Source organism: Medicago sativa, chromosome 2, assembly GCF_051527215.1.
Source record: "Medicago sativa cultivar Bolivia chromosome 2, Bolivia_mono, whole genome shotgun sequence".
Taxonomy (NCBI): Eukaryota; Viridiplantae; Streptophyta; class Magnoliopsida; order Fabales; family Fabaceae; genus Medicago; species Medicago sativa.
The window spans coordinates 2,526,635-2,598,723 of record NC_140750.1 but is presented as its reverse complement, the minus strand read 5'-3'; the positions used below and the strand labels follow the sequence as shown (position 1 = coordinate 2,598,723).

Sequence of the window (72,089 nt, the reverse complement as noted above, 5' to 3'; positions counted from 1 at the left end):
CAACTTCTAAAGAAAATGTGGTCCAATCTAAGGTTTCTAACCCCTCGGTATCCCCAGAACAATCTTTGGATTCTTTTTCTGCATTCAGCTCCGACAAGGTATAATGCATAACTTATCCTTGCCATTATTGGCAGGGTTTCATATATGTTGCAAAATAGAGGGAATGTTCCTACAAGTATCATAGCAGGGTCTTCTTAAAACGTGGTTAATTTGAAGCCCTTTATGCATGCCTTGTGGTCTATTGTGCTTACTTTCAACTATGTCTCTAATATATTCAGGTTTTATTTTGTATTGATCTATGGCTCTAAGTTTTCATTATTTACAAAGCCCATGTTGAACCATGGATTGAAGTGCTCCCTCTTGAATGTTTTCCACATATATCTTACAAAGAGAAAAAATTATTACTTTATTTGGGCATTCTTGTTTTTGGGGAGATAAGAAATTATAGGTCTGGCCATTTTTTATTGATGCCGAGATTAAGAATGCTTGCATGGTATCTTACTTGTTCTTCAGCCTTATACATCTCTCCTACTCTTAGATTAGGTGTCTTGGAGATTTGGGTGGCGCTAGTTGCAAGGTTATGGCCACGTGCTTGTGTACTTTCAACAAACATGTCTATTATATTTCGTATTTGATCTATCTTTCTTCATTTGAACTATTTGTAAAAGCAAATTATCATTATTGGAATCTATTGTCATGGACATCAAATTCTCTTATGCAGCAATTAGCTACTACTCACCCACTCTGCACTTAACTGATTGGCAGTGCTGATCTTACTTGAAATATGATTCTTGTTATTCCTCATTGACAGGGGTTCCAGGAATTGAGGTTAGAAGATATTAGTTCTCTTGAGTATGATTTTGCAAGTGTTCAAGGTTCTCTTGATGTGTCAACTGAATTGGCAAATGACATAGTGGTGCAAGGGACATGTGCATCCTCAGCTCAGTCTGCATCACAAGAAGTTATGTTAAATATGGATTACAAAAATCAGCTCACAACCACATGTGTATGGTGTGGAATAGAGTTTAACCATGATGCTGTTAATTCTGAAATACAATCAGATTCCGTTGGATTCATGTGTCCAGTTTGCAAGGCAAAAATCTCTGGTCAAATCAATGTGTTGGACAGTGGATCACCAAATGCTGGCCATCTTTAGACTGGTAATCGTTTATTCTCTATAAATTGATTATTTAATAACAATGGTTTCGGTTACCTTATCTGCTGCTATTATTTTTTCTTCCTAATTGACATAGATCGTAGTCACTACTTCATTTTGAGTAAAGTGTGTTGTTATGAGATTTCAATATCTTGAAATACGCACCAGTGTCTGAATTGGCGACCTTTGATAAACTGAGTGCATCGTGGCGTGGGTCATATTATTGGTTGTTTATATTAAGAACTAAAAAATGTCTCTTTACTGCAAATGCCAAAAAACACAAGAAAACAAAACAAGCTGGTTAGTTTGTTTCAGTTATCTTATTGTCTTACTTGTCACAGCTGCAGTGACAATCATTCCAATATCATATTCTTTGCGATTTCAAATTTAGTTTTTTTTTTTTTTTTCCTTTAAACTTTTGCAGTTCAATGTTCTTTATAAAAATCAGTAGCAGGAGTTGATGTAGAAGAGAAAATCCAGCTTTTGGAGTTGATAGAGTGCTCAATTATGGTGCCTGCATAGATATATCGAAGTGTAGTCTCAATTTATTTCTCCTTGACTCGCTGTATGTTGTATTATCACCCACAATCCTGTTTATTCGTAAGAAAACCGATATGATCATGTAGTATTGTTTTTTGAAGTCTGTATCACTGTTGTAATTGTCTTAGTCTTGGAGGCCGTTCAATGGAACTCCATACACAACTAGTGTGTAATGAATGTATCACATAGCTACATCAAGTGAAAATATGAACAAGGCAATGAATATAGTGACAGTTTAAATTGCATATTAATAGTGATCTATCGGTCAAAGTCAAACTAACAGCTTATAAGAATCTTATGAGTCGCTTAGGTGTAATATTAATTTGTTTTATAATTATTTTAGGTTTGATTTAATATTTATAAACAGTTAGGTTTATTTAAAATAAAATAAAAAATACTAAAGAAAGAAGGAAGAAGATAACAAAAGGTACACACAAAAGAAAAAGCAGAAGTGCAACGAACAGACGCGTGAGGGAGGAAGAGCACCAGGGATTACAATGGCGTGTCAAAGGTGAATGGAGACTAGCGAAGGAAAATAAACAAATTACGGTGGCGAGCGAAGGTGAACAAACAACTATAAAGAGGATAGTGCAATTAATATTAACTTTGTTGAGAGTGATAACGAAAGCTTTGCAAGTGAAGAAAGCTTTGTAGTTGATGAACCAACCATTGAAGTTGTTGATAAGAGAAAACCTGTTGCCAATGATGGTGCAACAACTAAGAAGGTGAAAAGAAAGCATCGAAGACCAATGAGAGATGTTGGATGCTTTGGTTCCAACATACTACAAGAAGGCATGTTCTGAAGCTGTTTAACTACCTCTCATGTATCCTTGCAATGAATCTCAATTTTTGGGAAAAGACTCAATATAATGATGTGCAACTGCCTCCCATTAAGAAAATGCTAGGAAGACCAAAGAAAAAAAAAAAGGAATTTAGAACAATGTGAAATTGAAGTAGATGGAATGAAGAGAAAGGTGTTCAAAATCATGTGCAAGGTTATGTTTTGGTCCTGTTATGTTTTGTACCATTTTTTAACTTCTTTGATTAATGTGTTGTTTATGAACCTATTTGGTTAAATACTATTATGTATTGGTTATGAACCTCTTTTAACCTATTAAGGTACCGTTTGGCCAGACTTTTTTTGGATCTAAAAGCTACTTTAAAACAAAGTTAAAATAAAGCTCTTTAAGAAGAAGCTAAAACTGTTTGGTTTCTTTATTGTTTTTTAGTTTTAAAGTTATTTTTAAGTTAAAAGTTGTTTGGCAAAATATTGTACAAAACTTTGAATTTATTACTTTTTTGGTGGTGTCCGGGGTTCGAACCCCGGACCTTGCATATATTTATGTGTTATCTTTATCAACTGAGATAAGTTCACAAGGACAAAACTTTGAATTTATTATGAATTAACATACTAGATAAAAAAATGTTTAAAATATTTTTTGAAGGGAAAAAATGTTTAAAATATAAAAGATATATTTTTACAAATACTATATTTACTCAATGACGCTTATTTTGTTTAACATGAATACAAATTCGTATCATCATATAAAGAACTTGTTAAATATTTGAATAGAAGAAATAATTTAAGGAGGCTCAAATAATAAAATAAATAATATCAAAGTAGTTTGGAAAATTAAAAACAATAATCATCTTTTTTTAAAAAAAAAACATAAATCATCACAAACTCAAACATTTCTACTCTCCATCAACGCAACTCCTATTTGATTTCTAACTTTATTCATGTAGCCTCCATCTTGTACTCTTCCTGGATTATATACGTGTGTATATATAATGAGAATAGTTGATTTTTTCTTTTCTAAATATACTCTATAACACATTTTGTTATAACAAATTTTGTTACAAGAATACCATATATTTAGTGTCAGTCAAAAAGATAAGAATTTATATTATATAATATTATATTTGTTACATTGTCGGTGTTATTGAAAAATATATGTTTAGTTTTTTTAATAAGAAAAAGATATGCATAGTTGGTTACAATACAAATGTGTAATATATATATATATATATATATATATATATATATATATATATATATATATATATATAAAAGTATAATTATTTTAGGCAACTACATTTGTACTTTTAATTAAAATCAAAATTTTATAAAAATAATTATACGCATTACGCAACACTAAAAAAAATTATACGCATTAGCGTAACAAAAAAACAGACAGACGGACATAAAGTATTACTCTAAACGCTAATATGTGTGTGTATATTTCCGAGGTTGAAGAAAGGGAATAAAAATCGGTGTCATTCAATGACAGCGTGGATAAAAATATTTGCGAGGTTGTGATAATTAAAAGATATTGAAATTAATATATAAGTGATAAAAAGATATTAAAATTCCTTCAAAAATAGATAATAAAATTAAATGGACCCTCCTTAAAAAAATTAAATGGACCAGCTCAAAAAAATAAAATAAAATAAAATGGAAGAAAAAAGCATATTGAAAAAATAAAAGAAAAGGTTGCCAGCGTGAGTTGAAGAGAGGTGCTTCTGAAATAAATTGTCGAGAAATATTTTTTTGAAGTAGCATTCAACAACTTTTGGTCAAAGCTCATTCCATTCAATTTTATGCATTCTAAAAAAAGTACTTTTTTTAGAAGGTACTTTATTTATATTGTGTTTGGCCTAACTTCTCCTTAAAAATGTAGAGAAGCTGAAATAAAGCCGGGCCAAACGGTACCTAATAATAAATTGTTTTGACCTGGTTATGTTATGTTTTGGTTTAGTTATAATCATATTGTCATATCCATCTGTATTGGATTAAGGACCAAACTGAACTTTATAGATAAATTAAAGGACAAAATTGAACTTTCAACAAAAATTTAGAGGCCAAATTGGATTTTCACAATAAGTTAAGGGACCAAATTAAATTTTTTAAATACATTTTCGTTCATCAAACTCAACATCGCGTCAAATACAACAATGATATTTTTCCCCATGTCATGCTAGTTTTTAGTCTCATTTCAAATGCAGCAATATTCTGATTTTGATTGAAAATTTTATGACTATGTTCATCAATTTTAGAGCTTGCTCCTTCCTGTCTGTAATTTTAAGTTTAGCACTTGTGCCAAAAGCCTCATTTTCACCTGGATTTGATGAACAAAAATACTCATTCTTTGGAACAAAATTTCAAGATTCACAAGATTGTCAGGAAGATGACAAACTGAATTTGTTCACCATTTTGACCTATTTCGCAGAAACATCGAGAAATTTTAAGAAAACTTTAGTTTTGGTGAACCCTAATTGACTTGGGGAAGAAGTAAAGTGGGAAAACGTTTCAACAAGTACATACAAATCATTTGCAACATCAACAAGAGCAAACAAAGTTTACGACTCACATAAAAAAAAAAACCAAATTGCTTAAAAAAAGATAAGTAAATGGAACAAATTATTCTTTGGAACAAAATTTCAAGATTCACAAGATTGTCAGGAAGATGACAAACTGAATTTGTTCACCATTTTGACCTATTTCGCAGAAACATCGAGAAATTTTAAGAAAACTTTAGTTTTGGTGAACCCTAATTGACTTGGGGAAGAAGTAAAGTGGGAAAACGTTTCAACAAGTACATACAAATCATCTGCAACATCAACAAGAGCAAACAAAGTTTACGACTCACATAAAAAAAAAACCAAATTGCTTAAAAATAGATAAGTAAATGGAACAAATTAAACCGTTTTAAAGTTAAGAGATTTAACTAAACTTTTTAAATAACTTTAGGGACCAAAGTGGAATTTAAGCCTGATTGTTTTGAAATAGATTAATTACTTATATTTCAGTGATTCAATTAGAAAATGAATGACTTTTTAAATTGAAATTGACTTTTTTATGAGATTTTCTTGTTTTGTTTTGACAAAGGTAATTTTATCGGTGTTGGTTATTAAACATCATCACAATTGTATGTCACGTTGGTTAAGACATGCCACATCCAGGGGCGGATCTAGACCGTTGATATTGGTGTGGCAAAATTTGCAAAGAAACTATATATATTAACAGAGAAAAGTTTTGACAGCTTAAAAACTGCAGCCAAGTGGTTTGGGCGAGGGCATTATACCATAGTGTTACTGTTACAGGTTCGACTCCCTGCAATTACAGGTTCGACTCCCTGCAACACCATTTTTAGCAACTCGCCAAGAGTTGAACAGAGGACCTACAAGCCACCGTCAAACATAACCGCTAGGCTACCGTAGAATCTTTGATATATAGATGACTTATACTATATATATACTTAGTAGGAAATAATCTGGTGTGGCAGCTGCCACACCATGTTTCACACTGGATCCGCCCATGGCCACATCGTCATTTTTAAGTCCAAGAATATAAAGAAGATTGCAAAATTTCGAATAATTTTAAAATGAAAGGAACAATTCCTTGCTTGGATAAAAATAACATTTTAAAATAAGAGAACATATAAAGAAGATAGCAAAATTTCGAATAATTTTAAAATGAAAGGAACAATTCCTTGCTTGGATAAAAATAACATTTTAAAATAAGAGAACATTTTGTCAAAAAAAAAATAAAAATAAGAGAACATAAATTTAAATGAAAAGGAAAGGTTGGACAGGTTTATATTAAGATAGGTTCTAACCATCGATTCCATTTAATAGTTGACCTACACTTCATTTTATAAAGCTCTAATTGTTTTCTATTTTTATTAATGTGGGGCATCTGAGGGACATGTGCATCCTCAACTCAGTCTACAATGAATCACAAGAAGTTATGTTAAATATGGATTACAAATATCAGCTCACAACCGTGTGTGTATGGTGTAGAAAAGAGTTTAACCACGATGCTATTAATTCTGAAATACAATCAAATTCTGTTGGATTCATGTGTCCAGGTTGGCAAGGAGAAAATCTATGATCAAATCAATGTGTTGGAGAGTGGATCACCAAATGATGGCCATCTAAACCCTTGGTAATTTTTTTATTATGTCCTAAATATTACTATTTGATAAGAATGGTTTCTGTTTTCTTATATCCTAACTACTCATTTTGTCTTCCTATTCATTTTATCTTAGTCACTACTTTGATTTAAGTAGAGTGTATTATTCTGAGATTTCAATATCTCCAAATATGCACTAGTGTCTTAATAACCTTTGATAAACTGAGTGCATTGTGGGTTGGATTATTTATTGTTTAATTACGTTTATTGTTTATTAATTTAATTTTGGTGTACATTTTGATCCAATAACTTAGAAAAAGTGTCAGATTAGTTCTTTAATTCTATCAATATCTTGTTTAATATTATCATGTAGTATTGTTTTTTGAAGTATGTATCACTGTTGTAACTGTCTTGGTCTTAGAGGCCGTTCAATGGAACTCCATACACAACTACTGTGTAGTGAATGTATCCCATAAGTAACTACATCAAGTGAAATTGAGAGGTGAATTAGGAGAATGATTGAGTTGGGCAGTTGCTATAGAATTTTCCGATAAGATGGTATTTCCAAGGTAGGATATATAACTTGACTTAAGAACAGATATCGTGGACTTGAGAGGAAACCTTCCTGGGTAAGAGAAATAAACGATTTACACTTGAGAATCATTAGGATGTATGTAGAGTGAGAACTGAGAACACCATGTTAGACCTTACCCTTTAGTTGTGACTTTCTATTGGTGATAGAATATGATTCGTAATAAGTTCATTTCCTTTTTTTATTATGATAAAAAAGTTTGATCATACATAGTCTTTGTTTTCCTATCCGACACATTAAATGAGTCTTAAAACTCTACAATGCGATGTGTTTTAAAAACCAGTATCAATTAATCGATAATCATTTTTCTGTCAACTGATATTTGGTCTTTAAATTTAAAATGCGAGCAACACAATCGAGGGTCAATAATATTTTAAATAACGTTTGTTACAGGTCAATTTTATGGCGCACAAGTGAGACAAGTCTTGCAGCATTCGCAAGCTCGTTTTTATTATTGGATCAATAAATCTCCTCATTAAATTAAATGAAATATGATTTGACTTTTTAAATTAAATGAAATATGATGTGACTTTTTGATCCAATAATGAAAAAAACACTTTTACATGGTGCAAGACCATTTAACTTGTGCATGTTAGACAAAGAATGTTAGATATGATAAAAATAACTTTGTATTCAATTGTTGGTGAAGTAATTATTGCAATAAAACTTGATCATATCATTGTAAAAAAAAAATCAGAAATTTTAAAAGTGATCATTGGACAAAATTTCAATAACACCTACTGCACAAAGCAAATATACGTAATTTAGTTACCTTAAGACCTTAGGCAATATAGCAGGCAGACATCAAAGGTTTGTGTGTGGGATCAATCTATATATATAGAAATTCGCAACCTCAAAAGAGAACCTAGATTGTCTAAAGCTTTATCCAGCCATACGCGGCATTTGTTAATCCAATGGCTAATAGCATTCATCTCTCAGCTATTAAATTAAAATAATTGTTGAGATTGGACTGGTTAAAGCTGCAGCATCGATAGAGAACCAAATACCTCAAAATCATTGAATGGCACTCTAAGATAAATATAACATGAATGGTTAAAACTATTTTCAGGAAGAGTGTAAATATAACATGAATGTACTAATGTTTAGTTTAGATCTGCAATTATTAAGAAAAAAAGAAAGACATTTCAACAAAGAAATCAATTCAGATTAAAGAGGGAAGCTACAAAAATCAACGTTGTCAAACATGTAACTTGGATTAGGATCGGGAGGAGAGTAGTAGATTGTGAATGAAGCATATATAAATTTGAATACCAAATTGATACAAAATTTATAAACTTGGTTACATATCTTTGCAGCCAGATAATGCTAAGCAATAAAAGATTGATTGAGGAGACTAAATACTTGTTATGTACAAACCAAGACCTAAGCTTCAGTCAAGTTTGTTCGTTTTGCAATGCGACTGCAATAAACGATCCACACATACGCGCAGGAATTATTCATCAATGGCTGCAGCAATTATGAAAGAGAAAGATACATTAGCTTAAAAGCTAGACAGTAACAGCTGAGTTGAAGATCATGATTAAAATTAAAGTTATATAGCAGAAAATTAAATTCTACTAAAGGCATTTATGGACATGTACAAACCTGTAAATGGACTGGAATGAATCTGAAGGTGACAAAATCACATACAGGCCAAAACAGACGTAGATCTTTCTTCAGCCTGGCAATAACCTCAGGCCGATTTTCACCTGATTTTTGCATCAAAATGGAAATTCAAATCCACCGATAACGCTCAGACAAAAATAAAATTAAACAAATCACCAATGACCTTGCTTCTTTTGCCAAAATTGAGTGAAAAACTGTCAGGTAGGTTGTTCAACAAATAATTAAGGCTTAAATATGATTAAGTCTATGCAAATATACCACTTTCCGATTTCCACCCCCTCTTTATTATGTGCTTTGCATTTGGTCCCTCAATGTTTGTAAGTGACTACTTTCATTCTGCTGTACATGTTAACTTGGTTTTACATCGTGATGCACATCATCAATGCCATGAGTAAGTGATTGCCATTTTAAGTAAACTTATTTAACATTAAAAAAGAGTAAATTTATTTAACACAGTACTTAATTTTAATACACAACCATTGAAAATAAAGAACAAATTGGAACCCTGCAAGTTCTATTTGTTCGTGTTCTTCCGTATGAGAATTAAATTTGTTTCTTTCTCATTAAAACAGTTGAAAGAGCTCAGAATACTCAAGGTAACAATGTATGTTATTGAATTGGAAAATAACGAACTTGAAGCTCTTACAATGGTGGAAATAGGAAAGAAACTGAGCCAATTACAGTTCCAAGAACTCTTAAACCAGAGCAGTTTATCTACTAAACAGAGAGTGTTATCTCCTAACTGTTTTCTAACAAGATTTCTGAATGACTTCCCTCTCTTTTATAAGAGAAAGGTTTCTAAAATTCAGGGAATATCCCAACTGACTTTTATCCCCCCCAGCTTCTATAACTTTCTAGAAACTTGTTAAGTGTGTGACTTGGGCGCAATGATTGAGTCATCCAATCTATTGGGCTGTGGTGTCCTATCAATAGTTTTATAGTGTCATCTGCCCATATTTTTCACCTCTCAATCACGAGTTCATTCACCATAACGTCATAACCTCTTGCCAGAAGATACTCCATTTTCTTTGTGCATGTTTGGTATCACTGTGATCTCGGTGAACCCTCCATGATACCAAACATTCACATCATCTTTCTCTACTGTTTTGATCCAAAATAAAAACTATTTCCCCAGTTTTTCCCTAATCTAACAATCTGCTACTCCTTTTCTCTTAAATTAAATAGTTTACGCAGCACAACTACTCCACTAATTTTACCATGGAAATCAGCATGACTAATCATTTTCTTATGAAGTATGCATTAGCTTAAACAATACTCATGAATTATGATACGATGGAGGGAGTATCTAATAGACAGACAAATGGTATAGAGATCCTTCCTGCCTATGGTTAAATGCGCAGGTCCCCCATCCAGAATCTAAATGGAATCATGAGAAAATTAACAAAAAAAGAAAATAAGAATAAAATGAGGGCTTTGTGTAATGTGTACAAGTAAATTAGTCTTGCACCATGAATAAGTTTGTTTTTGACCATTGGACCATAAGTCTCAGCACAAGACTTGTCTCACGTGTGCACCATAGGCTTGGCCTAGAATGGGATATAGAGGTATAGATGAAACCCATAAAGAACCCTGACTTGGCACATTTAATGAGGGAGCTAGATGACTAAATGCAGAATTATCATTATAAATAAATAAAAAAAAAATCAATGGTTGAGATTTTAACAAGTCTGTGGCTTGTTATACATGTTGGGAAGTATTCTACCAAACCACACAATCTGCAACTACAAATTTTTCAATGAACAGTTTTCCTTGCAACATTTAATCTTAAGGAAATCTTCCCCACTTTAGAAAACTCAACTTCAAACAGATTCTTATATGGGAGTACAAAACAGTCTAAATCAACTAAAAATTGTGTCAATGAACTATCGTATAAGCTCAAGGAGAAGAATAGGAGAATAATACCTTTTAAATTACCACTATAGGAGAAGAATAGATAACTCATGAAAGTTTTCATCAAGATTGCTGGCATACGTCTCTTAGGTAAAACTTTGGAGAGAAAATTAAACCACAAATGCTGTGATGGCCCCAGGATTAGCAACCCATATATTGCATTGCGGGATGTCCTTTTCAAATCATACGGTGCAGAGGGAAACATAATCATCTAACATGAATAAATCAATAGGTTAGTGTGAGTTTAAACCTACTAAGCATAACTAAAGCTACAACAAAAACAGTGTGTGAGTTTCGCTGCAGGATTTTTAGAAGAAAAGAAAAACTACAGTAAAAACAGACCAATTCTATGAAATCAAATTCATTGAAGGATATGATACGAAAAAAACTATTTCAGCCATAGATTCAAATTGTGGTCCACATCCGCATGAGGAACTGCATCAGACAATTTCAGTCATGTTTGTTCAAATCATCACACCAACAATTAAAATTTTAGAACCTCAAATCCCAATCTCCTTCATATGTATTGAAAAAACTTAGATTTAACAGTCTCTTAACTATTTAATCAATCATCACCTCCCAATTAACATTTACAAAGCAAACTAAGGCTATGTGGCATGTTGGTGACAATTTATATAGTTTGTGAAAATTAAAATCATTTCACACCATAAAAGCCGCAATGTGCGTCGTAGCAACCAAAATAACCGCAATTTAAAACCATGGGTCACACTACAAAATACAAATTATAACAGTAGCTCAAAACTGAGAGGGACTAAAAATGAAAAATGGTATATTTATAAAGACGCAATTTTTATTGAGCCCTAATAACTAATTAAGTAAAGAGTATTTATAAATATTCAGAATTTGATTTTTAGTCTCTACAAAAAAAAAAAAAATCCCATAAACAAAAAACAAACCCTAAAAAAATATAATGTGGTTATAATGAAATAGTTATTGTTACCTGTGAAGTAAGATCAGCAGCAGTGTAAATAAGAGAGGAAGTTATGCCCTTAGTGATAAAGGGGTTAGTTTGAAGTTTTCGCAAATACCAAGCAACAAACCCAACCTTGTTAAAGGAAGATGAAGAAGATCCTGAAGGATTGGGTGTTGGTGAGAAAGAAAAGTGTGAAGTTTTGTGATGGAAATTTGTTTTCTTGATTGGGTGATAACGTCGAACATGTTGTGGGCAATGTTGTTGAAGGGTAGTCGATAGGGTTTGGAAGAATCGTTTGGCCATGTTTCGTACGGTGGTACGGTTCATTTCATTTCATGTCAGTTTCTCCTTAATAATCTTTGCTCCATAAGTAGTATAGTAATTCGAGGGGAGATTTCTTGCTTCGCAAGTAATTATCTAAGATGAGTTATTTTGTTAATAATCTATAGAGTAAATAGTCGACTTGTTCTCTTACTCTGCACCTGGCTATCACAGATGTCACTCCGGATTAAATACAAAGTAGTCACTGTGTATCTCCGTTATTAATTTAGTCCTGACGTTAAAAATTTCTGTAAACTGATGAGGTGGCGTGCATAAGGTGTACTAAAATGAAAGTAAAAAATAATGTTAATCCCCAAAGTAATTATCTAAGATGTTAATTTTCTTAAGCAAATTTCCTAATTCTTTTTTTTTTTTTTTACAATTTTATCGTTCATAATGTTGCAAAATAAAGGGTGATGGTATTAGTAGCTTTTCAGGGGTATTTTGTTGTTTTTATTAATATATATTTTTGGTTTTATTTCAATGTTACGGAATCAACGAGATAATATTAATATTTCCCTTTCAACAATCTATCTGGTTTGAAAAATACAAGTCAAAATAAGTGTTGATTACGTCTTTTGAAAGCAATAACTTATTTTCAATGGCCACTCTTATTTTATACTAACAGGTCTCCAAAAGTTTAACAAATTATGAAAAGAAATTATATTTATACAACTATTTTTTGACAATTTTTATGACAACCTTCTCTCTCATACTCACATTATCTTTTTAATTTCTCTCTCTCTATTGTTTTTTTTTTTTTTGGTTTTATCTCTCTCTATTGTTTTAGTTATTGTGTCAATACTTTCTTTTCTTTGTAAAATTTTGGTTATACTAAAATTTTTCACATAATTAGTTGTTCAAATAAACACAACTCAATTATAAAATTGTTGTTTGCAATGCTCCAGTTCTTTCAGTGCATATATTAATTTTATTTCATTAATTATATGTCATAATTGATTCAAAAATGTAATAAATTAGTTTTTTTTAAGATAATCATTAATTAACCATAATTAACTTTCCGAGTATCACACAAGTGTTTTATAGTTTTATTAATAATCTATGCATCTATTTTTTTTTTTTGAAAGGAATCTATGCATCTATAACTAGCTCACGATTAATTATTAAACCCGGAAGAGAGAAAAGTACATCAGTTATTAAAACCATAAAAAAAGAAATATTATACGGAGTACTCTACCGACCAAAAAAGAAATCCCAAACCACCCAAACAATCTACTAATTCGGATGAGTAAACCATTCAAAGTAAATACAAGGGATACCCTGATTTCTTCCCCATATACCAACCCAAAAGTGATGTTTTATCCCATTTACCACTTCCTCCAAAGAAGAATTTTTCTGCCATCCAAATACACCAAAGAGTGTCAATTCAAGAGCAGCCCTTTTACCAACCTTCCATTGGGAACATGAGCAGAAGCTTTCCATCAAGGTAAAAAGATCTTCGAGAACCACCATAATCACTACAAGCCACTTAAAATACTTCATGCCAAATAACTCAAACAATAATTTCGTTCGCCTATTCCATCCATATTCAGGGCCACCCTTTTGAATAAAAGTGGGTTTTAGAACAATGTATCTAAAGTTTTGATGATAACATTACATGAAAGAACAATTGGATACTCTAATGTGTTTCATGTGTAGGACCATATAATTAATTCTAACTTCAAAGTTAAGTTACAGGTTCTGAAACATCAAACTCTGAACGCAAAAGAACGCATTTGATACTCAAGAGAAGCTCTAAAGGCTTAGACTGTGATATGAAGAAATGTCAACAAAAGGTCAAAGGTCTGATCATGAGTTGCTTGAAGCCTGGCAGAATCTGAAGGAACAAGTTCTGATAGAAAACAGACTATGGTGGACACATCATTGGTTAGCATCTAATGGACACGTCATAATCAACTCTCATAGACTCTGACCTATTTTGTCTTCTTATGAAGGAATGTCTCTTTTAAGTTCTGATCGTACAGTTTGTCTTCTTTTGACAACGTGCAGAAATAATCGCAGAATCAAACTTTTATTTATTGATATGAGAAAGTAGATGTGATAAAATTTTGAAAGCTCATGACTATTTTCAACATTAATGTAACGTTCGAATTAAATATTTTTAATTTTATATGCAAAACACCGTTACATATTTGCACCACACTTGATGCTGATCTCCCTGAAAGAATTTTTTGTGTCGATATAAGAAAGTCTATACGATAAAATTTTGAAAATACATAACCATTTTTTTAAAGATGAAAACACATAACAATTTTAAATATTTTGTATTTTTTGGTAGAAAAAGAGGGCTTACGCCCAAAAACGAAAAAACACTAAAGATTTACACGAATATTCCTAGGCATGCAAGCCCTAGAAATGTCATCACAAATGAGACTTAAGATCTCACTAGGAGGAGTCTCCATAACATGAATGTTAAAAGAGTCCAAAGAGAAGCTAAAATTAGCCATCCAATCAACACTTTTATTTCCCTCCCGCCAGGTATGATTGAAATGCACCTGCCAGTTCAACTTTAAAAGGTCTTGTATGCGGCGAATCAAGGTGGGTGGGTTTCCATTAATTTTAACTTTCCTTGTGATCATGTCAACCAAAGTTTTTGAGTCACTTTCCACTTGAAGATTGTGGAAACCTTGTCTCCAAGCAAGCTGCATTCCCAAGTACATTCCCCACATTTCAGCACAAAGAGCATCACAGGTTCCAATTTTTTGTGAGTAGCCTTTAATCCATCTGCCATCTGAGCTTCGAAAGAGTCCACCACAACCAGCAAGACCTGACGAATCTTTGTATGCTCCATCACAATTAAGCTTAACCCACCCCTCCTGAGGTCTTTTCCAACCAACGAAAATAGTGTCACATTGGCGAACATTAAGAGGATGTTGCGTGTATTTGTCTATATTTTCAACCATCTTGAGAATCATGTAAGTGTGGTCAGTTGGACGTTGAAAATCATCCTCAAAAATAGCTTTGTTCCTCCATATCCATATCTGCCAGCAAGCCACCATAAAAATTGTGCTCCATTTTTTATGCTGAATACCATGCAATTGATGATTGATATTCTTGAAGATCCAGTCCCTGCAATCAAAAGAAGAAAAAAAATTAGATATTTGATTCAAAGGGACTAACCTTATCCATATTTGGGTTGCTAATGGGCAATCCCTTAACACATGAATAGTGGTTTCAACATCTTTGTCACATCCAGAGCATATGGGAGAAGCTCCAACACCCCATTTACTCCTACGGTAATTAGTGAGCAACCGCTCATGAGCCGCCATCCACATTTTGTATTTTATATGCAAATTAATGATATTAAGAAATTAAAAGAAATGATAGTAAATTATTTTCTTATATTTATGACATAAGAGAGGAGAAGAAACGGCTTGCTTTTTTCCTACCGTAATAACACATTCTTTTTGCTTGTTATTAAATAACGAATTGACCATAAAGCCTATTAAATTAGTGAGATTAAAAGTTTAACCGATGACATTTTAGACAATAATCATTTTTTTTAAAGAAGTTTGTTATTGATTTTGTTTTTATTAATATCTAATTGATCCATTTTTTGTGAAAATAAAAAAACAAAAACTAATTGCAAATGACTATACCGTCCATTAAATTAGGTCATTAAGAAATTGCCTACGGAAGAGATTGAACACGGTTGAAAACCCTTACCCAACACACGTCTCTGCCCTAATATCGTTGTTGGCTTCCTCTAACCTTTGAAGTTTGAACTCACTCCATCTCTCTTTTAGCAATGGCGCCTTCGGAGGACATAATATTCTCTCTTTCGTCCACAATTCCTTTAGTTATATCTTAGAACTTGCACTATTCGGGACTTTGCATATGTAGATCTACAACATCACACTATGACAATATGGAGTGACAAGGAACAACCTGAAATAGAAAGGGAATTATCCTCATGTCCACTGGCCTCCGCAACTTGTCAACTTTCAATTTATTGATAACATATAGAACATGTAAGTAGTAGTTTATCTATCATGTTTGTTGTTTCATTAGCTTATATCATACAATTGTTGAATCTAGTGGTTTGAAGTATGAGCTATGAACTATGAAGTACGGACTCTGACACGGACACCGCGACACGACACGACACGGACACCGCGACACCGCTAATGTAAAAAATATAGGACACCGACACCGTTACATACAGGGCCGGCCCATAGCCCGTCGAGGCTGGGCTATGGCACCGGGCCTCATTTTTTTTGGGGCCCAAAACAATTTTTTTTATTTGTAAGCCGTTAAATTGATTGTTATATATGTTAAAAGCGAAACTTTTTCAAACTGATCGTGCTGTCTCAGTGGCGTGGCAGGTGGGTTTCAAGTGCCTGGTCATCGGTTCAATTCCCACTAACGACAATTTTTTTTTTATAGTGCCTTATTTATTTATTTTTTTTTCCCACTAAAGACATCTTTTAATAATTTTTTTTATAGTGCCTTATTTATTTATTACGACATCTTTTAATAATTTTTTTTTTATAGTGCCTTATTTATTTATTTTTTTTTCCCACTAAAGACATCTTTTAATAATTTTTTTTATAGTGCCTTATTTATTTATTTTTTTGGGGCCCAAAATTTAATTTTTTTTACATTCTTCAAAAGATTATAACCGGGCCTATGAATATGTTGAGACGGCCCTGGTTACATATATGTTAATTTATTTAAAGACGGTCTAAAATATAACCTAAAATACATATATAAACATCTAACTTGCAATTTATGTCATTAGAAAAAGTTTTACAAATAGTATTTGACCTTTATTAATTCATCTACCGCCAAAAAAGTTAAAAATGATATAATCAACTATAATGTCTATAATCCATAATTGATCAACATTTCTCAAAAGATATGTAACTCTTGTATCTATGGTGTGCGGAAGCAAGAGAGAAAAAAAAATTGTTTTAGATGTTTGTCTGGGTTGTCCGACACGGCTCGTATGAGTGTTACACAGGTGTCGGACACCGATCGTAGGAGTGTCGAAGTAAAGATAAAAACAATTATTTAGGACACCGGTTCGACACGTGTCGTACGAGTGTCATAGGAGTGTCGAACACCGACGCGTGACGGACACCGCGACACGCCTAGTCCTAGAGGTGTCTGTGCTTCATAGGCTATGAAAAGGTCATAGACAATTTATGCACTACTTAGTGTCGTACATTTGCATCTACCATGCAACTACTGTATTTGATGGTTTGATGAACTATGTCCTATGAAGGTCACTTATAATTTGTGTGACATGTACAAGCTAAGCAAAAATTATCCTTAAATGAATTAGTTAATATTGTAAGAGATTAGGCCTTAGAAGGAGAGGTAGCAAATAATCTAAGAGTTCAAGCATTAGAAGAACAAATGGCTATCCTTATGCAAAACTTTAAAGGTCAATTTCAACGTAGTTAATCAAGAATAAGTAAAATACTTTTCAATTTTTTGTGTGGGTCCTTGCTATATATATATTCTTGGTTTTGGCATGTGTGTGTAGTTTAATAAGGTCCATGATTGGTTTTTCTTCGACAACTTTTGTTTCTTCTAATATTTGATGAGTACTATGTTTAATAGGAAAATTGTTGGACTTGTTAATGTTGGGGTGGGGTATATTATGGGTTGTGGTGATGGTGACTTTTAAGGTGCACAAATTGTAAAATTTGTGTACCCATACACAAACACACTTCTAACCTTTGATTCATGATTTAAAAATTGAATGACTTAGATTTAAGGTTGGTACCATGTATACTTTTTGTGGTCTACATAAGTTGTTTATAAAGTGGGTCCTAAAAAGAAACTGTTTTTCTGTCAAAAAATGAAATTGTTTTTAGGATAGTTTACTAATTTATTAATACAATATATATTAAAACTCCAATAATGGGTTCCTTCAAAAAAAAAAAAAAAAACTCCAATAATGGGTTGATGTGTTTTTCGTCAGCGCTCCTATAAAAAATATTTTTCGTCAGCTTCTTAAAAAACGTTGAATTTATTTCTTTGTTTTTCACTCTTAGTGTACAATTATATGAGGATTCATATTTTACTTTTTACGAGTTTTTTTATAGTGTTTTTTTTCTAAATTTTTATCGGACATTAAAGCGTCATAAGAATTATGAGGCTAACATTTTTACAGTACTTTAATTAATATTTTTTTTTGACAAAGTACTTTAATTAATAATTAAAACTAATAATTGAAGAGTCAGTCCCATCAAAAATAATAATTAAAGAGTCCGTCTCTAAATTAATTAATATAGTGATAAAAAAAATTATATCTAAACCAATCACTATACAACAAGTTTGTAGTAGTGGGAACTTAAAAAGAAAAAACTTGCAACAGAAAAAAAAAATGCATGTGTAAAACTAGATCTTTGTGTATTTTAAATTTGTGTTGCAAATAAAAGGATATATCAATCCATTTTTAACGAAAAAATGCATTCCGAAAATACAATTTTTTTTTAAGCCCGGTTTTATTAAGCTTTTATTCTCTATATATCATGTTGCATGTCATCACTACATCCAAACCATTCAATTTCAAAAGAACAAATCTAAAGTTAATAATGTATTTGTGTATGGGTACACAAATTTAACAATTTGTGTACCCTAAAAGTCACCTGTGGTGATAATATATGACTTGTTATTAGTGAGACTGTATCTCTGATTTTTAGTGTTTTTTTGCTAGAAGGTTCTTCCTCATCTTTTAGTTGGGCCATCATTTTCTACTTCGCATTCTCATTTTAGTATGATCTTTTTTTAGCAAAATTATGTGAAATAGACGTGCTTGCTATTAGCTAAAATATAGTATGATCCCTGTGTCAAGGAGCTAAAAGTAGTTGAAAACTCAAGGAAGAGAAACACAAGATATTCTCCCCATTTGGATAATAGTGTAGGAATCTTGATCATAACGCACAAGTTGAATTATAGTTATTGTCAATGGCAATCTCTTTGATGCTTCTAATTATTAGTTTTCATTTGAACTTATGAGGTGGGATTGTGAATGTTCTGAGGGTATTTTATATTATAAACTTTCTATTATAGCAGAGTTTTCTTGATTATTGATATTTGCATTAGGTTTTATGTTCGAGAGCATTTTATCAAGTTAAACAATTTTATATTTTCCAGATTCTAAATTTAGGCGGGCGTTCATCATCATCTAGTCACGGTCCTCAGAACATTGGACATGAAGCTGGTCATGGGCATGGAGCTAATTATAGAGAAGTGTAGTCTAAATTTTAGTCTATATCAGCGCGAAGAATGAATATTTAGTTTTTTTTTTTTTTGTGTGTGTGTGGAATCAAGTGATACTTTTTTTAGGGAGGAATCAAGTGATACATGGTTGTTAAACATATATTAATGTTGTACTTAGCTATAAATTTGTTTATGTTATTTTAATTTGAAACTAATGTATGAATTTCTATTTTAATTTGAATGTTTTAGTTATTTTAATTTTTATATTTCTTCGACACCAGACTAAAATTATCATAGTGAAATCATGATTAATTGATCAAACAGTAGAGGAAGAACTCATGCCTCAATGAATAATAAAATGTTTACACGGCATAGTTATTGTATGTTTTAATTTAAAATTCACCGGTTTTGGTCCCTCCCTAAATTTTTTGGCAAAAAAAAAAAAAAAACAAAAATATCTAGAACTTGTGTTGTTTGCAAACACCCAAAAATTGTTTTTTGTCTTGGGGTCATGTCAAACTTTATTTTCATATCCTGAACACTTTTACTAAAAAGGCACTCCTCAAAACATATTGGACTTTGTTAAAGTTAAGATAAAATCGTACCACGAAGACCATCTAAAACATTGTCAAAAATTCAAAATCAGAGTCTATACCACATATCTCATTGTCTCTAAATTTTCAGAACTCAAGAATAGGTCATGGAAGCCACAAAATCTACCGGTTTACAATTTTGCATTCCCAATTCAATCCATACGCTCTCTGAAATGTATCTGTTATAGAGATTTTTATTTTGATACAATTCTAATTTCATGCATGTGTTTGGTTATTATTTATTTGTTTCTTTAATGCTCTATCTTTAAATTAGTCAATCCATAACAAAATTCAATTGGAATTTCGGAATTATACTGTGATAATTCACATGATGGATGTTAAGTTGTAAATTTTCTGTTATAAAGTTATATTCAACTACTTCTTAAAATTTACATGTGTGATAGATAAACATACATAGAAGTTCTAGAAACATATATGTCAGTAAACATGACATCTTTGGAAGAGAAGAGAAAAGGCTAAAATTGTAATGTATCGATTCTATATGGATAAAATGATACAAATGAGAAGAAAGACAATAACAATCCTATGAGCGAAGCGATCCTCTTAATGCGTATAGAAGAAAGACGAGACCATTTTTCTAATCGAAGCATCTTTGAATGGTCCTTATAGAAGGAAAATAAGGCCAATTCTCTAATCAAAGGGCATTGCTTAAATTTTCATATCCATTATCTAAGAGTTAGCTTGTAATTCCAAATAGCTTTGAGAAGACAAGGAAAATTAGGTTAAGTCAGGATCTTTATTGTTGGCTCAAATGATTTGTTAAATCCTGAAACTTTGAGTAACAAAGGATTTATCTAAGATGTGATCTGAACTGTAAATATAAGGACAATAGTGGATTATAAACTCGGTTGAGTTAAGAAAAAATATATCAATCTTAAATTATTTATTTAATTTTAAGGGAAATGTTGGCACTGGTTAAGGGAGCAAATATAGTAGCTTTTGCATCGAAAACTGTGTAATCAATTTCTCAAAAGTCAAAAAAGTGTCTTTTTTAATTTAATTTTTCCTTTTTTAAATACCTTAACCAGTGCCCCGGGGGCACCGGTTAACACAACCCTTATTTTAGCTATCAAGTTGAATAAAAAACCATCGACCTGAGAGCATATATCTAAATCTGTGTAATCAATTTCTCAAAAGTCAAAAAAGTGTTTTTTTTAAATTTAATTTTTCCTTTTTTAGATACTTTAACCAATGCCCCGGGGCACCGGTTAACACAACCCTTATTTTAACTATCACTATCAAGTTGAATATGAATAATGAATAAAAGAAAACCATCGACCTGAGAAAGAAAAGCAGCATATATCATCTATCAATTATCAATTTCAATCAATATATAACCTCAAACCCTATGATTATACCTTAACCAATGCCCCGGGGCACCGGTTAACACAACCCTTATTTTAACTATCACTATCAAGTTGAATATGAATAATGAATAAAAGAAAACCATCGACCTGAGAAAGAAAAGCAGCATATATCATCTATCAATTATCAATTTCAATCAATTTTTCCTTTTTTAGATACTTTAACCAATGCCCCGGGGCACCGGTTAACACAACCCTTATTTTAACTATCACTATCAAGTTGAATATGAATAATGAATAAAAGAAAACCATCGACCTGAGAAAGAAAAGCAGCATATATCATCTATCAATTATCAATTTCAATCAATATATAACCTCAAACCCTATGATTATACCTTAACCAATGCCCCGGGGCACCGGTTAACACAACCCTTATTTTAACTATCACTATCAAGTTGAATATGAATAATGAATAAAAGAAAACCATCGACCTGAGAAAGAAAAGCAGCATATATCATCTATCAATTATCAATTTCAATCAATAAATATATATCAATCAATATATAACCTCAAACCCTATGACTCAAACCCTATGATTATGATTATGATAATCAATTTCAATCAATATCTAACCTCAAACCCTATGACTCAAACCCTATGATTATGATTATGATATTAGTTATTAGTTTCACCCAAACTTCATTTTATATATGTTGACTTGTCAGTTATTTTATTGATGTGGGACATCTCAGAGTAATGTTAAATATGGATACAAGGAACATGTACCTGAAACAAACATGTCTAAGTATATATTCTTTCTTCATTTGAACTATTGCTAAAAGCCCAGTTATGATTATTGGAATTTAGCAACATGGACATCAAATTCTCTTATGCAGCAATTAATACTACCCACACGATGCATTTTATCGATTGGCAGTTAAGATCTTACCTTTAAATACTATTCTTGTTATTCCTCTTTGACAGGGGTTCCAGGAATTGAGGTTAGAAGATATTGGTTCTCTCAATATATATGATTTTTCAAGCGTTCAAGGTTCTCTTGATGTGTCAACTGAATTGGCAAATGACTTAGTGTATCAAGAACGACTAAAAACTAGCTCTTATTCCCGTGAGCGAGTATAACTCAATGAAGAGAATTTTGAATCATGAAAAAAAAATAAAATGAACCGCCTAAAGCCCCTCCCCTTCCATCCCAATGTTCTCTATTTCTTCCATGTTTCATTTTTTCTAAAGTCATCCCTTCCAAACTCGCACTAGAGTAATGAAATTCTAGCCACTAAACTATTTTTTATTTTATTTTATTTAAGGAAGCTACTAATCTACTTAAAAATAAAATAAAAAATGCCGTATAATTTGGATCCATGTAGTATTGATTTTGAATTATGTATCACTGTTGTAATTGTCTTAGTCTTGGATGCCGTTCCATGGAACTTCATTCAAACTAGTGTCTAGTGAATGTATCCCATAACTACATCAAGTGTATGAACAAGACAAGACAATGAATATATATCATCCCATAGCTACATCAAGTGAAAATATGAACTAGACAATGAATATACATTTGAGTTCGCGAAGTCTCTCTTGATTTTTAAAACAAAATAATTAAAGTTATGTTAATTTTTAGGTGAAATTTATGAAATTATAGTATGACTTTTTTGGTTGAGAACCAAGTATTATCTACGTGTAATTGCATAAATTAATTTCTTGAGTTGCGCATGTTCATATGGAATTTTAGGTTGGTTTTTTATTATTTCAATTATACATTTAAACAAATTTTTCTATAACAATGTTACATTGTTGATGTTATTAAAAAGAGAAATGATTATGTATGAAGAGTTTCCCTCGCAATTTCAAATACAAAGACAATTGACAATAATGCACAAGGTACAATGATACAAATAGTGCTATTCAGAATACTATTCAAGTTTGAATTTGTTTAAATTCCATATACTTTCCTAAAAAATTATTCATTGTATTCAAGCTTAAATTTCCATATCCTATTATCTAAGAGTTAGCTTGTAATCTCACACACTTAAATTCATTTCAACTTTGTTGTAACCTCAAAGGGCTTATGAAGCTATTAGCTTTGAGAAAATAAAGAAACTTAGGTTAAGTCAGGATCTTTGTCAAAGACTCAAATGGTTTGTTGAAATCAGAAACTTTGAGTAACAAATGATTTATCCGAGTCGTTGTCTTTGTGTTGTAATTTAGAGTGTAGCCAGGAGGAATATATGTACTCTTGTTATAAATCACATGGACAGTGAACCAAGATACACTTGTGGTTTCAACTTTATCTTATTATTCTCGGTTCTTACTCTTGAGCACTTGTTTTGAAAAGTTTTTTAAATAAAATTTAAAGTTTTTTGAAAAGTTTTTATCTTATATATATTTTTTACAAAACATAATTCAAACTCCTCATTTTTTTTTATTTTTCTCACCTTCAAACTGAACTTTTGAAACAAGGTTAAGGTACAAAAGTGGTGTTTAAGCCTTATTTTATTTTTAAAAGAAAGACCTTTATTTAGGCTTAATTACATATCTTCTCATCTTATTTTTAAATATTTACATAATTGATCCATCTAATTTAAAATCTCATAGTTTTCGTCACTCAATTCATAGACTAAAAAATGATGATATGATATGTTTTAATTAATGTGACATGTTGAATCATCAGTTTCATCACTTAATATGTTTTAGAGTAAATTATATTTCCCTCCCCTCAAAGATACTTGAATTACACTCCCTTCCCCTCTTATGTTAAAATATACACTCCCCTCCCTTGAAAAGTAAAATTTATACTCCCCTCCCCTATAAGATGCTTGAATTACAACTCCCTCCCCTAATAATTAAATATGTACTACACTTTAATCTATTTTAACATAAATAAATATTTTTATGATAGATACTAATTTTGAACCACCATTTTAGAAAAATAAATTCATTTCTTTATAATTTAAATGTCAATGATAATTAAATTTAAATATTTTGCTATTAATTTTATAATTTAGAGTATAAAATTAACTTTTAAATAACCATAATTTATTGTCTTTAGTAATTTTTCACATATTTTAATTTTATTTTGAGTTGTTTTATATTTTATAATAAGGTTTAAAACTATATGTTAATGAAATTGTGAATAAAAAATAGCAAAGCAAAAAATATGTATTCAAATTTTGGTTATATTAAAATAGACCCGCAATACTATTTTTTTCCGAAGTGTGTTAGATTAATATTTTTTTTGTTAGATTATTAGAAATAAAAAAAATATTGAGGGAGTAAAGTGTATATTTTAACATAAGAGGGGAGGGGAATGTAATTCATGCTTCTCTTAGGGTGTGTTTGGATTGATGGTTTAGGAGGGGAAGGGAGGGGAGGGTTCACTTTTCATTTTTAAATTATGAACACTATGAAATATCTTTTAAATAGTTAACACATTAACATGATAAACGATAATATAACACTTCAATCACACTTAATTTATTTTAGAAAATCATGTTATATAGTCCGTAGTTTAAAAAAGAAAATTAAACCCCCTCCTCCTAAACCCTCAATCCAAACACACCCTTAGGGGAGGGGATTGAAATGGTTTCTAATATGTTAGGGGAGGGGAAGAAGAGTATAATTCAAGCATCATTGAGGGGAGGGGAGTGAATGAAATTTACTCTATGTTTTAATTAAATAGGGGATAAATGGGATTGAAATGGTTTCTAATATGTTAGGGGAGGGGAAGGAGAGTATAATTCAAGCATCATTGAGGAGAGGGGAGTGAATGAAATTTACTCTATGTTTTAATTAAATAGGGGATAAATGAGATTGAAATGGTTTCTAATATGTTAGGGGAGGGGAAGGAGAGTATAATTCAAGCATTATAATTCAAGCAGTTAGGGGAGGGGAAGGAGAGTATAATTCAAGCATTATAATTCAAGCATTATTGAGGAGAGGGGAGTGAATGAAATTTACTCTATGTTTTAATTAAATAGGGGATAAATGGGATTGAAATGGTTTCTAATATGTTAGGGGAGGGATGGGATTGAAATGGTTTCTAATATGTTAGGGGAGGGGAATGAGAGTATAATTCAAGCATCATTGAGGGGAGGGGAGTGAATGAAATTTACTCTATGTTTTAAATCCTTTATTATAAAAGCTAGACTTGGTTGGCTACCATGTTTGCCCTAATTCACCCTACTTTGCCCTAATCCCTAGCATTTTTCCCTCCTAAACATGTACTAATTGTTAATCTAATCTCATCCGTTCAAACTCTATTTTCACACTTGATCACACCCGTTGATTCAAACTCTGAAAATGTTCTCTCATATAACTTAGTTAATGCAATTGAAGACGTATTAAATGTTAATCAAGTCGGACAACAACCCCCCCTGCACTAATTGCTAATCTAATCTCACCCGTTCAAACTCTATTTTCACACTTGATCACACCCATTGATTCAAACTCTGAAAATGTTCTCTCATATAACTTAGTTAATGCAATTGAGGACGTAATAAATGCTAATCAAATCGGTCAACAATCCCCTGAACTAATTGCTAATCTAATCTCACCCGTTCAAACTCTATTTTCACACTTGATGACACCCGTTGATTCAAACTCTCACCTGTAGATATCATATAAAAGCGAACATGTTTGCCCTAATTCACCCTAATTTACCCTAATCCCTAGCATTTTTCCCTCCTAAACATATATTTATTGCTAATCTAATCTCACCCGTTGATTCAAACTCTATTTTCACACTTGATCACACCCGTTGATTCAAACTCTATTTTCAAACTCCTCATTTTCTCTCATATAACTTAGTTAATGTCAATTAAAAACGAATAACACACTTTTAATGCAATTGAAGGCGTAGTTAATGCTAATCAAGTCAGTCAACAACCCCCTACGTTTCAGCCGTAGATCCCATAACAACCCCCTACGGGTCAAGCTAGCATTTAGCCCTAAACACTCCAAGTTTTCTCTCCCTTGCTATCATTTAATGCGATCGTGAATGAGAATAAATACAAATAATGACAAACATGAATGATAATAAATATAAATAACTACAACAATAATTACAAGAATGTTGACTTCTATCACTCCCAACTAACCATTAAACACCCAAGCATTTATCATGACCTTTGATATACATTTATGCAATGAATATGAGATTCAAACTACCCAATCATCATCCTCTATGTACACATTTAACTATGATTCAAACTCTCCATTCCACTCTATATATACACGTGCGTTGACACCCTCCTTTGTTTGCAGTTTACATACATCTATAACGAATTTTATCAAACCTCTAATGGCTGAACATGATGTTGAAACCATGTTGGTGTTGCATTCCTTGAAATGTTAGTAATCTATTTATGTTCGATGCTTATTCTGCATGTTCATTCGGACTTTAAAATAACATTTTTTTTCTTCATGTTTTTACAGCTCCATTGGATCCAATTACGATAAAAATTATCCGTGTGAAGGTTGAGTCCGTCAAACAAAATTGTGATTGGTTGCGTGTAATTTGCATTTGTGCAATTTTGGTCCTATTGGCATTTTGCATCTGTTCAAATTGCAACTTTATTCAATGTTGCTTGATTGTTTTTATTTTGGTTGCAAGTACTTTTAGTTATCATCTAATGCCTTTATGTTGATGGTTTTGTAATCCAAACTAAGTATTTTATCAATCCTCATGATTTCGTTTGTGTTATAATCGATTTACAATTGTTGCTACAGTTCCAGTTTTCATTGTTATGAGCTGCAACTTAATAGCAAATACCGTATTATAAGTTAGTTTTAGTTTGGTAAGGGATGATGTTAAAAAGAAAAGGCATTCCTTTAGATTTCATCAAATACACTAATGAATTTTGACTTAGTGTGATATAAAGCCAACCAATCTCACTTTTCATCTGTATCGTATAATTATAAGGGTTGGAACTTGATACAATACTTTTAAGGATTAGAACTTTATACAGTTACAGATGCATAGTGTGGAAACAAGCACATATAAACAAATGGATATTCGATTGATCTATTAATCACCAACTAATATGAGAAGGATATAAGATACATAATTAGAACAAAGTTCTTCCGACACTTATCAATGGATAAAAAGCCATTTGCATGATAATTTCTAACGTGTTCAGTACTACTATGCAAGTAGCAAATACTGTCACACTAATGAAAGAGTGCAAAGTAGACTTAAATTGACAGTTTATTATGACATTAATTCGTATTGACCAAATTTTTATTGCCTAAGGTGACTCTTACGTTTATTTATGAGATGCAAAATGAGTATTAATGTAATTGATAAACGTGATGGAATTGACAGCGTCACAATTAATAGGAGACAATCAGGATTATTAGCATTAAGATCAAAATGTTAGACTTCTAAGTGGTGCATCTGTTATGGATATAGAAGAAAGAAGAGTGTTCTCCCTATCAAATGTCGTTTACCATGAAATATTTTGTAACGTATGATGATGAATGTAAAACGTTAACAATAACTAGACTATGACCTTATCGATTTGCTATCATTATTTTAAATTAGGGCTAACTTAAACTTTATCATGCTACTTTTATTGGTTACTATACATTCATTATTCTATAACTTATTCGTTTATATTTCATTTGGTAATACCCGTGCGATAGCACGTGTCAAAAGTCTAGTAATAAATAATTCAAGCATCATTGAGGAGAGGGGAGTGAATGAAATTTACTCTATGTTTTAATTAAATAGGGGGATAAATGGGATTGAAATGGTTTCTAGTTTCTAATATGTTAGGGGAGGGGAAGGAGAGTATAGTATAATTCAAGCATCATTGAGGGGAGGGGAGTGAATGAAATTTACTCTATGTTTTAATTTTAATTTTATTTTATAATTCATAAGCTTGCGCACTTATAAGCTTGCGTCATTAATGCATTTTATAAGCTATAAGCTTGCGTCATGTTTTAATTATATAGGCTTAATTGCACTTTTGCCCCCTATATTTTTCCAATTGTGCGATTTTGCACCCCATTGTTTCAAACGAGCGATTTTGCACCCTATATTTTGCCAATTGTGCGATTTTGCACCCCATTGTTTCAAACGAGCGATTTTGCACCCCATAGTTTTCCCCCTTTCTGATTTTGCACCCCAAAAAATCATAAAAATATTCATTTTTTTCCAAAAAATTTAAAAAATCGAAAAAAATTTAAAAAATAAAAAAATATAATCATATTTTTTTAAAAAATTCTAGAATTTAATTTTCAAAATACAAAAAAAGTAAATTTTCAAAATTTTAAAAAAAGGTCAGATTTTTTTTAAAAAATTCTGGAAAAAAAATTTAATTTTTAAAAATCTGGATACAAATTTTAAAAAAAGGTCAGATTTTTTTAAAATTTACTTTATTTTTTTCCAAATATACAAAATTTACTTTTTGAAAATTTACAAATTTTAAATTTAATTTTTAAAAATCCAGATTTTTTTGTATTTTGAAAATTAAATTTTAAAAAAATCTGACCTTTTTTTAAAATTAAATTTTTTTCCAGAATTTTTTTAAAAAAATCTGTCCTTTTTTAGAAATTTGTATCCAGATTTTTAAAGATTAAATTTTTTTCCAGAATTTTTTTAAAAAAAATCTGACCTTTTTTTAAAATCTAGAAATATGATTTTTTTTCTGATTTTAAAAACAATTACTATATTTTCTGATTTTTTTCTAATTTTTTAAATTTTTTGGAAAAAAACTGAATATTTTTATGATTTTTTGGGGTGCAAAATCAGAAAGGGGGAAACTATGGGGTGCAAAATCGCTCGTTTGAAACAATGGGGTGCAAAATCGCACAATTGGCAAAATATAGGGTGCAAAATCGCTCGTTTGAAACAATGGGGTGCAAAATCGCACAATTGACAAAATATAGGGGGCAAAAGTGCAATTAAGCCATTTTAATTTTATTTTATAATTTATAAGCTTAATTTTATTTTATAATTTTATAATTTATACGTGACATAAACACTCCTTTTTAATTTAAAATGTAATTTTATTTTATAATTTATAAGCTTGCGCATTTATAAGCTTGCGTCATTAATTTATAATTTATAAGCTTGCGCATTTATAAGCTTGCGTCATTAATGCATTTTATAAGCTATGAGCTTGCGTCATGTTTTATTAATGCATTTTATAAGCAATAAGCTTGCGTCATGTTTTAATTTTAATTTTATTTTATAATTTATAAGCTTAATTTTATTTTATAATTTTATAATTTATAAGCTTAATTTTATTTTATAATTTATAAGCTTGCGCATTTTATAAGCTATAAGCTTGCGTCATGTTTTAATTTTAATTTTATTTTATAATTTATAAGCTTAATTTTATTTTATAATTTTATAATTTATAAGCTTAATTTTATTTTATAATTTATAAGCTTGCGCATTTATAAGCTTGCGCATTTATAAGCTTGCGTCATAAGCTTATACTCCCTCCGTTTCAAAATGCATGTCCAAGTCAACCACTTCACACATGCCAATGCACAATTTTGACTGTTAATATCTTTAATTATCTAAAGTAAAAAATTATAAAAATTTAATATTTTGAAAATATTTGTCGAGACAAATCAAATAACATCTTACATGTTAATATTTGTATTTATAGATTAGTTAAAAAATATGGTCAAAGTAAGTCAAGTGAATAGTGCACATTGCAAAAAATGGACATGTATTTTGAAACGGAGGGAGTAATTTATAAGCTTGCGTCTTATAAGCTTGCGCATTTATAAGCTTGCGTCATTAATGCATTTTATAAGCTATAAGCTTGCGTCATTAATGCATAAGCTTGCGCGCATTTATAAGCTTGCGTCTTATAAGCTTGCGCATTTATAAGCTTGCGTCATAGCTTGCGTCATTAATGCATTTTATAAGCTATAAGCTTGCGTCATTAATGCATAAGCTTGCGCAGCTTGCGTCATTAATGCATAAGCTTGCGTCATTAATGCATTTATATACTCCATCCGTTTCAAAATACATGTCCATTTTAGAGAAACTGCATTAACCAAGGAGAAGCTAGTTTGACACAAAAGTTCCTAATATACCCTTGTCTTTGATTTCCTCCATTTTACATTTATTTACTCCATCTCATAATTACTTCCAATACCAATACCAAAATTAATTAAAGTCAATCATCCTTCAATACCAACACATTCTTGCAATACCAATACATACGGTTGATCTAGTAAATCACATTGTTTTTGCTGCAGTTATGTATTGAAAATAGCATGCCAATACAAATTTTTCACAACTTCTCTTATCATGCTTCTTCGGTTATCAAATTTATTTTAAACTCAATTGGAAAACTTCCCTCCAATTATTAATACTCTAATCTTAAAATGTTTACCACCAAAGTTAAATTAAAATTTGTTTTTCCCACCATTTTTTCAAAAACACTTATAATTTCACTATATATAAGAGTTAGATACTCATTTATCAAATTTATATTATTAATGAAGAACAAAATTTTGCTATGGATCTCAATGCTTTTCCATTTGATTTAAATGAAGAACCATTGTTTGATTTAAATGAAGAGCCACTGTTTGATTTAAATCAAGAACTACATGATTTAAATGGTGAGGAAGAAAACTTTGCTACAGGAGAAGAAAGCAACACTGACATAGCTGGTATGTACTCTCATTTTCTTAAATTCTTTTTTGTTAGTATACGTAACTGGTACATATCCCATAATCCACAGTGATGTCGTTTTCTGTAAGTTAGTACAGTTTCTTTTTGGGCTACCTGCATGGTGATTATTGAACGATGAAAGTTAGTAACATGGCATTATAAACAAATTAGAATTAGCCTACATATAATTGTACTCTAATACTCCATATTATATGAATATAAAAAGCCTTTGTGATGCTTTGAGATACTCTACATATATAGTAATAGTACTCCATGTATATAGAATTAGCCTAAATATAATTGTACTCTAGTGCTCCGGTTTATATGATGATACTACAGTATTAGTATAGTATTCATAGATATCATAGATTTTATGTTATATTTATTTTGGAGAGATTTTTTATGTTATGGGTATTTACCTTTATCATGATTATTATATGTAACTCATGTAAATTTTGAAGTTGATTTAGAAGAAGTCCATGAAGTTCAGAATGAAAGTCACGAAAATATTCAAGAGATGCAGCCCCAAAACAATGATGAGGAACAACTCCAAATGAAAAGAAAGGTTAAAATGTTGAGTAATGAAGAGCGCATTTCCATTTATCAGCTACTACTACAAAAAAGTGTTGATGGAAAATTACCTCGAGGGGTGAAAGAATTAGTAGCTTCATCATTTTCAGTTTGTAGGAAAACTGTCCACCGTATTTGGAAAAGAGCAAATGAAAGTGAGACACATGATGTGTCTCATAAGAAGACAAAAAATAGTGGTCGCAAGAGAGTTGAAATTGATGTGAGTCAACTCCGTGAAATCCCTCTGAGTAAAAGAACAACTGTTCGAACTTTAGCTGTTGCCATGAATACAAATACAAGTGCAGTATATAGGCTTATACTATCAGGTGCAATACAGCTTCATTCGAGTGCCATAAAGCCACAACTGACAGAGGAAGGTAAAAGATTGCGGTTGGAGTTTTGTTTGTCGATGCTTGAAGGTATACCACATGATCCAATGTTTAAAAGTATGTACAATATTATTCACGTTGACGAAAAATGGTTCTACATGACGAAGAAATCTGAGAGATACTATTTGCTGCCAGACGAGGATAAACCACATCGTAGTTGTAAAAGCAAAAATTTTATTCCGAAAGTTATGTTTTTAACTGTTGTAGCTCGACCAAGATTTGACTCGGAAAAAAATGTAACCTTTTCAGGGAAAATTGGAATTTTCCCATTTGTTACTCAAGAACCGGCTAAAAGGACAAGTGTTAACAGAGTGGCAGGAACAATGGAGACAAAAGCAATAACTTCGATAAATAGAGACCTCATAAGGTCATTTTTTATTGAGAAAGTGCTTCCAGCTTCAAAGGAAGTGTGGCCAAGAGACGAATTGGGGTCAACGATATTCATTCAACAAGATAATGCAAGAACTCATATTAATCCTGATGATCCTGAGTTTGTTCAGGCAGCCACACAAGATGGATTTGACATCCGTTTAATGTGTCAGCCTCCTAATTCCCCGGATTTTAATGTCTTGGACCTCGGATTTTTTAGTGCTATACAATCTTTGCATTACAAGGAAGCACCTAAAACTATTGATGAACTTGTCAATGCAGTTGTGAAGTCGTTTGAAAACTATTGTGTGGTGAAGTCCAATTTCATATTTCTCTCATTACAGTTGTGCATGATAGAGACAATGAAAGCCAAAGGTTCCAATAGATATCCATCTCCACATATGCAGAAGGAAAAATTAGATGCAGAAGGAAAAATTAGAAAGAGAAGAAAAACTACCCATTCAATTGAAGTGTGACCCAATATTAGTGCAAGAAACTTTGGATTACTTAAACAACAGTACCTATTGTGGTTGGGTTGTAATCACATTCATATTTTATTCCAAATACTAGTATTACTAGTATTATGCTTTGTTTTTCAAACATTCCATTATTATAAGCTTGCGTCGTCATTAAAAGACGTATCCCAGCCGTTAAATTAGTATTTAACAACTCGTTAACATCACCTAACATTTATTGCCCACAATTCTATTTATATATCTCTACGTTTCTTTCATTTGTATCGATGTGGCACATTTGAGTTATGTTAAATGTGGATGCAAGGGAGGGCATCCTTAGTTCAGTCGGCATCACCGGAGGTTATGTTAAATGTGGACTACAAAAATCAAATCACAACAAGTTGATTATTGATTGTTTGAGTTAGCTTATTTTCTTACTTGTCACAAATTGATTTATCGCAGTGTGATCTCAATTAATTTCTCCTTGAATCATTGTATGTTTTTGTCATTTACTATCATGTTTATTCGTAAGAGAACCAATATTATCATGTAAGTATTGTCATAGTTTTTTTTAGAAAAGTATTGTAACTGTCATAGAGTTCTTTCAATTAAACTCATTTCCCTTATTAACTCTATATTTTTTTTTTTTTTGAAGAAGCTTATTAACTCTATATTACCAAACTCATTTCCCTTATTTTAATATATTCTTAAATGTACCTACAAAAAAGTGAAGAGAGAGAGTACTTTTATACACACCCTTATTTTTTTTTCTTTTGGTACAAAGTCACCCTTATTTATAATTACCCAATTGTGAAAGACAAAACACCCATCATATTTGCCTTTTAAAAAAATTTGAAGATCAAAAGATCTATAAAAAAAATTGATTTTAAAATTATGTGATTAGAGCTATAACGAGTTTAATCTAACTCGAGCTAAAAAAATGTTCGTATCAAATACAAATTGAAGTTTCGAGCCGAACCAATTCTTATCGAGTCCTACCTATATATCTAGACTCTTTAGGAAGGGAAAAAAACTAAAGTAGAGAGCATCTGGTTCTTGATGATTTAATGCAAGAATAATGGATAAAAGCATATATCTTCAACACAAATGAGATGCCCCAACCAATAACTCGTTTTCTTATATTTAATTATAATACATCCCTTCTTACATGAATTCTGCTTTCGATTTTCCAGCCCAGCACCAGAACTGTCTTAGTGTTTAACAACAAAAAAAGGTAACCAATATGCATCCTCCAGTTGAGGGATTGGATTCCACATTTCACATCTTTTTATTAATACAAAAAATATGTCACATTGTTTATGTAACGGTTCACAATTTTCTGGAAGGGAAATGCATTATCAAAAGTGAAAGTTGTCAATCCAAAAATAATATGTTTGTTTTCACATTTGAGTTGAAAACTTCTCTATTTATACATTCTTCTTGTTAGCTGCATATATACTTGGCCTGATCAAATAATGAGTGATAAATTAAAAGCCAAAAGAAACAAAAACAGTGCTACCAGGTATAACACTACTGGTACTTGCTTAAATTATCATAAGTTACTTAGTTCAACTTCTAAGCATACTGGTGGAAAAAAACTTGCTTGCAGTGATTGCAGACGAGAGCTTTTAGTGCCTTCAAAAACAACTACTAACCGATGCTATGAATGTGAAGCTGCTCGTAAATCAATTTCAGGTTTTACACCATCAAGAGAAAATAGTTTAGGAGCCAAATTGTTCAACCAAGATCAACTACGGAATGCTAGCACAAATGCATCAGGCCATTCCTCGTCGTTGTTGTCTACAGCAAGAATCGGTAACAAGCGTGCGGTTCTATGTGGAGTTACTTACAGCAGAAGACGGTACATGCTCAAGGGAACCGTTAATGATGTTGATAACATGAAAAAACTACTGGTTAATAATTTTGCATTCCCAATAGAATCCATATGCATCCTCACAGGTATCTGCTATAGAAATTTTTTTTTGATACAATACTAGTTTTATGTATGTATTCGTTCAGTGTTTATTTATATATTTCATGCTTTCAGTTTGTTTTAATCAATGAATAGCAAATGAAAAATATTTAAACCTGCTTTGAACTACGATGTCATGATCCATATGACTAGAATATGCATAGAAGATGGATATTAAGTTGTCAATTCTGTGTATTGAGTTGTATTCCATCATATCTTCAATTTTTCATGTGTGATAGAGATACATAGAAAGTTCTAGAGACAGATGCTAGTAAACATGGCATCAAGTAGAAACATGGTAATTTTTTTAATATGAAATAGTAACATGCTATTGATTATGGTAAAATGATACAGATGAGAAAATGTATCTGAAAATAATTACATCAAGCCTTTATATAAGCTAACCAATTAATAGCCAACCAAATTTTTTGGTAATGATTAAAGATAAGAGATTGATATTATTGATTATGGTAAAATGATACAGATGAGAAAATGTATCTGAAAATAATTACATCAAGCCTTTATATAAGCTAACCAATTAATAGCCAACCAAATTTTTTGGTAATGATTAAAGATAAGAGATTGATATTATTGTGAAACTTGTAAATTGCAGAAGAACAGAAGGATCTAAATTTCCTACCAACTAAGAGGAATATAATGGAATCCTTAAAGTGGCTGGTGAAGGACTGCAAGTCAGGAGACTCATTAGTGTTCTACTTCTCCGGACATGGTACGCAACAACCAGCACTGGACAAAGTTGATGAAATTGACGGGTTTGATGAAACTATTTGCCCTGTTGATTTCATTAGAGAAGGAATGATCACTGACGACGAAATCAATTCTACCATTGTTCGACCACTCAACAAAGGTGTCAAACTTCATGCTATTATTGATGCTTGTCATAGTGGAACAACTCTTGATCTCATGTATGCTTATAAAAAACACAAGTAAGTACATATAAATGCTTTATTTTCTTCTATTTGATTTTCTGCTTCTAGTTCATCGATCCAAATTTCTCGTAATTTGCACTCAGTCTATCTATACTGTTGAATAGAAATCAGATGACTTTGAAAGTCAGTTAACTAATTCATCACCTGTATGCATATTTGCTTGCAGTGGCAATTGGAATTGGATGAATAACAATCCCCCTAACATAGACCCTGGCACTAAATGTACAAATGGTGGATTGGCCATTTGCTTCAGTGCTTGTGAAGATTGTCAGATGGCTGCCGATACTGCAGTAAGAATAATTTTAGATATAATTTTAATCTGTTCTTGCAATGCAATGCAATGGACATACTTGTTCACTTCCTTCATTTTTTGAGTTGTAAATTGCGACCAACCTGTGCAGGCTTTTGGAGGAAAAGAGATGAACGGTGTTATGACCTATCTTTTAACCAAAATAATCCGAGAACATTCTGGAATTACATATGCCGGTTTGCTAGAAAAATTGCAAGAGGAAATTGGAATGGTTCACCGAAGCAAACACTTCAATGGGATCTTGAAACGTATTTTTCACCGTAGAATTGAGCAGGTAAGTAGCTATCCTTTCACACATAACACTGTAAATGGATGCATTTTCCCCTTACCTAATAATTTCAAAGATTTTAGAGAAAGTTTAAAACATCTAATATGATCTTCAAAAGTCCTATTGTGCAAGCATAACTAGACTTTACACTTTCATAAGATATAGCAATGTGAAAACAGAAAAGCATTTAACATGTGGATGTTTTCTGCACACAGGAGTAGAGGCAGAGTAGTATTAACAATCCTGATAACTTGTTTTATATTGTATCTAATTTTTATTTTTATTTTGATATCTATAGCAAAGAGATTTTATCATTTGTATTTTATGCCCAAATATGTTTCATCTATGACATAGGAAAGGAGCTACATATGTTGGCTGTTTGAAGAAACATCGATACTCCTTTTTTTTTTTGACTGATAAATATCAGTATTGTATATCCAACTCATTCAAAACTAAACACATAAATATTAATTGGAACATTGCATTGCAGAATCCTCTTTTATCATCATCGGCAGAATTTGACGTTAATGCGAGAATATCGTTTTGAGCGTGCACATCAGAACAAAACAAAGGCCTAAATTGAGATATGGCGACTTGCTCAATGCAATTTACTCTGCAACCCGTCGAGCTAAAGCAGGAAAGTTTGAAATGAAAAGCCAAAAGCTTTCTAGGGACACTTCGAAGCACCATCAGCCTATATATTACATCAGTTATACGAAGTTCTTATAAATATAATTTTATTAACACACACACACACACACTGTTTATATATATATATATATATATATATATATATATATATATATATATATATATATATATATATATATATGCCATACCTTACATGAAGTTTGATATATATTCAAAGTTGGTTCTGTTCTAAGATCCTTACTATATTGTAATTGTATTGTATTGTCTCATTTGTGCTGCCTAAACACTAGCCGATCCTAAGCATTTATGCAGATTAAGTCATTTTGGACAATAAAATCCTCATATAGATGCTTGTACCCCTGGTTTATATATATATAGATATCTCATTCACATTGTTGAGATTTGTGTTTTATTCTTGTTTGTTCTTTGCTAAGATAGATCAAATGTTATATGCACTTTTGCAGAAAAGCTATATAGATGAATATATGACTGCATTACTTGAACATTGTAATTTTATTTAGGGTGGTTTTTGGCAACCATGCTTCGATTCAAAAAGCAGTTTCTAAAGTTATTTGGGAATATCCAAGTTGAAAAAACCATTTTTAATCCTAATTGAAACCAATCCAACCATTCTTCCATAAGTCATGTTATATACGTATGTTCCAACTGCAATTCAAAGAATCAAAGAATATCAGCAAATGAATACGTGAGCATGAGAGACTAAAATAGAACCTAATTCAATCAAATCAGCGATAAAGGTCTTGGAAGGTAGAAAAATAAGAAATGAATACTGTCACTGCAAGCACATCAACACAACAGAACATTTTTCAGACCAGATTCCTCTCATTCTCATATCCTACCATAAACTTAATTAACAAAGAATCAAATCAAAATTTCCATGACATTCAATTTCAAGTTGCATACAAAGAATATAGACTTTGAAACATGTTCTTCCTTATCTATAACGCAAACGTTGCATACAGAGAATATAGTCTTCTTCTTAAAATAAAACATGTTATTCCTTCTCTATAACGCAAGAGAGAATCAAAAACAGGTTGTAGCATCTGGTTCTTGATGGTAAGTGATCATAATTAAAAGAAATATCTAAATCTTATCTTAGATGCAATAGAAAGATTCTCCTTCCCTAGCTCATTGTTTTCAGTCTGCCAAACAAATGTGATTTAAGCACAGTTTTGATTCAGCACAGTTTCACATTCACTATAGCAGGCAAGTTTCAGGTGCCTAAAAATTGGCATGAAAAACACCAGGTCGAATAGCAGTTGTCAACACAACCAGGATAATCCTATTGCTAAGTACACTAACAAAACACAAGATCTTGTTAGTGTGAAATTGCAGTCTATTACATCTGCTAATCCTGGCCTAAAGGCTGTTGATGATGGCGAACACAAGGACAAAACATTGATAAACAACCTACCTAGTAACCTTTCAGGAAATGGGAATGGATCAGTTTTCATTAGCATCTACAACCACAATTACAGCATGCAATATCCTCCTACTACGTACGAAATACCTGTCCATTCCTATTATCCTCCATTGCGGCCTCCTTCTGCATTTGGTAACAAGAGAGCTGTGTTATTTGGAATCAGTTATGCTAACACGGCAACACCGAAGAAGCTTAAAGGTTCTGTGAATAATGCTCGGTGCATGAAACACTTTTTGATTGACAAGTTGGGATTTCCTAGCAATTCCATTTGTATGCTCACAGGTAATTTCTGTTCAACTATTATTTATGATATTACTACTAGTACTAGTGTTCAGAGGAGGAAAACACAATTCCATCAAAAAGTAACATGCGGATGGCCATGAGGTGGTTGGTTGAGGGCTGCAAACCTGGGGATTCATTGGTGTTTTACTTCTGTGGTCATGCATCAAGGGTTAAAGACCGTAACGTGGATGAGGTTGATGGGTATGATGAAGCAATATGCCCTGTCGATTATGAGCACGAGGGGATGATACTCGATGATGAAATCAATGCTACAATTGTTAGGCCTCTACCTCATGGTGCCAAACTACATGCCCTTGTTGATGCATCCTTTAGCGGGACAATTCTTGACTTACCATTTGTATGCAAGATGAACCGGTTAGTAAGTTAGTTAGTTAGATATGAATCATTGTATTTGATATAAAGATGTCCTTATTCATTAGCCTATGTTGGGTTCATTCAGGATTGGTTCTTTTGGATGGAAAGATCATAGACACCGGAAAGCTGGCAACAAAGGCACGAGAGGAGGGCTAGCGGTTTGTATATCCGCCTGCGATGATGGTGATGGAAAGGCAGGAAGAAAATCGGTTCGTAGTAATGCATTATGCGTACTTTTTTTTCCTTCCATTCTAATGGTTGATATAGATCAGTTAGAATCAATATACATAATTGTCACTTACAACAAAAGATTTTTGCTGGTTGATTAGGCATTGACTTACAGTTTCCTCCAAATCATGCAAGATGTACCTAAATTGACATATGGTCGCTTGCTCAATGACATGCTCTTTACAATCCAATGGGCTAAAGCAGGAAAGTTGGAACTAAAAGGCCCAAGATTTTGCCCGGAACACTTGGAAACAACATACTCATGTATACATCAGTTATATACAAGGCTGAGACTCTCATTAATTGTTTATTTATTTATAGATTACTAACTTACATGAAAGTTGATTCTAAATGTGTTTTGCAGGAGCCACAACTATCCTCTACTGAGAAGTTTGATATTTCTACCAAGTTGTTTCAAATCTGACACATCAATAATGGCACGGAAAAAGAAACTGGGTGCAGGAATAGAAAAAAGACTAATGTCCAATAGGGAATAAGGGAAGTACTTGTAAGTACTGAATCATATGTACTGTCCAAGCACAATATGTTCCGAAACATTGACGAAAATTAAGCCATTCTCTGAATTTTATGTTTATTTATGAATTTTAAGGAGGTGAATAAGTTATCTAAATTACATTGTTAAATTTTGGTTCCATTTTCGTTCGTTCTTTGCTGAGGTAGATGAAATCTTTTTCCGAGAAGCTACATAAATGAATTAGTGTGAATGCATTATAAAATTGTTGTCAAGCATTATCAATGAGGATGAGAGTAATCTCAAAGAATGTGGTCTAGGGGAAGTTGAAAATGTATATATTGCCTCAGTGTGATCAGCAAAAAGAATGGCAAAGGGAACAACATTCCAGCAATTGGAATCCATGTCACTCCGAAACAAACCAAGAAATACACGCATTGGAGTGTAAACAATACTAGCAGATCTAATCCAATAATCATGTTACAGAAAATTTAGTACACACAAGTATAGTACACACAATAATCATGTCAAGCATTATTGCAACAATTGAATGATCTTTCAATTAGAATGAAAAGAACTTGATAGATAAAGCAGAGTACAAATCCAAAACTATTTAGAAGAAAGGAGGGGCAGCCAAGAATAAAAAAACTTAGAGCAATACTATAATTCTATATCCCCTTTTTTCTTACTACATTCTGTTATATACCTCTCATGATCACACTCATTCCTTCGACGTGTCCATTAAATTTTAGCTAATTTTGCTGCCAACATTTTACTAACTTGGTTATTTCTTCTTTCCACTATCCGTGCCATAACTGACGATTAGGTTGATTTGGTAATGTGTGTTCTTTTTGTCATGGATTAAATATTCTAAAGCTTAAGCACAGACCCACTTTTTTGGTTAATTTCTAATAGAAGAATGAAAATGAAGAACCTAAATAAAAACACAAATGATTTACATCCAACACTTTTGTATCTTAAATATAACAATGCATGAATGTTCACTGTTTCAAAATTTAGTGGCGAACTTGTTAGTACTAATCCAAATAGTGTCAGTAAAGAACATGCAAAATGTTGTTGACATTTTGTTACACGAAGCATGTTTAAGAGGTAACAACAGAAACAAAATATGTCAAAAGGAAAAATTTAGGAAATCTGAAAATTTTCAATCAAATGGGATAACACATGAGAAAAACAAAAATATGAGGCAACTCCATTGTAAATTGAAGGTACAACAACTGATAAAGGTGGTGTCAGGTAGCATGTTTTGGTTTTGGCCGAAGCCTTTGATCTCACACTACACAATGACAGCAAAGACATAAGAGTGATGGTGGTGTACCTACAAGCACTTTGATACTTATGTCAGTCAGTAAAGGAGATGAATGAAAATTTATCACTATGAAAAGGCACCCTTAGAAGAGATGAGCCATCCTTTACGTAGAGGATTGTGAGTCTGATAACTGAGTAACCATTTTTGTTTGTCTCCGATGTGACAGTAACGACCTCTTACAGCCTAACCATCGTCGGGTTGGTCATTCAGACCGATAATGGGCTGTCCTATTGGTGTATGATATTGGCCAAATACAGGCCTAAGATTGATCCAGAATGAGATACAAAAATCCATAATCGACAAAGAAAAACCGCTCTACAAATATGAACTTAATTAATATCAGTCTCATAATCTCCCTACTTTATTTCTTTTCTGTAACAGTTCATAATCATAGAAAACAAACAATTGTTACTAATGAGCTCTAATCCAATCCATAGTATAAAATGTATTCTCCCATGTCATCATGCTGTCATCTTCATCTCAGCAATCAATTAGTAAATCATATGTGATAGAACGCATATTTTGAAAAATTGGTCAATCAATTAGCGAATAATATGATAGAAAGCGTATTTTGAAAAATTGGTTAATAAATTAGTGAATAATATGTGATAGAAAGCATATTTTGAAAAATTGGTCAGGTTTTGATATATTCCCGGTCCACTAGGAAAGGCAAATAGAATGTGATTCTATATGTCCATATTATCATAACCAAAAAAGGTTCCAACACACTTGATTTAATGGAGACACCTACCTCAATCTCATCATCAACACATTTCTCAGTTTATTTACTTCTTTTTCTTCACTAATAATTTACTAAACAAAACTTTCTCCAAAACTCCAAAAGATGGCAACTAGAAGAGCAAGATGCAGCAAGTGTGGAAGGGCTATACTAGTGCCAATAGAACTAGAAGATTATGGTTATTCCACTTCCATAACCATGATATGTTCTGGTTGCAACTCTCAAGGTTTCTCCCAACAACCCAATTACCCTTTTCTGAATAACAACAACAACGCACCTCCTCCGCCTGCCTATAGGAGACGTCAATCTTGGCCACAGACGCAGATGGCCCCACAATATTCAATGAGACCTCCTTCTCCATATGGTAACAAGAGGGCTGTTTTATTTGGTATTAGTTATGGTAATCATGCTAACAGCCTTAAAGGTTCGCTCAATGATGTTCACAGCATGAAATACTTTCTCACTCAAAAGTTAGGTTTTCCTACTGATTCCATTCGCATGCTCACAGGTACTAACAAATTTCTTGTTTAACTTTTATTTTTATTAGATAATAGTTAATGATGGAAATACAATCTTTGGCTTGCTTGCGGGGATAAGACTGCCAACATACTGCACCTGTTGGGAGCCGGGAGATTTGGTTGTCATTTTAGTATAGCTAATGATGATTACGCGATTCATATTTCATATACACCTGCAAGTTAATCTTGTCATAATTTAGATGCTAATGTTCTATGAGATGGTGATTATGCTTTAACTAGACTATTAGATAAGGTCTAAAATGAACAGCCAAAAAATGGTCTCAATCTCATTCCTTCCATTCTATTCTATCTATAATTCTACACAATAACATTGAAAAACAAACCTGCAGATGAACCAGGGGAGAGAAATCCGATGAGAATCCCGACAAAATATAACATGAGAATGGCAATGAGGTGGTTGGTTGAGGGCTGCCAACCAGGTGACTCATTGGTGCTTCACTTCTCAGGACATGGATCAAGGGAAGTAGACTATAGCATGGATGAGGTTGATGGGTATGATGAAGCTATATGCCCTGTTGATTATGAGAGTGAGGGGAAGATTCTCGACGATGAAATCAACGCTACAATTGTTAGGCCTCTACCTCATGGTTCCAAACTTCATGCTGTCATTGATACATGCTTCAGTGGGACAGTTCTTGATTTACCATTTATGTGCAGAGTGAACAGGTTAGTTTAGAATCAAAACTGTATTTATATATGCATACATGCTGTCATGAGTCATTAATTACAAAGTATTTCATGTACAAATGTTCAAAATATATTGAAAACAAGGCAACAGTTTTGTAATTAAAAGTAAAAATATGACAGAAAACGTTTGCTCAAAATACCTAGATATAATTTTCTTTCGAGTGAAACAGAAAAGGTTATTATGGATGGGAAGATCATAGAAACCCCAGAGCTGCTTACAAAGGCACAAGAGGTGGGCTAGCAGTTTGCATTTCAGCTTGTGATGATGATGGAAGTGCAGCAGACACATCGGTTAGTACTAGTAATAGTAATGCTGACACATCATTTTCACCTGCTACTGATTTATGTGATTTAGAATGTGATTTTCCTCTGATCCAAGACTTTGATTGGTTTATATTAGGCCTTTAGTGGCATGGAAAGTGCTGGTGCCTTGACTTACAGTTTCATCCAAGCCATGCAAGTTGAACGTAGATTGACTTATGGTCAATTGCTTAATGCCATGCGTTCTACAATTCGTGGGGCTAGAGAAGAATATGGCCCGAATAATCAACAGTATGTCATGGACAATCGGCAGCAGTATGCTCATGTATTACCTCAGTTCTCATACAAACATTGATATTATCATTACTGTAATATGAACCTATAAGAAACTGATTCAATATGGATTTTGTTTGCAGGAGCCACAACTGTCGTGTTCTGAGAAATTTGATATTTATTCAAAGCCTATTGCAATGTGAACATAACTGGAAGTTGCGTTGAAAAATAAAATGAATAAGAGGAATAGTTGACGTTGGTCCTGTTTGTAGAAATAAAATATAATGTTGGGAAAGGAAATAAAGGTTTATGGGAGAGATTTGCATTATAATTGGGGAAGTTCTGTAATACTACTACTTCATTGTGCCAAAAAAAGGAGGGAAAATATTGATTTGTAACTTTGAAAGAGTGTTCCATGAAAAGTTGAAAACTGAGCTAGCTCTGCAGTTTCATCCTAAAAACACCTCTGCAGTTTATGAATGTTTTTCCCTTATATCTCGTGAATTACGTCATGTGTTCAAAAAATGAATAACATTATCATCTATTTTTTCGTTGATTTATAATATTATTATTAGTGTATTTGATTCAAGCTTGACTATACCACGCCAGAATTGTGAATTAACAAACTCATAGATAGGGAGGCCACAACAACCATATTAAACTTAAACAGCAAGAACCAACATAGTGGCTTGATATGCTACACTTCCAAATTTATGAATGGTATAAGTATACGGTTTAATAATACAATTAGTATCTACATATTTTCTATCTATTCCTATGATAGTTCTTTGACATTCAAGAAATATTTAAGTGGCCTGTTGATATAACTTAGAACTTTTGACAACTACTAGAGCTGAAGTTGGATAATTGTAATTGCTTCTACATGAATAGCAAAGTGTATAAATATATCAATTTTCACTCGAAAGCAGCAACTGCTTGCGAGATTTACAGCACCAGCGAGCATAACATGATTGGAGGTTTGGCCAGTCAGAGGATGAGCAATGTGTAAAATGGTGGAGCCAAAGAGAAAGAACCTGTTCTTGCTTCTCTTGTTCCAACCCCTCTATAATGCTTTCCAACATCCTCTCCAACTCAGCCCTCTCATTGATGCTCAATGCCGGGGCATCAATGCCATTACTGGCCCTGCACAACAATGGCAGCCATGTCTGTAACATCTTTAACTTTACCTGCATGCATTGCTTCATCTTGCTTTCCTCAATTTCGTCTGCGCCAAAATCTTTGGCTTCTTTGAACAGAAATGCTGCTTGGACAATTCAAAGCAACTGTTAGCGAACATTAAAGATATCATAGGATGATTAGCCTATAAATTTAACTACTCTGTATTGTCATTCAATTGAGCTGTAATATTAATAATTACTGAAAATTAAGAAATTTGAAGTGTGTTGAGTTTATTTTCCTAAACACTTCTAAATTTGAACCACTATGAAGTATTGGAGTCATCTTAATCTCCCACTTTAACTAGAAATACATTTCAAAGCATAAACTAAAAATTGGATGAGAGGTAACTCTTCATTCTAGGTGTGCAGAGAGACCACAATCCTTGGAAGTTATTTATGATCAAGAATCTAATGGAAAACAACTCTAGTTTTCTCATACTTATTTTCTCTTATATCTCTTTTATGTTTCTAATCTACTAATCTCTATTTGATGAATAGAAAATTGATTCAAGCCCCATAATAAGTTTATTGGCCATTATAAACTTGGAGACAAGACAAAGCCAGAATGTTGCTGTGACTGAAAATGATACAACAATGTTTTAAATGAATTTCAACATTGTGACAGCCACTATATCTATTTAAAAAATCTTTTGCTGTAATCTATAAACTTTCTGCCAACCATTTTAAATGATTTAAAAAGTATAAAATTTAAATTGTACTCTTTCTTATTGTATGTATAACTTTGGATATAATTTCCCGGGACAACTAGTCTAATCTAATGCCTAATGAGTACAAAGGCTTAAATTCATAGCTAATTTTAAGACAAATCGTTGCCTTTGGTGTCAAAAGCTACTATTATTATCATGCAATTTTGAAATCAAAGTGAATTTCACAAAACAGCTTCTTTATTATTTATTTATGCAGCTACTTTATTTTTCAAAGATGATAAGAACAAGACACGTGCCCTTGCTAGAATTACAAGTTGGACAACAATATTTTTGTCTTGTTGCATTACAAGGAATGATATCAACCACAAACAGCTTTGACAAAGTGTTTGAACAATTCACGACCTTATCATCTTTCCTCCTTTGCCTCAGAAATTTTCCAACCTACCTACGTCCACATTCTCGAGCTAATATTTTCAAACCACCTATATTCTCGGCCAAGTAATTTTGATAAAGATGGTAATTACATGCAAAATTATGATTAATTTAGCTGAATATATATGATTAGTTTAAAGTTAAAACCATGGTCAAAATTGTAAAATTATTGTTAATCATCTAGTTGAAATAATAACATAAGAAAATATGAAGAATGGATATATATGGTACCTGCAAGTTTAACAAGCGAAGCCTGCAAACGAGGATCAGCAGTAAGAGCAAGAAACCCTAAATTATCCGCCACCGCCCATCTCCGAAGTGCTTCATCAGCACAACCACACTCCACCATCTTCTTCACCATCCAAACCAACTCCGCTGCCAATTTCTCCGCCGGAACACCACCACTTAAACCACCCTCACCTCCCTTCACCTTCCACCCCACCACCCTCCACACCCTCCTCCTCACCATCCTATACCACTCTCCTCCATCACCTTCTTCACCCTCTCCTTGATCTCTCTCCGCCACCTTCACTTCCAACTGCCTCAACGCCCTCCCAAATGCTGAAGACAAAGCAACACAATTAACTTCACGTAACGAATGAACACCTTCGAGGTGATTATCATCGATAATCTTCTCCGTTAACGATCGAACCGCTTCGTATTTTCTTGAACTAACTGGAATATCGTTTAATGCAGAAAGAAGCTGAGAAAGAGCACGTCCGATGGCAGTGTCGTTTCGTGTATCGTGTGTGAACTTATTCTGCGTTTTGATGGTGGAGTGTTCGTAGTTTTCATTGAAGAAAAAAGAAGGAATGAAACGGAGGAGGAAGAGGTAGAAAGTGAGGATGATGAAACGGAGGGTTTGGATGAGTTTGTAGTTGACAGAGAAGGAGAGGAAGGTGGTGGTTTTGTCAACGGCGGTGGTGGTGAAAAGGGAAGAGATTAGGGTTCGGAGGAGCGGCGGAAGTGGTAGTGGCATGGCGCCGCCGCCGTCCGTGTTTTTCGCGTTCTTCCCCATTTTGGTTATTTTCTTTTCGTACGCGGTCGTCTATTTTTCTGTCTTTTTTGCCTTTTCTAGCTTTATAATGGGAATTTTAAATGTGTGCAAAATGGATCGACAAAGGTAGACTTGGTTCGTAAAAGTTTAACCATTGAGTTGATTCTGTCTTTGTCAAAAAAAAAAAAAAAATTGATTCTGTCAAAAAAACTAATTGGTGAGTGATTGGTAAAAACCTTTTTATAAACAAATTCTCTTTTAGCTTTGAGATTTGTTTCATGATAATGGTGCCGTTTCCGGCAGGAGACTTGAATAGGTCTCCTACGGTAGAGATCTTAAAAAAGACTGATTTTTTTTTGTATAACAAAAATGACATGTGTAACTATTAAAATGATGAAGAACACAGATCTTATTATAATCCCTCCACACCTTAAACATATCATTTCTCTCTTCCTCTGGCTTTCTCTCTTTTCCTGCCGACACTGTAGCAACTGTGTTGCTGCTCACTGTATTTTAATTGAGAACAATTAACCCTAGTGCCTCCAGAAAATTAATGGAACAATGATTGAAAATTAAAAATCCAAAATAATATGAATGTGCAATCTCAATTATTTGCAAAAACTCGAGAAAAAAAATGAAGAAAAAGACTCCATTGTTTGGAAACCCAAACAGAAGGATCTTCAAAGTTCAAACCCCCTTCAAGACACCACCCAACCTTCCACCCCCAATTATTTATCTATTTTTTGTAAAAATCTGTAACTAACACATTGAATTAGAAACGAACGAGTGTATATTTGAATTTACCCAATTTCAATTTATCCATAGATTTGAACGAGTGAAAAGCATTAACCCAATTTCAATTTAGATTAAGCAACTTCATAGATAGATGTCCAAGAGAATTATGAAGGTGGGAGCAAGAACAAGAGATTATTCAAAATTTATCTCTCTTTCTCTAGAGAGAGATTCAAATTCTACAAAAAACGAAACAAGGAGATTATCTCGCGTGTTGAAAATCGATCAATCGGAGCAGTCTGAAGAACGGTGCCGCGGTGGCTAGGAAGGCAGTCAGAAGTTGTTGGGAAGAGACATGGAGAGGGAGAGAGAAGGATGATGAAACATAATGCACAAGGATCTAGTGTTGAGAGAGTATAATAACATTGTGGTCTTCAAAAGTTTTCAAATATATCCAATGGTTGACATCCATTTTACAAACAAACAAAAAAATATGTCAAGTGTCCTACGGTAGGAGACCTAAAGAGATTGCCTACCGTAGCCTTTGCCCATGATAATGGTGAACCCTTAGACTCAACTCACATAAACTTTTACTCACAAGAAAAAAAAAAGTTGCAAAACTTATTTGGGTTACCCTTGTAAGTAAAAAAACATTTTTATTTGTCTTTTTTAATCAACTATTTGAATTGTATTGTATCATTTTCTATTTTAGTTTATATTCAATTTGACGTATCACAATTTTCTTATGATCCAATTTAGTATCCGAAACATAAAAAAACTCAAATTAACCTTTAGTAATATAATAATACAAGAGAATAAATTAGTTTTTCTAGTGATTTTGACTTGCTACAAATGAAAAAATAATTAGTTACGAACAAAAATGTTAGGACAAATTAGTCTTTACCGTATGATTTGATAAGGAGTTAATTTGTTCTTAAGGCTATGAGTTAAACTATTATTGTAAGTATGAAAATCTCTTTGATGAGTTAAATATGAAGTACGAAACTCATCACTAAGAAGAAATAAATCTGATGAGTTTCGTATTTAATAGTCAACTCATCAAAACTTTTATCTATAAAAAGAAAACAGTTTTTATGTAATTTATTTAATTATTTTGAAGCAGGATATTTCTTTGTGGAGTAAGAATATTCTATTTTCTATCACTAGTGACCAAGGAATGGTACGAGATCCTTAAAGAAAAAAAAGGATGAGATGACTACTACGAAGGAGCAGTACGGTGATTTGGACTATTGAATGAATTTTGTGACTTTAACCGTTTTTTTTTTAATGGCAAAAAAAATTATATATAGAGGATTAAATCTCAAGTATTACACCAAAAAGAAAAAAAATAAAAACACCATAAAAACCTCAAAGAAAAACCACAACACCCTCAAACTGCCGTAACCCCTAACAAAAGCTCATCAAAGAACCAACACCACCAACAGTGACTTTCAAAATATATAGGTACTTTGTTGGAATAACTTTTTGATCAATACTCCTCCCTCTTGTAATAGCTGATTATTTTTTTCATTTCACATATTAAAAAAGGATTTGCTACGATAGACCCACCTTGTTTTATGAAGGTCTATTTTAGCAAGTAACACCTTTTCATTTAGACCAAAAAACCCAACCTTTTCTTTTTTGAAGTCATCAAAACTCAAGGGTACAACTGTAATTGGTGTTATATCATTAATGTTTTTTATTTCCAATTTTTTTCTTCTTCTCTCTCTCTTTCACTCTCTCTCTCTCTCTTGCGATTCTTTGCCAAGCTTCTTCCATTTTGTTTCAATTTCAATGTACCAATAGAGATGAAAGGAACTTCCATGGAAATCTTCGTTGAGGAATTGAATCATAATCTTTTGTAATCTTAAATTTATTATACACCACCATGGTAAATTTACTTTTTCAATTAGCACAAAAACAAGATAATGATTAAAGGTAGTTTTTACCCTCATTGTTGCCTCAGAGCTTCTTTGTTAACGGTGACCTTTGTTCTTCATTCATTCTTTAACAAAAATCACCACCGTTGGAACCCATCACCGATTATACTTCCTCTGACAACCTTAAACCCAGGTCGAAAACTAAAGCTCAAATTGAAATAAGCACAAAATTTGAGTTTTGATTTCTTCCTTAATGTTTCCCTTGAAGTATTTTACTTGTGATTTGGTGTTGAGTTTTAGAAATCTTCAAAATTCCAGAGTTTGAACAAAAGAGTTGGATTAAAAAAGCTACAATGATGAAGAAAGAATGGAAAAAGGGAAACGCAGGAGAGAGAGCGTGAAAGGCAGAGAAGAAGAAATAAATTGGAAATAAAAATCATTAATAATACAATGCCAATTACAGTTGTACCCCTGAGTTTTGATGACTTCAAAAAAGAAAAGGTTGGGTTTTTTGTCCAAATGAAAATGTGTTGCTTGCTAAAATAGACCTTCATAAAACAAGGTGGGTCTATTGTAGCAAATCCCATTAAAAAAAAATAATTAATATAGTATTTTTTTAAAGAATAATTAATATTGTATTGAAAAGTGAAATGAGTTAATTATTTTAAGATAATTTTTTTTATATATGACTTAGTTATTGTTAGACTAAGGGAGTACTTTGCTGGAATATACTTTGTTGATTCCATCCCTAAGTTATTGTCTCCCTATCCTAGGGATAGGAATATGTCAAATCTGATTTTTTGTTTAAGAGAAATGTTAACCGGTGCCTCCGAGACACTGGTTAAGGAAGCAAATATAGTAATATTTGCATTGAAAGTTGTGTAATCAATGCTCCGGGGCACTAGTTAACATGACCCTTTTTTAACTTACAATTTCTTCTTTTGACTTCCTTAACCAATGCCCCCGGGGCACTGGTTAACATGACCATTTTTTTAAATAGAGAAGACTTAACATTTTTAAAAATCTATTCAGCTAAGAAGGTTGAGTCACATGCCGTTAAAAACTTCTTAAGCATATCAGATTGACCTACTTAAGTAAATATGAATAATATTATTTAACAATAACATTATTGTATTGTATTTTATACTTAAACTATAAATTTGTTAACATTTTTAGTAATTTATGCTTATTTGTATACACTAATTTGTTTGCATATTTATATATATTATTATAAACTAGAATTCAAATATGTATTATATACAGTCAAATTCTCTAAATTAAATCTTGTTAAATATCAAAAGTAAGTTAAATTTTATTGATCTATTAGTTTGTTTTTTTTGAAGAGGCTTGATCTATTAGTTTGTTATTATAGTTAAACTTATATTATTTTACTTACGTAAAGATGTACATATGAAATAGGTTTTTAAACATACTAGTAGATTATATTGTGCTTTCAAAAGGTTAGACTTAAGCCTGAAATATAAGTGTATGACAGGCCGCTGGTGACGCTTAGACTTTAAATTTTTTTGAGAGACCAGACTTAGGTCTTATAAAGTCTAGATCCTTATTCCTACCAATTTTTTTTTATCAATACTTTGTAACAAATGAATATTTTTTTATCAATTATATATTTAGACTAATTTTATACTGTTCTTTTATACTCGATCTTAAAATATAGACTTAAATGCAATTTTAACTCCTCTATTTTGATTAAATATGGATGTTAACCCCCTATTTTAAAATTCGGAATTGTAACCTCTATTTTATATTTTCAGGGTTTGATCCTCCACCACATTTGGAATCATTTTTCCTTATGTGACAATGTTGACGTGGATTTCATTATATTATATTATCTCATTATCTACCTGATTAATTACTTATCATTTAATATTCTTTATTATTTACTTTTGGGTTAAATAACATTTTGGTCCTTATAAATATAACGAATTTTCTTTTAAGTCCTTGTGAAAATTTTCAACATGTAGTTTTAGTCCCTGTTATAACATATATTTAGTTTTAATTTTTTTTGGGTAAAATCCATCGATTTTGATTGCGATTTTACAATTTCCTATATCGATTCTACAAAAGTCCTTGAGTAAAATCATTCGATTTTGATTGCGATTTTACGAGTCCCGATTTTGCTATTCCTTTTCGACCTGAAGTAAAGTCCCGATTTTGACAACCTTGCTATTGATGAACCATACTGTCAAACGGCAAACCACCTATCAAAAGCTTCACTATGCAATCCTAACTCTCATGCATTCCATTGGATTTAATAACCATTGATTGAAAGTGTAAATGAATCAGTGTAATATGCTATTTAACCATCTCCAAGATAGCGATTTTATTTCTTTTAGCCATGATTCCATCGATCCATTTTTGTCTCTAAATGTTTTCTCATTACGACCTTTCCATATTACCCAAATGCAAACAAACCAGATGATGCTGGACCTTTCTGTCAACACCCTTCCGCTATCAGCCCCTTAAATTGAATGAAGTTCTGCTTCACTTTGTTGTGTAAAACATCAGATGTATTCAGCCAATTTATAACCTTTTGCCAAACCTTTGCATTCAAAAAAAGGTGAGAAACAATTTCCTCCAATCCACAATCAAACGGACAAAACTTTTGAGATTCGATCAAGAAACCTCTTTTAATTAAGTTGTTTCTCGAAGATATCCTATTTTGCAACCTCCACACAAAAACTGAAACTTTTAATGGAATTAAACCATTCCAAACTGCTGCAAGATACCTTGAATCTTCAGCTGCATACTATCCTATAATCGAAGAATACACTTCTTTTACCGAATAATATCCATTTCTCGACCAAATCCACTTGTCTTTCTCGTATTCATTAAGCTGTATCAGTTGCACCTCATCTATTAACTCTGACTCTAATGTTTTTTCCACTTCCGATAAACTCCTGCACCAATGAAATACCCCTTGACGACTCTCTCCCTGCCCTTGCAACAAACCTTTCACAATGATATCATTATTTTCAGCCAACAAAAAGAGACTTCGGTATCTATTTTTCACTGTTCTACCCTCACGCCAAGGATCTATCCAAAAAAGAGTTTCTTCACCATTACCTATTTTCCTAGATATTTTTTCAGCAAACAAACCTGTTTTGAAGCTCCGCACTCCTCTTTCAATAATTTGTAAATCCCTCCACCATGTTGAGCAATGTCTCTCATTCCTATTTACTCTACCATTTGTTTCCCCATATTTACTAGACAATACTTTAACCCACAAACTGTTTTTTTTCATTACAAATTCTCCACTCCCATTTCCCTAATAAAGCTAAATTGAATGCCTTCAAATTCTTGATTCCTAACCACCCCCCCACCCCCCCCCCCCCCCCCCCCCCCCTCCCTTTTCTCGACACACTTTGTACCAGTAGACCCAGTTAATTTTCGTAGATTCTATTGCTAACTCACTAATCTACTGTTGTCTCAAAACTCTTATTTCATCTTGATGACAGTCAAATATATCATTCGAACACTTGGAGCAATTCCATGGCAAGAACTCAATTTAGGTTTTAAAAATAAAAACTCAAACATGACTCAATTTAGGTTTTAAAAATAAAAACTCAAACATGACTCGGGAATTGAAGCTCTAACTCAAACAGAAATGTTGTACAAGTATATTTACCTTGTTGTCGCTATTATTATTTCTTATAGTGAAAAAATGACCCAAGAATTGAAATTTAACTAAAAAATAATTCCATACAAGTATATTTACCTTGTCGTTTGTTAAACTTCTATTTATACGTGAAAGGTCATAGGATTAATTCTTATAAACCTATTTTCGTTAAGCCTTTTTTTGCCTTGTTTCTTGTATGCGAGCTTTTTTTTTTTTTTAGCTAGTTGAGCTACCAAACTCCCTCGATGAGAGCTACTTTCATTGAAAAAAGTGATCACAAAATAGCAAAACGACTCTTCTAAGAATCGAACATGGTTAGACTCACTTTCAAAAAGCTTTTTACCACCAAACCACAACTGTTCTCCAAGATCAATATGGAAAAGAACTTCGTTGTTTTTGGTAAACATTGATATAATTAGTCTAACAAATATTTCCTCTAAAATAAATACCAACAATGCCTAACCTCACTTTTATCATCGCTGCGGACACTTGTGTCTCACTCACTCTCACAATTCTATGCCAATATAATATATCCACTGCTCAAGAATCTAATGTTTGTCCAAAGCATTGTTCATTCAAAAAAAAAAAAAAAACTGTTCGTCAAATGTTTAGCAAATGTTCCTCTTAGATACGACACTGTTTAGCTTGTTTTCCGGTTCTGAGGTCTTGTACAGGGTCGTCAATTTTAATAAAAAATTGTTCATTCAAAAAAAAAAAAAAACCGATGCTTTGTTGAACATTTGAATGAATGAAGCATCAAGAAAAGATAACTAGAGTGAAAGAATCTTAATGTTTAAGTACTGGCATGAATTGCTTGAAACTCATTTGGTGTCACACTTTGTTTCCTTTCACAACTCTGTTAGTTGTGTTGCGATGCAATATAGATGATATAGGTCTTGGAGCTCCTGTTATTGTATCAATTGCTCTCACACAAATGAACCCTGGAAACATTAAATAACATTACATATTATGTTCTTACCATCAAGTAAAATTTATGCATTAATCGATTGATAATATATTGTTTTCTTACCTTTGCAAAAGAAGTCTCTAATTTCTTCCATTGACAAACCTGCATTGGTATTTGATAGAATAGTTATTACTATTTACACTATCATAAAGTCCAACTATTCTCGCCGTTTCTTTTTAATATTGGTTTTTAGAATTTTTTTTTAAGAAAATGCCCAAGAGTCCTCAAATTTTAAAAGTTAAGAAAATGTTACGTTTAAATTTTAATACAAAATTTTCTCTTTCAATAGAAAAGTAGAACTGTAAATAATGAACCGGACTTATGGATCGGTCCATTAGCTCATATATTTGGTCAAGTCGAGTCTCAAAAAAGTTAATCTAAATACAATCGAACTTTTTTGAATTAACTCGTTTGACCGCTCTACATCTACCTTGTTAACAAGATCCCATTTTATTACTACTTATCTATTATTACTATTTTCAAAGTTCAGAGTGACAATCTTGTTTTGTCAAAAGTACATCTAACTATTTACTGCATAGAGAAAAATAAAACAAATTAAAATAATATCAAACAGTAAAAGGCATCACTTGAAAAAGAAAAGAAAAAACAGTTTTTATCAAAAATAACAAAGTTCATTAATGGATGAAACTGAGGTGCATTTTCTTAAGTGTTTTTCGTATGGTTCTTAACTAAATTAATCATGATGTCCTCAAATCTATATTATTCTCAAAGTTTGTTATAACAAAAAAAAAAGCATTTTTAGTTAAGAATTATAAGAAAAACACCTAAGAAAATACATGTAAATTTTTTTTCCCATCATTAATTTCCTTATGTACTCCAAAGTGTATCATGTTCATTTACCTCTCGTTATTGTTGATGTCCCAGTACCAAAATACGTTATTCGTTTCTCTAGATTCCATATCCATTTTCGAGGAACATTAATTGGTTGTATCATTGAAGCATAATCAGCAAAAACCTAAATAAAATAAAATAAAGATATTACAGTAAGTATCTTTCAAGACATTATGTACTTTGTGAGCCAAACATGCAAAAATAGTTATATTTATTCACCTCATTAACTTGAAAGTATGTTCCATTCAGAGGGAAACACGCTTTCATTGCAGTTCGGCATGGTATCTGTTTCATAAAATGTTGAATCTATCAACCCTCTTATTTGTAAAAATACGGTGTTCAAAACTAGTAGTGTTATACTTTAACTTACCAGAAGTGTTCCAAGAACTGTTTCAGTCTGACTACTTTCTTCCTCATGCAAGTCAGTCTTGCTTGATTCGTCCGAGCTTTCTAATTCATCTTTTTAAGAATACACAAAACATAGGTATTTTTGTTTAATACGTTCTTCAAACAAAGAACAACTTTCTTTTAAGTAATACCCCTACAATATGTACTATATAATCTCTTCATCCCTAATCTTTTATAAACAAAATTTGTGTGTGATATGGAGGTGCAGACAGAAAAGAAACAAAAGGAGAATTCAAGACTGAGTAATGAGAATGAAAGTAAAATTACCCGGCCCAAAAGAGACAAAAGGCCTCCAGTGTGGTCACGTGACTATGTGGGAGTCACAACAGTCACTAAGTAAATCAAATTGTCATTGTTTATCTTTAGGCTCCTAGAAAGAGTTTGTTATTTTTATTTGAAGGATCCTTTGACATGTGTCAAGATCTGATAGTCTAGGATAGGGTTTTGACTCTATAAAGCCTATTTGCTGTATTGGATGAGAACAATGAAAAATTAATCAAAATATCTCTTCTCTTTTATTTCTGGAGTTGGTACTGCTCGAAAGTACACCTTTTCCCTATCCTTTCACTATCATTGGTGCTTTCACTGTGTACCATGGCCCCCCGCTCTGACGTCAAATCTGAACAAATTGCAGAAGATGTTCCCTCACAAATTAAAGAATTACAGACAAGCATTGCTTTTGTTGCCAAACAGCAAACCGATTTCCAAGAACTTCTCACAACCCAACTACCCCTTCTCATCAAAGAACAACTCCAAAACCACACCAACTCTCAAAACGGTTCCGCCTTTAACCGACCCGACCCGCAAAACACACTCAGATTACCCAAAATTACCCTTACGCCCTTCGACGGAAAAGATCCGTTGGACTGGATCTTCAAGGCGGAGTCATATTTCGAACTCACCGACACACCGCCGGCCCGCCGTCTCATCCTCATTCCGTTCTTCCTTCAAGGCCCAGCTCTGAGTTGGTTCAAATGGCTTCATTCCAACCACCTCCTCACTACTTGGCCGGAGTTCCTTCATGCCCTTGAAGTGCGGTTTGGTCCTTCATCCTTTGCCAACCATGAAGCCTCCCTCTACAAGCTTCATCAAACTGGATCTGTCATGGAGTATCAACAGCAGTTTGAAAATCTCTCTAATAGGGTCACCGGTCTCTCACCAACTTCCCTCCTCAACTGTTTCCTCTCCGGTCTCCGAAAGGAAATCCACCATGAACTCACCATACTCAAACCCTCATCTCTTACCCAAGCCATAGATCTGGCCAAATTGATCGAATCCAAGAACCTAGCCACTAAATACCCTTTTAACAAACCCAACAAACCCCCACCCACTGCTCAACCATCCGTTCTCGGAGCACCGCCGTCTGTTCCGGTTCGGCGAATCACACTGGCTGAACAGCTAGAACGCAGATCCAAGGGATTGTGTTTCTACTGTGATGAGAAGTTCCACACAGGGCATCGTTGTGCTAAGAAGCAATTCTTGCTATTACTCATGGATGATTTGGAAGAAGAAGTGAGCTCACCGGAAGAACATACAGAACCAATGGCAGGCGAATCTTCACCATTGCAACTTCCAGCCCCACCACCGGAAACAGTCTTGCCAGCGTCAGCAGAGCATTTCCAGTTGTCTCAGGCCGCGCTCATGGGCCCTCCTTCGCCTCGTACACTTCGAGTTCAGGGTCGTATTGGTGAATTGGAGGTTACGATTTTGATTGATTCAGGGAGTTCACACAACATCATGCAACCAAGAGTTGCAGAATTTCTCAAATTACCAATGGTTGCAATTACTCCTTTCTCTGTGGTAGTAGGAAATGGCTCATCCATCACTTGCAACGGATTTTGTTCCGATGTACCAGTGAATCTGTCCAACCAAGTTTTTCACATACCATTTTTTATCTTACCAATTCATGGAGCTGATTTGGTACTCGGGGTACAGTGGCTACAAACCCTTGGTGCATTTTTGTCAGATTATTCCATTCCATCTATTCAGTTTACCTATAATCGTCAACCAATTACACTGACAGGCAACACAAACACTCAGCCAGCCATGTCTACATTTTCTCAGTATTGCCGTTTTGTATTCACCGACGCAATTGCATCTGTTCACACCCTATCGGTATCTCAGATTGATGAGCCTCCTGCCATCTCCCCACATAACCCTGACATTACCTCCATCATAACCAAGTTCAGCTCTGTGTTTGCCACACCTCAAAGTTTACCACCTAACCGTACCCTTAATCATCACATTCACCTCTTTCCTGAAGCCAAGCCGGTCAATGTTCGACCCTATCGTTATCCCCAATTTCAGAAGGAGATAATGACTAAGATGATCCAGGAAATGTTAGAAAATGGGATCATTCGACCAAGCACCAGCCCTTTCTCTTCGCCGGTGTTGCTAGTTCGCAAAAAAGATGGATCGTGGCGCTTTTGTGTGGATTATCGAGCTCTTAACGCCATTACCGTCAAGGATCGCTTTCCTATCCCAACGATCGATGAACTTTTAGATGAGCTCCATGGAGCCAAGGTTTTCTCCAAGCTGGACTTGCGCTCGGGGTATCATCAAGTTAGAATATCTCCGGAAGATTGTTTCAAAACAGCGTTTAGGACGGTGGATGGTCACTTTGAGTTCCTTGTAATGCCGTTTGGGTTATCTAATGCTCCATCGACCTTCCAAGCAACTATGAATGATGTTTTCCGGGATTTTTTACGCAAATCAGTGCTGGTGTTCTTTGACGACATATTGGTCTTTAGCCCATCATGGGAGGCACATCTAGAACACTTACAGCAAGTTCTGCAAATCTTGGAACAACACCAATTATTTGCAAAACTTTCCAAATGTGAGTTTGCGGTGACGAGCATCTCCTATTTGGGCCATATTATCTCTGACCTGGGAGTAGCTGCTGACCCAGAAAAGTTACAAGCAATACAGTCCTGGCCGCCTCCACATAATCTCACCACCCTACGTGGCTTCTTGGGACTCACGGGATTCTATCGGCGTTTTGTCCGTCACTATGCTACAATAGCTGACCCTTTGACTTCATTGCTAAAAAAGAATTCTTTCTGCTGGACTACTGAAGCACAAGGAGCATTTGAGGCCCTTAAGGCTGCTATGAGTTCACTACCTGTGTTGGGGATTCCTGATTTTGATCAGCCTTTTGATGTTACAACAGATGCTTCTGGCACAGCTGTGGGCGCTGTCCTGTCCCAACAGAAGCATCCCATTGCTTTTTTCAGCCGCAAACTGTGCCCTCGGATGCGCGCAGCTTCAGCTTACGAGCGTGAAATGTTTGCGGTCACGGCTGCTGTAAAGAAATGGCGTCATTATCTCTTGGGTCGTCATTTTCGTATCTTCACGGATCACCGCAGTTTGAAAGAATTACTTACACAAACAATTCAAACACCGGCCCAACACAAGTGGCTCACAAAATTGTTGGGGTTTGACTATGAAATTGTGTATACGCCTGTCAATACTAATGTGGTGGCTGACGCTCTATCCAGGGTGGAAACACCTCCAATCTCATCATTTGGTGCAATTTCTAGCAACCAACCATTAATGTTGGACCAATTACGAGATTTTTACACTTCTGATGTGATTGGCCAAAAGTTGACACGTAAATTTGACTCCCCTGCTGCAGATTCACCATTCAGCTTCCAGCAAGGTTTGCTTCTATATAAAGGGCGTCTGTTTATTCCTGCTGAAACACTTCTGCGTCCTCAGTTGCTGCGTGAATTCCACACTTCACCAATAGGTGGTCACTCAGGGATCAAAGCCACTCTAGCACGTCTGTCTGCTGCTTTTTCGTGGCCCCATATGACCCAGGATGTCAAGAATTGGGTACGGGAATGTTCAGTTTGTCAACAACACAAATACTCCACCCAACGTCCTTAAGGTTTGCTAAACCCACTGCCAATTCCCTCTCAAGTCTGGGAGGATATTGCTATGGATTTTATCACCAAGCTACCTCTTACTCATGGAAAGTCCACTATATGGGTCATTGTTGATCGTCTCACAAAGTATGCCCACTTTGTAGCCTTACCTGCTCACTTTTCTGCAGTCACTTTAGCTCCGGTGTTTATGTCCGAAATTTATCGCTTACATGGAATGCCTAAGACCATTGTTAGTGACAGGGATCGCATTTTTGTGAGTCGTTTTTGGCAGGAATTGTTCAAGCTCAATGGCACTACGCTTTGTTTCTCTAGCGCATATCACCCACAGTCCGATGGTCAAACAGAAGTGACGAACAGAATCCTACAAACATTCCTTCGCTGTTTTGTTAGTGATACCCCCAAACTATGGGTTACTATGCTTCCATTGGCTGAGCTTTGGTACAACTCTTCCTATCAGTCAGCTATCAAAATGACCCCGTTTGAAGCTCTTTACGGCAGACCTCCACCCAACATAAGAGCTTATGTGCCTGGCTCTACTGCAGTGGCTACTTTGGATGAAGCCCTCACTCATCGCCATCAGGTGTTGACTGTTCTTAAGATGAATCTGGAAAAAGCACAGTTAAGGATGCGTTCCCAAGCCAACAGTGGTAGGTTGGACAAAGAACTAGAGGTTGGGAGCTGGGTTTGGCTACGTCTTCAGCCTTATAGACAACATACCGTCCGAGGGACACACTACTCAAAGTTTGCCAAACGCTACTTTGGACCTTATCAAATTGCCAGGCGCATTGGACAAGTGGCGTATGAACTGCTTCTTCCTACAGAAGCACGCATTCATCCAGTGTTCCACATTTCGAAACTCAAACCATTCTTCGGTACACCGCCTGCACAAATGCCCCCCATTGATGAATCAGTCACTGGCACTTTGGTGCCCCTTCATCCTGCTACGCTTTTGGGACAGCGCACTCTGCGCACAGCCAAAGGGAATACTTTGCAGGTTTTGGTCCACTGGGAAGGATTGTCTGCTGCTGAAGACACTTGGGAAGACTGGAAGGAGCTGCTGGAGTCATACCCTGACTGCAATCTTGAGGACAAGATTGAACTTGATGGGGTAGGCAATGATATGGAGGTGCAGACAGAAAAGAAACAAAAGGAGAATTCAAGACTGAGTAATGAGAATGAAAGTAAAATTACCCGGCCCAAAAGAGACAAAAGGCCTCCAGTGTGGTCACGTGACTATGTGGGAGTCACAACAGTCACTAAGTAAATCAAATTGTCATTGTTTATCTTTAGGCTCCTAGAAAGAGTTTGTTATTTTTATTTGAAGGATCCTTTGACATGTGTCAAGATCTGATAGTCTAGGATAGGGTTTTGACTCTATAAAGCCTATTTGCTGTATTGGATGAGAACAATGAAAAATTAATCAAAATATCTCTTCTCTTTTATTTCTGGAGTTGGTACTGCTCGAAAGTACACCTTTTCCCTATCCTTTCACTATCAGTGTGTGTGATGAAGGGACAGAGGAAGTACCTGGTAGCCATATAACCAGAAGATAAGGGGAAGGATCATCATGTTCTCGTGGAGGATACTGTAAAAAAAATCGAGAAATATGAATATATATAACTTTCATGTGTATATAACAGTTTACTTCGTGATTATTTTGATACCTACCTCAGTTAGGAGGGGATGATCATCCGTGAGGACATAACTGAATAGATAAAGGAAAAAAAATGCATAAGTCTTGGCATATGAAGTAGTAAGTAATTTATTTAAATTTGAAATATCTTCACCTTGTTAAAACGTATTATAAAATTACACAAAACTATAATTTTAATTCGACAAATATTCCCTAACAATCTGATATAAAGTTTATAGGTTAACAAGTTTGTAGATTATTCTGCATGCATATCAACTATTTACTAAGTACATTTCATCAATACTCTTGTTGACGAGCATGCATATCATTGGAAGATAAGAAAATGCTTATAAGGCTAAAAACTAACTAAGCGTTTCAAGCAGGTTTGTGTAAAAAAAATAATTCATTTTTCAAGCAAGTCAATGGTCATGTAAGAACTCTAGTAATGGCTAACTAATGTTATGGCATCTAACATCAACTTCCCAGTTACCTAAAATTCTAATATCAAACATCTAAAACTTCATTTTCAAGCACATCTACTTAAAGCTCTCGAAGTTGTGAATTGTTTTGATGTCCTTATTGTATAAATTACGATAAGTAGGGGAAGAATTTACAAAATAATAGCATGCATAGTCAATCAACTCTACAAAATTTTAAAATTCAAAGAAAACTATTAAAATAGTTTAAGTCAAAGAAAAAAGTCATACTTTATACTACTTGTACAAAGGAAGAAAGATTTTAATAAACTCTTAGAGTTTGTGTTGGATCTAACTCAATCATACAAAACTGATTTTTAAGATTAGGATTACTGTCAAATATAAACACATGTTCAGACCATATCATCTAATGAGAGACTCTTAACAATATCAAGGAATGTTAACAAGACAATAAAATTGCAAGTGGGTTTGCATGTTAACAGGACAATAAAATTGCAAATAATTTCAGAATAGTGAAAGATCCAAATAAAGAAATAGCATAAGAATATAGGAAAGTGAGAAACTTACACTGTACGTTCAGTTTTCAAGCGGCTAGCATTTTTCATTTTTGACAAACGATTGTTTGTAGCATTTGGATGTAATGCAACTAAAGATGTTGATGCATTCATGTCAAGGTCAAACTCGTCAAAATAATTATCACATATATTTGAAAAGCACGATGATTCTTGACTACTGAGGTTATTAGTGTTGTCATGATCAAGCTCTTTAAAGGAGAGGTCGAGTGTCATCATATCCTCAATGTCTTCATCATTCGCATAATCATATTCATAGTACATCTTTTCATCATCAATCAATTCTGTGCTTTCAAGTTCAGGTGATGCAGGCATCTCAACTATAGGTTCACATTCTTTACTCTTTTCAGTAAATAATGTTGATGTAGAGTTACTCCAACAATCAAAGTATGGGAAAGAATATGCATTGGTATGATCCATTTGGGTCACTATTGATTGATCTGTGGTTGGTTTTGGTGGTAAGGCAAGTTTTGTCCTGCATATATTTATATTAGCACAATTGTATATTGCATAGTCTAATTATACCAAAGCAAATATTAGGGAGTAAATGGAATATCAATGCGTATGTGCATGTGATAATGATAATCTTACAATTGTTAAGTATAGACCATAATATTTTTATATTTTGCTAAACAACATCCAAAATTAGGTTTCAAGAAGTAATTATCCCCATAAAAATATAATAGATACAAATGGGTTGTGGTTGAAGCATGGCTTCAGAGCAAATATCATAATTCTCAAATTTTATTGTTTTGAGATAATAAGATTTATAAATTAGGACATATTACAAACTAAATTTGAGATATTTATAGAGATAAAAAAACTTATTTAACCCTAAGAGTTACAAATTATAACAGATTAAAAAAATTACATATTATAATTAACATGGTGATGCTTTTAGAGACGAAGTTGATGCTTACAATGTTCTGAAAGCTTTTTGTGGTAGGTTTAGACAGTATACAATTTATTCACCAAGACAAATCAATCTTACATTCAACAAAGAACTTTTCAGGAAAACTAAAATTTGTTAATAGATTGGTTTGAATCCATCAATCTTATTATAAAAGTCCAATGAATCACCTCAAATAATAATACACATTTATTTGATAAAATAAAAATATTTTATTTATAAAATTTATTTAATAAAAAAACTAAAATAAAAAGCAAAAAAAATAAAGACATTAAAAGTAAGTTTTAAAATTATCTTAGTATTTTTAATATTAAAATATTATGAGAATGATGTCGTGGTCAACGCTGGAGGACCAATACCTTTTAATATACATATACTACCTACGTCCCTAATTATAGGACCCTTTTGAAAAAATAATGGGAATTAAGATAGTGGATATTTATATTAAATATGTTTGTAATTACTATTGGTTTTACAATTTTATCCTTTAAGAAAGAGGGTTGGTTTATGTTTTCAACATGTTATTTATTGTTGATTGAAGAAAAAGATGTATAATAAATAGGGGCATGTATGTAAAGAAAAAATTAATGTAGTTGGAAATAGCAAAAGGGTCTTATAAAAAGGGACAAAAAAATTTCTCAAAAGAGTCTTATAATTAGGGACGGAGGTAGTACATACATACTAAATTTATGTTATTTGTGCATTTTTATGTTATTTGTGCATTTTGGGCTTAATACAAAAATTGTTTTGGGTCCAGACAAAAAATAAACTATTTTGAGTTGAATGGTTTTGCACCACTTTATTAACCATTATTAATGTAATCATAGATGGGTTTGATGGATTTTATACTGATTGGATGAATTTTTTCTAAAAAAAATAAAAAAATCGTGGATTGTAGAGGATTAATGAATTGTTATGATCCATCGATTATATATTAATTCATTTATATATATATATATATATATATATATATATATATATATATATATATATATATATATATAGTCATGCTAACCAGTGCCCCCGGAGCACTGATTAAGGAAGCCAAAAGAGAAAATTTTAAATAAAAAAGGACACTCTAAGTTTTTAATGCATGAATTACACAACTTTCAATGCAAAATATTACTATATTTGACTCCTTAACCAGTGACTCAGGGTACTGGTTAGTAAGTCCTATGGTGTGTTTGTTTCAGGTTATATTTGTAGATTCCAGGGAATAAAATCATAAAAAATGCATATGCCTATGTTTGTTACAAGTTTACTAAATTTTATTCCCGGGTATAAAATGTTCTTGGGAATAGAAAATTTTTCCCAAAGAAAATGGTGGGAATAAAGTTCCCATGGTGATGGGAATAAAATTATATATGTGTAATTACCTATTATATTCCCTATTTTTAAGGTTCCTTGGAATATTATAATGTTAATCAAACATCTTTTTTCTAAATACCTTGGAATAAAATTCCTATGTTTATATTCCATGGAATGTTATTCCCAGGAATATATTGGACATATTTAGTGAGTATGACTATGTTATGTGAGAATGATTAGAATATTTATTAGCCTTTAGATTTGAATAAACGGTTAATAAATTATGAGAATGACTATGTTATGCATTACGCTATTGATATTCCCTCCAACATCAAGCCATATTCTTATTTTTACCCATATTCTTCAAATTTAATAAATAAATTCAACACATACCTTGCAAGAGAACTTGCGTAATATTTACACTTGTCCTTCATTGGACAAGCATTGCAATTTGGGTTTCTCTTCGTGCAAAAAACCTGCAAAATGTTTTAAAATGATTTTGATTTTCTTAATGGTAAGGTAAAAATAAATTATTTTGAAAGTTTATATGTACCTTTCCAAAGGTTATCAACTGATAATGCAATTCATACCTATACAAGGTAACGTATCATATGGGTAAGATATATGACAAAATACAAAAACTTAAATACATTAAAAAATATTTGATAATTACAATGTATGATGATCAAGTTTGCATAATCTTGGCCACAAATATTGTTGAATTTTGATTGGATCTGGAAATCTGTTGCAAAACAAAACATTGTAATTAATGAATAGTGATAAAATAAAGTAGTGTAAAATTAAAAAACTTTGAGAGACTTACTGCTCTAAATTATGTATTTGAATTGATTCGGGCAAGGGTTGTAGGGGAACCCATCCCAATCGTACAACAATCCGTCCAACATTTACATCCACCTTTCAAAAGTGACATTTAATAAGTAAAAAACATGTTTTTCTAACAAAAATAGCTTCATCCATAAAAACAAGAATTTGTGTCTTCGTATTCTTACCGGAAAAGAAATATGTTGAAGTGTTAAAAGCCTTAAACATTCCACACTTTTCAAACCCAATCCAAATATGTTCAAAAGATATTCCCTATAACATGAACATTTGGGTGATTAGAAAAACTCATGTTGACGCCTAATATAGGCAAACTATACAAAAAAAAAAAGTTGAAAATGGACATAGATGTTTAGACTTACTTTGCTTCCTTTGGTGGAATATCTTTCAGCCATTCTAAATCTGTGGTTCCATGGTGTTTCAAGAACTTGTTCAGTGCAAGCTACAAATATACAATGTACAAATTATAATTACCTCAATAACAATGTGTCAAAAGTTAAATATTATTGACTACAAACTATATATTTTGTACCTGTATTTTTTTAGCAATAATATTATGTTGACCACGCATTTTAATAGCTTCAGCAACTTCACCAACCTTGGCATTTCTTACTGCTTCCCAATCAATAGAATCCACATGATCAATGTGTCGATCACTTCTAGTGTGGATTTTTCTTAGTGCCTCCCAATGTTGCCTTTTCTTTTTCAGTATCATCCTATTTTCCTCCTGCTTCTTACTTTTTTTTGTATTATGTGTTTGTTCCTTATTTCTAGAAGAATTTGAGTTTCTCTCTATGGAACATGAACTATTTTGAGTTTCTTTGTTAACAACTTTGGAAGATTCATTGACTTTCTGAGCTTCGTTAACAACTTTGGAAGATCCATTGGCTTTCTGAGCTTCTGTTTCTTCAACTTTTTTATCATTCATTTTCTCATCAGATTTAGGATCTGAAAACATCATGTTGTTGCTTTGTTCACAGCTAACTGATTTGACAGGGAATCTCGCAGCAAGTGACATAAATGCAGAGCTTTTGAAACGAGAATGAGTATTATTATTCAACACAAAAAAAAAATTGGATAAATTAATTAATTATTTATTTAACACTACCTTGACAAATGGTCAGAAACATTTTGAGTTAAGAAAACTCCACCTATAGAATCCAATACTGAGCCTTTCCATGGTAAGAATCGTCTGTCACCTACGAAGTTTATTAATCTAATTATAATCACAACTTTTAAAAATCAACAATGATTTGACATTTGGTACATGCATTTTAAAATTATTTTGACCCAACAGAAGAACTTATTACTAGAAATTAACACTTAAAATATATTCATATTTAATCAAAAAGCCTCAATCAAAAAGCCATGATATCTATGTTGAGCAAAAGATTTAATATTAGGCTATCAATGACTCATGATCTGCAATTGGTTCATAAATAATGCAATAAATGAAAAGGTCTTGCTAATTTATGTCGAAACTAAATGTAAAAATTTAATCTTGAAAATTGTACATTCATAATTTAAAAAGTTTAAAACTTATCTTTTCAATGCAAATTTATTTTTTAATTCTATTTTTAAAATCCTTATCTTGTATACCCTAAGGGCATAAGGTAGCATTTTAAAGGACTCACATTAACATATTAATGAGAACGTGTAAGCATCATTAATTATAAAAAATAATAGTAATCGATATGGAAATATGTATAGCATACAATGTCGAAATACAAGACTCCAAATTAAGGGTTGTCTAAAAAAAAATCTAATATAAAATTTCACAATTATTCAATTGTCTATTCATGGGTCATGCTAAAACAAAGGATGGTTTCTTTTAATTTGAACATAAATTAAAGATGACTCAAATTATGGAAACTTCCCAACATTAATAATGGAATATGATATCAATAGTGATGAAAATATACCTTGAACAGTATGCACTCGAGCTAAAAATGATTCAACCGCTTCATGATAGGCTTCTCTTATCTCCTCCCAATACCTCCTCTTATGTTCATCTTTCTCATCATGTCTGCTTTCAGCAACGAGCAAATTCCATACTCGTAATGTCTCTTCGTCAAACTCTACGTTGACTTTTAACAATGGCCGTTCATAAAGAACTAATGTCCCTGAATTTTTATGAACATTTCTCTTATTTTCCTTTCCATGTATTTTTTTATTCGAGGAAATAATCTTCTTGATTATAGTTTTCATTTTTCGGCTGATTGTAGAATTTCCTTCTACGTAGAAATCTTTCCAACATTTCCTCTTCCTAATAAAAGTTTTTGATCTATTACCCTTTGAAAAAGGGTTCAAGAGTTTTACCAAATTTATTCTTTCTCTTTTGACTCTTTTCCTCTTACACATTATTGGAAAATTTCCTCCAATTCTTCTATTCTCAACTAGACATAAAGATGACAATGAAGTCATTTTTTGGTAACTTTGTAGTGAATTGTATTCGAGAGCAGATACATTAGTTATGGTTGAACTCTCAAATCCACCCTGCTCAATCTTTGTATTGTTGAAATTTTCCAAAAATGGTAGAGAGATGGAATCTCCATCATCAACAAATAATGGTCGTTGACACTCAGGAGTCTTGGCACTCTTCTTTCTAACATAACTTTTCCTCTGCTTTGGAGTTACAGGTTTGGGAGTGTTACTACTTTCGGAAAATTTCTTTGGTATCTTGGGAAATTGAGAAACCACTTTAGGCCGATATATCTTCCTTTTAGCTCTTTTTTGCATCTCGCCGTTAACTTCCTTTTGGATACGCTTCCTTTTATTTGACGACAACGGTTGACACAAATCAACATCTTCATCTGTATAGTCATAAAGGGTTTAGAGTATTGACTTAATTATTTAAATTATAAACAAGCACATTCCGAAACAAAAACTAATTTTTTTTTTATTATCAATATTACAATTTAACGGAGATTAAAATTGTTTAGTATTATTTATGTATAAATTATAGACAAGTGCTACTTAGCCATGGTTAATTGTGATTAGCTGCTATTAATTTGTAAATATGTAGAGTTTCAAACTATAGCTACAAACATATAAGAATAAAAGAAACATTGTATATTCCTTGAGTAGATAAGAAGGAGTGTGAAGGTTTTAATATAACACATTTCTCCTATTGTGTTCAATATTTGAATATATGTTTTGGTATCTCAAGGAGAAAGTTCGATTGGTGAGTTGAGATACATGTTTTTAAAAGTCTATGGTTCAAATTAGAAACTAATGTAAACACTAGTTTACTACTTTTTTGGTAAACTAAGGTAGTCTACGCACCGCAAAGAATAATCTTTTGAAATGAGTGAGATTCATTTAAGGGGTTGATCTATTCTAATATATGTTTTTCTATACACATCAGTCGGAGATCAAACCCTTTACTAACATAGTCAGGGTCCAAAATTAGGGATCCTAAAAAAAATCCTACCCAATTTCACAAATATATATATATATATATATATATATATATATATATATATATATATATATATATATGTGTGTGTGTGTGTGTGTGTGTGTGTGGGCGCGCACGCGCATATATAAATTCATAAATATTCATATAAAAGAATATAATTATGTGGAGAAAAAAATTCTTCAAATTGCACCCAAAATTCTTAATAAAACTCAAACTTATGATTATAAAATTCATAGCATATAATGTCATGCAAATGTCATAGACACAAACAACTAAAAATTCAAAATAAGCAAATTCAAAACACAGGGTTTTAATCATAATCATAAGTCACTCAAGTATAGACATTTCAAGCTTTAGTTCTAGAAGAGAAAAAAAAACTGAACCAAATCCAACTGAACCACAAAAAGGATTCAAAAAAATTGAACCACGCTGCAATTGTTTCACCTGGACCATACTGAACTGGTTTTAAGGTTCAGTTTACTATGATTTGTATTTTGTTCAAAATTCAAACACTAATTGCAAATTATGACCGTCGAAATTGATTCACTTCGAAGTACCGTAGGAATTCACCACTAGAAAGAACATGTAAAAGTTAATGTTGTTGTGAAAAATTCATTGGATCTTGTTCTAAAGACTCCATGACATAGTAATTGCAAAATGAATTGAAGCAAAACATGTCCCATTAAGTGATTAGTGTATGCTAACCATGACATATAATAATTGTAATAACATATGACAGCATTAAAACATGGTTCAAATTTTTTTTTTTTGACATCAAAATATATTAAAAGAGAGAACAATCCACAAAGCTAGTGGAAGGAACTCGAAAATACAAGGGTCAGAAAGGCATCCCCACAAAAGCATCAACAGTAACATCCACGAACCTAAGCTAGCTATACCACAACAGGCAGAACTAAGGCGACACAATTTTTAAATTCAGTTTATGGTTCAGTTTGATTACTCTAAGCCTCAAACATCCTTTCTGAAAAATTGAAAATGGTAGAAAGATCTATGGAGGAGAAAAGTTACCTTGAGACAAAACGTTATAAGGCATCTGAACTTCATCGTTAAACAAAATGTCACAGCTACTCATTTTGTGTACATCACCAGAATTGTTTTCTACATCAAAATTGTAACTTGTTAGACCAAGAGAGATAGAGAAATTGTTATTGAATGGTGTCAACATAGAATTAGGGTTTGCGGAATAGAGTTGTTGTGAAATAGGTTAAGTCTTTTGTTTAGATGGATAAGAGTGACACTCTGACTGGAATTACCAACAAAAAAAAATAAATTTAACATTTACATGGTTGATTTAATAATCCCAAGAATATGGGAAAGGAAATAATAATCCCTAAGAATATGGGAAAGGAAATCAGAAATGGAAATAATTTTAAAGGTGATTGTAGGGAGAATATATTCGGCAAGAGAAAAACAAGGAGGCAGTTATATTTTTTCTCAAAATGCTCAATTTTTATGGAGAGTAACAAACCCTATGCGGCACCCAAAAACTATGACTAAAAATAAAAAATTCAGATTTTTTTGCACTAGTTATGCATAAACAACAGGGTTTGTTTGCACCTTTGATTACGATGCCAATCAATTCTCACAAAAGGGTATCAAGATTTTTTAAGTTTATAAAAAGTAGATGAATGTTACGAGTTTGCTTTGCATGAAACAGATACAAAGAAAGAATCATGCACAACACTTGACGATAACAAAAACTAGACCCTCGTTTTGGTTCTTAGGTAAAGCCTCTCAAATAAAACAAAAAAATAGGATCCCTTTGCAAACTTGCCTTGGCTTGCCGTGTTTAATTCAAAAAAGGTCTTGTTTCAAACAAAATTCAAAACATGATGTAGTTCTTGTTCCAAACGAGAGCAGAAGTGCAAAACAAAGCATACGTGTGAGCATAGGGAGGAAATAGTTACCTTGAGACAACATGTCGAGCATCTGAACTTTATCGTTGAACAAGTCGTCAAAGATCATAGCACTAAAATTGTTTTCTTCAGTATCCTCTATGTAACTGGAACCAGTGAGAATAAGAGGAGTTGTCATTTCGTCCAGAAAAGGTTAGTGTGAAATAGGGTTTAGTTATTTTTATATATATTTTAAAACCCTTGGGTTGAAGTTACCAAAAGGGCAAGAGTATATGTGATCGATCCACTACTGAAATTAGCTTTTTTAGGTAGAAATTAGCCCAAAAGGGCAATATATTTTCTTTGAAGAAACATAGGCAAAATGTTTTGGAATGCAACGGTGATGATGCGTGTGAATTGGGAAGTCTATTTATATATATGCATTTTAATAGAAACAATGTCAATAAGATAAGTTTCTGCAATCAATCACCAAGGTTCAATCTTAAATGTTGATGGCAGCTGCTCAGGATCCCCAACCCGTGCGGGCTTTGGCGGTCTCCTCCGTAATAGTGCAGGTTTTTATCTATCAGGCTTTTCAGGTTTCATTCCTAACTCTACTGATATCCTCTTGGCATAACTCACAGCTATTTACCATGGGTTGAGTACGGCTATTGAAATGGGCGTGGATGATTTGATATGCTATTCTGACTCTCTCCTATCCATCAATTTCATCTTTGTTAACACGCCGCGGTTTCATATCTATGTTGTGTTAATTCAAGATATTAAAGACATGTTAGACAGCCGTAATCAGCATACTCTAAGAGAGGGAAACCAGTGTGTTGACTACCTGGCTAAACTTGGAGCTTCCTCAGATGTGGAGATCATCACCCACTCCTCGCCTCCGGTCGACCTCCTTCCCTTGCTAAGGATCGACGCGTCGGGAATTTTCTTTACTAGGCCCTAGTGTTCTTTTCTTTTCTTTTTTTTCCTGCTCTTTTTGTTCGTTTCTTTAGCCTTGTAACCAAAAAAAAAATCAGTAACCAACAAAAAAAAAAGTTAAGTTTCTGCACTAATGTTGCAAATGTAGGCGGACAGCATGCCATTGATTTTCCACTTGCAATTCATTAAAAAATCATTCCCGTAAGGGTGTTTGTTTCAAGTTTAAAAATGACATTATTGGGAACTATTATACCCATGTTTGTTATAAGCTTGAGAAAAAAAATTCCCAGATATAAATGCTCTTGGAAATGAAGTAACTTCCCATAACTTTTATTATTCCCATGAATTTATACCCATAAAATCCTACATATTTTTTTTTATAGAAATGTTAGGGTTACACCCTCTAACACACTCTTCTAATTAACACACACCAATCACAATTAGCCACATCATTTACACTTTTATTTTATTGACCTAATAATCGGTTGTATTGGTTACTAAAAAAAACTAGTACATTTTTTTTCTTTTCTTTCTCATCGTCTTCCTCCCGACTTTATTTTTGTTCGCCGGTTCTCTCCAATGACTTGTCCATTTCTTCATTTGAATATTTATTATTTTAATTTTAGGCTTAAATATGTAAATTGTTCCTGTAATTTGGCGTGTTTTTTGCTTTTCGTCCCTATATCTTTTTTTTCTTTCAAAATCGTCCCTGAAAGTTGTTAACGTTTTGCTTTTCGTTCCTCTCGTTAGCTTCTGTTACAAAAATATACATGTGGCTAACAGAGGATGACGTGGCAATGGTTGACGTGACAAACTGGATTATGAGTCACACAGGATGAGGGACCAAAACCAAAAAACAAAATCCGTAGAGGGACCAACACCAAAAAAAGAGAAGTCGGAAAATTTAATTTTAAAAATAACAATTCTTCCATCTTCTTCTTCCCTCATCATCTTCTCCATCATCATCCTCATTTTCATAATCTTGCCCAGAAAAATTAAAACTCAAAATCATTAAAAAAAAAACTTCAAAATCAAATTACAAAACAAAAAAAAAAATCCAAAAATCTTCATAATTTTGTTCTCCTTTTCTTCATCTTCTACCCTCCATTTCGTCTTCTGCTTAATCTTCATATGAACTTCATACCATAATCATGATTTTTTTTTTATTTTGAAGTTTTTGTCAATTGCACTGCTGCT

General features: G+C 32.9%; 6 protein-coding genes and 2 pseudogenes across 9 annotated transcripts in view; 5 read left to right on the top strand and 3 right to left on the bottom strand.

The window, feature by feature from the left end:
- LOC146943591 (uncharacterized) overlaps positions 1-1,947 on the top strand; it is a 4,858-nt gene extending 2,911 nt beyond the window's left edge. Inside the window, exons 2-4 of one of the 2 annotated variants that reach the window (XM_085741871.1) lie at positions 1-98; positions 812-1,160; positions 1,581-1,947. The exon at positions 1-98 is cut by the window's left edge and continues 1,232 nt beyond it. In XM_085741871.1, coding sequence (XP_085597997.1) covers positions 1-98; positions 812-1,156 — 443 coding nt within the window. In that variant the 3' untranslated portion in view covers positions 1,157-1,160; positions 1,581-1,947. Of the gene's footprint in view, positions 99-811; positions 1,161-1,253; positions 1,553-1,580 lie in introns of those variants that run through there. The other variant, XM_085741872.1, reaches the window with a different exon arrangement.
- A 6,451-nt stretch (positions 1,948-8,398) lies between these two features.
- Positions 8,399-12,104, bottom strand: LOC146943590 (uncharacterized). The gene is made up of 4 exons (XM_085741863.1): positions 11,702-12,104; positions 10,753-10,951; positions 8,809-8,912; positions 8,399-8,670 (listed from the first exon to the last, which is right to left on the bottom strand). The coding sequence occupies exons 1-4, from the start codon at positions 11,999-12,001 to the stop codon at positions 8,587-8,589; spliced, it is 687 nt and encodes a 228-aa protein (XP_085597989.1). The 5' UTR covers positions 12,002-12,104; the 3' UTR covers positions 8,399-8,586.
- Positions 12,105-30,616: 18,512 nt separating this feature from the next.
- Positions 30,617-32,669, top strand: LOC146943589 (uncharacterized; annotated as a pseudogene).
- A 1,340-nt stretch (positions 32,670-34,009) lies between these two features.
- On the top strand, positions 34,010-37,104 carry LOC146943588 (metacaspase-3-like). The gene is made up of 5 exons (XM_085741868.1): positions 34,010-34,513; positions 35,140-35,473; positions 35,643-35,766; positions 35,878-36,060; positions 36,545-37,104. The coding sequence occupies exons 1-5, from the start codon at positions 34,030-34,032 to the stop codon at positions 36,599-36,601; spliced, it is 1,182 nt and encodes a 393-aa protein (XP_085597994.1). The 5' UTR covers positions 34,010-34,029; the 3' UTR covers positions 36,602-37,104.
- Positions 37,105-37,916: 812 nt separating this feature from the next.
- On the top strand, positions 37,917-39,665 carry LOC146943587 (metacaspase-1-like; annotated as a pseudogene). Its single transcript, XR_015025620.1, has 5 exons — positions 37,917-38,431; positions 38,485-38,806; positions 38,892-39,015; positions 39,136-39,298; positions 39,399-39,665. The product of XR_015025620.1 is annotated as a metacaspase-1-like (transcript).
- Positions 39,666-41,599: 1,934 nt separating this feature from the next.
- LOC146943586 (metacaspase-3-like) lies at positions 41,600-43,891 on the top strand. The gene is made up of 5 exons (XM_085741870.1): positions 41,600-42,083; positions 42,444-42,780; positions 42,972-43,092; positions 43,202-43,387; positions 43,479-43,891. The coding sequence occupies exons 1-5, from the start codon at positions 41,681-41,683 to the stop codon at positions 43,536-43,538; spliced, it is 1,107 nt and encodes a 368-aa protein (XP_085597996.1). The 5' UTR covers positions 41,600-41,680; the 3' UTR covers positions 43,539-43,891.
- A 100-nt stretch (positions 43,892-43,991) lies between these two features.
- Positions 43,992-46,663, bottom strand: LOC146943585 (1,8-cineole synthase). Its single transcript, XM_085741869.1, has 2 exons — positions 45,845-46,663; positions 43,992-44,596 (listed from the first exon to the last, which is right to left on the bottom strand). Exons 1-2 carry the CDS (start codon positions 46,629-46,631, stop codon positions 44,244-44,246), a joined length of 1,140 nt encoding a protein of 379 aa, XP_085597995.1. The 5' UTR covers positions 46,632-46,663; the 3' UTR covers positions 43,992-44,243.
- A 6,804-nt stretch (positions 46,664-53,467) lies between these two features.
- LOC146943584 (DNA glycosylase/AP lyase ROS1-like) lies at positions 53,468-67,485 on the bottom strand. Of its 2 annotated transcripts, XM_085741861.1 has the most exons (17): positions 66,599-67,485; positions 65,785-65,875; positions 65,209-65,704; positions 65,039-65,118; positions 64,847-64,931; positions 64,660-64,751; positions 64,510-64,578; positions 64,390-64,426; positions 64,230-64,312; positions 61,614-62,093; positions 60,645-60,681; positions 60,504-60,561; positions 55,052-55,140; positions 54,901-54,966; positions 54,691-54,805; positions 53,893-53,931; positions 53,468-53,803 (listed from the first exon to the last, which is right to left on the bottom strand). In XM_085741861.1, the coding sequence occupies exons 1-17, from the start codon at positions 67,413-67,415 to the stop codon at positions 53,694-53,696; spliced, it is 2,844 nt and encodes a 947-aa protein (XP_085597987.1). In that variant the 5' UTR covers positions 67,416-67,485; the 3' UTR covers positions 53,468-53,693. The 2 variants fall into 2 exon arrangements, with proteins under 2 accessions (XP_085597987.1, XP_085597988.1); XM_085741862.1 differs by lacking the exons at positions 53,468-53,803; positions 53,893-53,931 and having other exon boundaries at positions 54,683-54,805.
- Between the last annotated feature and the right edge of the window lie 4,604 nt (positions 67,486-72,089).

Coding starts and splice junctions, on each gene's coding strand:
- LOC146943590 (XM_085741863.1), bottom strand. CDS start 12,001: ATGAACCGTACCACCGTACGAAACATGGCCAAACGATTCTTCCAAACC. Junction 10,952..11,701: donor CTGCTGATCTTACTTCACAG/GTAACAATAACT, acceptor TATTCATGTTAG/ATGATTATGTTTCCCTCTGC. Junction 8,671..8,808: donor TCATTCCAGTCCATTTACAG/GTTTGTACATGT, acceptor TAATTGCTGCAG/CCATTGATGAATAATTCCTG.
- LOC146943588 (XM_085741868.1), top strand. CDS start 34,030: ATGAGTGATAAATTAAAAGCCAAAAGAAACAAAAACAGTGCTACCAGG. Junction 34,514..35,139: donor ATCCATATGCATCCTCACAG/GTATCTGCTATA, acceptor TGTAAATTGCAG/AAGAACAGAAGGATCTAAAT. Junction 35,474..35,642: donor TATGCTTATAAAAAACACAA/GTAAGTACATAT, acceptor ATTTGCTTGCAG/TGGCAATTGGAATTGGATGA.
- LOC146943586 (XM_085741870.1), top strand. CDS start 41,681: ATGGCAACTAGAAGAGCAAGATGCAGCAAGTGTGGAAGGGCTATACTA. Junction 42,084..42,443: donor TTCCATTCGCATGCTCACAG/GTACTAACAAAT, acceptor ACAAACCTGCAG/ATGAACCAGGGGAGAGAAAT. Junction 43,093..43,201: donor GAAGTGCAGCAGACACATCG/GTTAGTACTAGT, acceptor GGTTTATATTAG/GCCTTTAGTGGCATGGAAAG.
- LOC146943585 (XM_085741869.1), bottom strand. CDS start 46,631: ATGGGGAAGAACGCGAAAAACACGGACGGCGGCGGCGCCATGCCACTA. Junction 44,597..45,844: donor TTCGCTTGTTAAACTTGCAG/GTACCATATATA, acceptor TTGTCCAAGCAG/CATTTCTGTTCAAAGAAGCC.
- LOC146943584 (XM_085741861.1), bottom strand. CDS start 67,415: ATGCAAAAAAGAGCTAAAAGGAAGATATATCGGCCTAAAGTGGTTTCT. Junction 64,313..64,389: donor AGTTGATAACCTTTGGAAAG/GTACATATAAAC, acceptor AACATTTTGCAG/GTTTTTTGCACGAAGAGAAA. Junction 60,562..60,644: donor ATCATCCCCTCCTAACTGAG/GTAGGTATCAAA, acceptor TTTTTTTTACAG/TATCCTCCACGAGAACATGA.